This window comes from Cucumis sativus, chromosome 6 (genome assembly GCF_000004075.3).
Source record: "Cucumis sativus cultivar 9930 chromosome 6, Cucumber_9930_V3, whole genome shotgun sequence".
Classification (NCBI taxonomy): Eukaryota; Viridiplantae; Streptophyta; class Magnoliopsida; order Cucurbitales; family Cucurbitaceae; genus Cucumis; species Cucumis sativus.
In genome coordinates, this window is record NC_026660.2 from 30,051,493 (window position 1) to 30,122,017 (window position 70,525).

The 70,525-nt window shown below is 31.1% G+C and overlaps 11 protein-coding genes across 17 annotated transcripts; 3 read left to right on the forward strand and 8 right to left on the reverse strand.

Annotated features, from left to right (window-relative positions):
- Positions 1 to 2,055: 2,055 nt before the first annotated feature.
- LOC101214776 (la-related protein 6A) lies at positions 2,056 to 6,966 on the reverse strand. The gene is made up of 11 exons (XM_004134528.3): positions 6,641 to 6,966; positions 6,115 to 6,196; positions 5,005 to 5,099; positions 4,840 to 4,911; positions 4,674 to 4,753; positions 4,494 to 4,578; positions 3,273 to 3,320; positions 3,113 to 3,178; positions 2,863 to 3,045; positions 2,605 to 2,698; positions 2,056 to 2,533 (listed from the first exon to the last, which is right to left on the reverse strand). The coding sequence occupies exons 1-11, from the start codon at positions 6,869 to 6,871 to the stop codon at positions 2,403 to 2,405; spliced, it is 1,167 nt and encodes a 388-aa protein (XP_004134576.1). The 5' UTR covers positions 6,872 to 6,966; the 3' UTR covers positions 2,056 to 2,402.
- Positions 6,967 to 7,728: 762 nt separating this feature from the next.
- LOC101220961 lies at positions 7,729 to 11,071 on the reverse strand. Its single transcript, XM_004134553.3, has 2 exons — positions 10,846 to 11,071; positions 7,729 to 9,039 (listed from the first exon to the last, which is right to left on the reverse strand). The coding sequence occupies exons 1-2, from the start codon at positions 10,931 to 10,933 to the stop codon at positions 7,943 to 7,945; spliced, it is 1,185 nt and encodes a 394-aa protein (XP_004134601.1). The 5' UTR covers positions 10,934 to 11,071; the 3' UTR covers positions 7,729 to 7,942.
- Positions 11,072 to 13,121: 2,050 nt separating this feature from the next.
- On the reverse strand, positions 13,122 to 19,946 carry LOC101216212 (mannosyl-oligosaccharide 1,2-alpha-mannosidase MNS3). Its single transcript, XM_004134534.3, has 7 exons — positions 19,542 to 19,946; positions 17,470 to 18,428; positions 16,163 to 16,424; positions 14,445 to 14,642; positions 14,187 to 14,335; positions 13,787 to 14,070; positions 13,122 to 13,504 (listed from the first exon to the last, which is right to left on the reverse strand). Exons 1-6 carry the CDS (start codon positions 19,617 to 19,619, stop codon positions 13,812 to 13,814), a joined length of 1,905 nt encoding a protein of 634 aa, XP_004134582.1. The 5' UTR covers positions 19,620 to 19,946; the 3' UTR covers positions 13,122 to 13,504; positions 13,787 to 13,811.
- A 3,314-nt stretch (positions 19,947 to 23,260) lies between these two features.
- LOC101215500 lies at positions 23,261 to 24,306 on the reverse strand. The gene has a single exon (XM_004134867.3). It carries the CDS (start codon positions 24,217 to 24,219, stop codon positions 23,650 to 23,652), a length of 570 nt encoding a protein of 189 aa, XP_004134915.2. The 5' UTR covers positions 24,220 to 24,306; the 3' UTR covers positions 23,261 to 23,649.
- LOC101215259 lies at positions 23,366 to 27,627 on the reverse strand. The gene is made up of 4 exons (XM_004134866.3): positions 27,190 to 27,627; positions 26,895 to 27,107; positions 26,234 to 26,800; positions 23,366 to 24,912 (listed from the first exon to the last, which is right to left on the reverse strand). Exons 1-4 carry the CDS (start codon positions 27,437 to 27,439, stop codon positions 24,539 to 24,541), a joined length of 1,404 nt encoding a protein of 467 aa, XP_004134914.1. The 5' UTR covers positions 27,440 to 27,627; the 3' UTR covers positions 23,366 to 24,538.
- A 144-nt stretch (positions 27,628 to 27,771) lies between these two features.
- On the reverse strand, positions 27,772 to 29,698 carry LOC101211314. Its single transcript, XM_004134599.3, has 4 exons — positions 29,149 to 29,698; positions 28,733 to 28,879; positions 28,412 to 28,489; positions 27,772 to 28,195 (listed from the first exon to the last, which is right to left on the reverse strand). Exons 1-4 carry the CDS (start codon positions 29,524 to 29,526, stop codon positions 27,992 to 27,994), a joined length of 807 nt encoding a protein of 268 aa, XP_004134647.2. The 5' UTR covers positions 29,527 to 29,698; the 3' UTR covers positions 27,772 to 27,991.
- Positions 29,699 to 36,043: 6,345 nt separating this feature from the next.
- LOC101215016 (gibberellin 2-beta-dioxygenase-like) lies at positions 36,044 to 37,103 on the forward strand. Its single transcript, NM_001308867.1, is given in 2 exon segments — positions 36,044 to 36,411; positions 36,500 to 37,103. Coding segments are annotated over 2 exon segments (972 nt in total).
- An 8,598-nt stretch (positions 37,104 to 45,701) lies between these two features.
- On the forward strand, positions 45,702 to 47,491 carry LOC116404731. 6 transcript variants are annotated; one of them, XM_031888079.1, is made up of 5 exons: positions 45,702 to 45,967; positions 46,323 to 46,490; positions 46,592 to 46,644; positions 47,219 to 47,279; positions 47,412 to 47,491. In XM_031888079.1, exons 1-4 carry the CDS (start codon positions 45,923 to 45,925, stop codon positions 47,277 to 47,279), a joined length of 327 nt encoding a protein of 108 aa, XP_031743939.1. In that variant the 5' UTR covers positions 45,702 to 45,922; the 3' UTR covers positions 47,412 to 47,491. The 6 variants fall into 6 exon arrangements, with proteins under 6 accessions (XP_031743939.1, XP_031743935.1, XP_031743936.1 ...); XM_031888075.1 differs by having other exon boundaries at positions 45,702 to 46,006; positions 46,589 to 46,644; positions 47,412 to 47,485; XM_031888076.1 differs by having other exon boundaries at positions 45,702 to 46,006; positions 47,412 to 47,485.
- On the forward strand, positions 47,395 to 51,349 carry LOC101214533 (katanin p60 ATPase-containing subunit A-like 2; the record flags this gene model as incomplete). Its single annotated transcript, XM_031887059.1, has 7 exons — positions 47,395 to 47,519; positions 48,145 to 48,211; positions 48,697 to 48,781; positions 49,296 to 49,456; positions 49,810 to 49,911; positions 50,314 to 50,560; positions 50,866 to 51,349. Coding segments are annotated over 7 exons (921 nt in total), but the record flags the coding sequence as incomplete, so codon positions are not given.
- Positions 51,350 to 55,122: 3,773 nt separating this feature from the next.
- Positions 55,123 to 57,449, reverse strand: LOC101214778 (glucan endo-1,3-beta-glucosidase 11). 2 transcript variants are annotated; one of them, XM_011659989.2, is made up of 3 exons: positions 57,217 to 57,441; positions 56,077 to 57,113; positions 55,123 to 55,560 (listed from the first exon to the last, which is right to left on the reverse strand). In XM_011659989.2, exons 1-3 carry the CDS (start codon positions 57,254 to 57,256, stop codon positions 55,456 to 55,458), a joined length of 1,182 nt encoding a protein of 393 aa, XP_011658291.1. In that variant the 5' UTR covers positions 57,257 to 57,441; the 3' UTR covers positions 55,123 to 55,455. The 2 variants fall into 2 exon arrangements, with proteins under 2 accessions (XP_011658291.1, XP_031742536.1); XM_031886676.1 differs by having other exon boundaries at positions 55,123 to 57,113; positions 57,217 to 57,449.
- Positions 57,450 to 64,413: 6,964 nt separating this feature from the next.
- Positions 64,414 to 65,641, reverse strand: LOC101212042. Its single transcript, XM_011659991.2, has 2 exons — positions 65,282 to 65,641; positions 64,414 to 64,668 (listed from the first exon to the last, which is right to left on the reverse strand). Exon 1 carries the CDS (start codon positions 65,572 to 65,574, stop codon positions 65,314 to 65,316), a length of 261 nt encoding a protein of 86 aa, XP_011658293.1. The 5' UTR covers positions 65,575 to 65,641; the 3' UTR covers positions 64,414 to 64,668; positions 65,282 to 65,313.
- Positions 65,642 to 70,525: the final 4,884 nt, after the last annotated feature.

Consider the following 70,525-nt stretch of genomic DNA (forward strand, 5'->3'; position numbering starts at 1 on the left):
TCTCAATATCAATATAACATAAATTTTTACCTAACTTGAGACCGACTGTTCCAATTTCGATAGCTAACAAAATGAGTTTGTGTACTTCAAAATCAAAACTCACAGTTTTCACCTGTGAAGTGATTTACAAAGTTCGTAAGTACCCCACCAGTTCATAAGTCCACATCTTTATTAATTTACAACTTTTAAAATACATCATTGTATATGAACTTTTGTCTACATTCATTTGAGAAACGCAACAATTTAGGTAGAAAATTTTAAAACGAAAGAAAACTCTCATCCATCGAACAAAAATATAAATTGTCTCGAAATTTTTATATCATTCACATTCTTTAATTGTATGCTAAAATCATAGTATAGAAAAGCAAGTTTAATTAGAGTTATTATCCTCGAATAAGTATACATGTAGTTTGGAACTTGGAAGGAAGTGAAGAAAACGAAGACGAAAATTATGAATGGACTGAGAATACAATGAAAAATATATGAAAGATTTGGATTTGAAGAAGATAAATATTATTTGTGTTGTCAACTTTAATTTAAAATTTCAAGCAAGAAAACTTACAGTTCTTTAAAGAAATTTGTTGCGTGAAAAATCATTACAAACATTTATACATACCAATTATAGTTTTATCTATTGTTCATATGAAAAACGCAAAGGGAAGAATTTAATAGTTAACACATCCAAAATTATAACGTTTCTATGATTTGAAACTAAATTTAATTAAAATAAATAGGTTGAAAAAGAAAAGTTAAAAATTAATTTTATAAATATGTGCGAACAATACGAGACTTGCCAAAGTAATCGTCATCTTAGCTTGATGTTAACTGACATAACATTTGTTCTCAAAGGTTATAAGGTTTAACTTTCACTATATAATTTTTGTACTAAAGAAAACAATAGAGAGATTTGTAGTTCAAATTTCTATTTGGGTTGTTTGGATCGAAAACGTTACTTTATAATTAAAATAAATAATTAATGTATACATAGAGGAACTAAACTATTAAGTGTTCGATTTACTAATTCTATATATAGAAACCAACCAAAATCAAATAGCAAATTACATGAATGTAGTTATAAATTCAGTTTGGCATTATTTAACATGTTATATTAATTAATCAACTTTAAAGAAAAACAAATGAGTGATTTTCTATATTGATATTTACAACGACCCACAACCCAATATTGATTAAAGTTTATCAGTATCATAATTAATAAAATCTAAAATTTTATTAAATTTGATATATTTATATAATTTTGTAATTTACAATAATTTTACTTAAATAAATATAAACTAATTGCAATATTAATAACTGGCAATTATATTTTCTTTTAGTAAAATTGTAGATTTAGTCAAAGTAAAAAAAAAAAAAGATTGAATAATGACAAAAGTTTATAATTTAACTTAAATTTAATATTAAGTAGTAAGAAACAATGTATTAGTTTACGTACAAAAATGATTTTATATAACAAAACTCTAAAAATGTTTAAAACATGACAATGGATTCTTTCGCCCTACCTATAGTTTTAAATAAGTTAATGACTCTGTACCTTGATTTAAATTTTTGGAGAACGTACCTTTATATTTAAATCTAAGTTCAACAATTAATTGATATTAATTTACCAACAAGAGGGTTCAAATTCAACTCCAGAGCATTAAAAAACCCATATTAAATAAATTAAAATTTTCCTAACAAGTTGTGTAAAATTTAATGGCAAAAAACTTATGAAACAAAACAAGTTATTATAATATTTAATGAAGATTTTTCTTCTTTTGCTTTATTATAATATTTGGAGATGTTGAAGACAAAATGCATAAAATTCTAAATATTGGATGGAAACGTTGGAGCAAGTGGCCTTTACAACTCATATCACAACAAAGGACTTATTCTTTTTTTCCTTTTTGTAAAAATCACAATCAAAACATAGATTCCATCCACAAATATTCTTTTGGTGGTTGAAACCACCCCATGGCCACAAAACATGTAATCAACTCTTCTACCCAACAATTTGCTTCATCAGAGAAAAAGAAAGATGAGGGTATGGTACAAAATCAATGAAATGCAAACGTTTTTAATATTTTTGTCACACTACAAAGATATTACTGTTTCAAATTCCCCACCCTACTGGACTAAATAGACAAACTGTTTTCATATTTTTAAATAAATGAATTAGGTTTTTAGCTAGACTCAGTTCGAAAATTCAAAACCACCAAATTTAAACATAGCATACAAGTGAACAATATACAAGATAACATTTAATCAAGACACAAATCTTTCGAGGTTAGATACATTTTGGCCAACCTACTTAGACATATTACCAGGACGCGTTCTAGCATGCCCATCAATCGAAGTAAAAAACACAGAAAGTTAAATTTCTACAAACCCACTTGATGAAATTCTCATTATATGCTTTGGGTGGAGGTTGGAGGTCGCCCACGCCCCATTGTGAACCCCCGAGTTCCATCAGGCATTTTTGGACCAGGGGGTGGCTTCGATAGTTCAATGTGATGGGTAGAAGTTGTAGTTCCATGACCTACAAAAGATTATCAAGATAAATTTCTCTTAACATGAAATTTAAGATAACGTGATCAAAGCAGTAGGTACCCATTCCGTTGACACCCTTGTACTTTTGTCTTCTAGTTCGTCCCTGATTTTGACCTCTATGTCCATGCTTGTCTTTGTGTTGATGATCGCCCTCCTAAATTTGGCAAACTTGATATTGTTATCAATCACATCAAGCATTTTCTTGGAAGGGGAGTTGAGAATAACCAACACATGATGGAAAATCAAGAACAAATTTTAATTAAAATGTGTGCCCAATAAAATGCGCCCAGAAAAAGAAAGTGCAAGAGCAACATTAACCTCCTCATCAGGCACATCGTCATGATGCTCATTTACAACGTTCGGAATTTCTTCATTACCATTCTGATCAGTTACTCGCCCAGGTATGTTCTTGTCAGGACCATTCTGGTCAGCTATTCTCCCACTGCTGGTTTTGTCAGGTTCAGGTCCTCGCCAATGTTGTTTCCTCTGGCCATGTTTACTCTGAAGTTGAAAACTACATTGTGAATACAATCAACTTAAAATATGCAAGTGAAATGAGATACAGTACCATAAGCTTAAGAGGCTTAACCCGCATGCCATTTCTCCAATCTTGTTCATCGTTTAAAGTAGCCACCTAATCAACAATCAGAAAAACGATTATTGATATCCAATCAAATATGGTATGATTATTAAATTCAAGAAAATAGAGCACATATCTGATTACTCACAGCTTTCTCAGAAGCCTCCAGAGTCTCATACTCCACTAGAGCATGCAACTATAGTGACCAAGAAAAAAGGCGGAATGAGTAAACATAGTTTGTTTAATCTTTTAACGTAACTAAATTTACGTCAAGAAATCTGAGACAAAGCATGGCTGCATGAATGTTTTCAATGGCTAAAGAGATGCCTTTTCCGTTTGAAGAGGCAAGGCAGTAAGAGGTGTTAGCTTCAAATTTAATTAAAAATACTTTGCAGATTTTAAATTGATATAAAAGTGAGAAGAAAAAAATCAACCCACAATTTTCACTTAAAATAAAATTTCTAAAACGATGTTTTTAACATCACTACTATCATGACTAATAGGATTGATTTATACAATAAAACTGTCTGGAATGTCTTTAAAGTCATGGTAGTGAAGTAGTAGTTCAACTTGTCACAACTCAAACCTCTATGGGGCTGTTTGGGCTCCCAGCTTCAATTGGGTGGACACTACTACATCCCACGAACTGTTTGGGATTCCAATTATAATAGTTGGAAGTTGGTGTTTCCAACTATTGTAACCCACAATTAATTTCAAATCTCTCTTTGTTACGGTGTATTTTATAAGGACAAGGAAATCGCTATTGTTTTTCTAATCAAACCACCATAAAAGGCAGGGTGTAGAGATTTTAAGTCTCAATGCGTTTTCACGAAGACACAAGTTTCAAGGCTAAAAGTTAGAGTCTTGCCTTGAGGCGAGCAACCACACTTAAGCCTCAAGAGTTATTAAAAACATTGGATACATCACTCTTAAAACATTGGATACAACATACTGTATTGAACAGTGCACACGTATAATTTTCTCTCCACCTGCAAATCAAACTGACGTTGTATTAGTCCTACCTCCTCTTAACTTCAGGACCCAACATGCTACTTTCAACAAAATTTCAATCTGGTGAAAGAATCCCTTCAATTTTTTATAAAAAATTCCTACCTACCTTTTCATAAATGTCAGTCCTGCTACAAAGTCTACATATGATGATTTCGAAAAAAGAAAACAAATTGAGACAACACTCTTTCATGGTTAATGTGAGAATATAAAGAAACAAAGGAAGCAAAATATTCACCAACATATACCACAAGCATCAGAATCATTACGAGAGCTGAAATGGGAAGGACGAGCATCACCACAATGTCCCCTTTAATCAGAAACTGAATTTTTATTCCTATCAGCTGGTTACACTATTTACCTTATTACTGATCAGCACATCACCCTTGCTGCTTTTCCCCAACTTGTCTACCACATGTGGGTCACAAATGGTGATACTTCTTATACTAAAAATACAAAAAATAAAAATTAATCATGCAGTGAAGTGTGAATGGAGAAATATTTTCATGAAAACATAGTTTTGGAAACAGGAATGGCATACCGTCCAGCCACTCCAAAAATTCGTTTCATATTCTCCTCTGAATGATCCTCTGGTAGATTTTCTACCAAAATAGTAAATAACTATACTCCACATAGAAATGTAATAAAGTTACCATAAGTTTAAGTTACACAACAATTGTTAATTTCATAAGTACACAAGCAAATACCTTAGGATCCCTAGTCTCGGGCAATGAAATAGGATGGAGTCGCTTGACTTTTTTCCCATTAGAACTCACGACCTGCGGTTGGCAAGAAAATTAAAATGTACTCGTGGCATCATGCAAAAAGAGGCATTGGTTGCCATATTTACAAGGAAGAATGAAGTATCTTACAAGAACAGAAGATTCCCTCAGTGCAGCAGTGATAAATGAACGATCGTGTGTAAGTTTCCTCATTCTCTTGAAGGAAGCAATAATAGCTATAGGAACTAGAAAAATAAAGAGAAAATGAATTTCAACTTATTTGTGCATTGATAACAGTATTGGTTACTACAAGATATTACGAAAAATCAGAATCTCCAGACAATTTAGAGTGAGAGAGAAAAGAACAAAGACAAAAGGAAAATGAGCAAACAATAAATATATGAGTACGAGAAAATGAGCAAACAAATAGGAGAATCTGGTGCCATGCAAAAACTATTTACACTTCACATGAGCTAGAATTCCTGTGAAGTGCTTGGTAAGGTTATCATGTAAAATATAACATTTCTACTAAATTCACATTAATGTCCAAGTTGGGGGGTGGGGGGAATATGAAAAAAAATGAAAGACCACCTCCCGAGCTCTTCCATAGCAACAAGATAAGTCAGGTAATCACATGGTGTTTTAGATGATTGAAAACCCAAGAATTCACAAGTCACAACTAGGCCATTCGTTAGGCTTCAATTCTTTTGTAATAATAATCTTAGTTTCAAGTTTGATACTACAATTGATTGATTAAAAGTTAAAATCTGAAAATAAACCCTTGCTGATTGATTAAAGAACTGAAGTCACAGCAATAGACCTAACAATTAACTCCCTGAAGCATTTCCATAGAATGAATCTTTTTTTCCAAATTATTACTCTTAGCAACTCCTATGTTTGAAGAAAAAATGCTGCCAAATTAGACTACAAACTAAAAATGTCTACAAAAGCTATATTGGAATTTTTAAGGCAATCCGTATCAGTCAAATGAGAGCGATCAAAGCTACTCAGTTTCCCTAAGTCATACAGTAGAAAAGGGAATTAGAAGTACATATATCTTCCTTAATTTCAATAGTTTTATGTTTGGCTCGGGAGGAAATTCTTCCAGATAGTAGTTCAAAATTTGACAAAGAAACCAAAGACACCAAATTCTTTCGTAAGTGTTCAACCCTGTAAAGAAAGTCAATATAACTGGGAGTTTTCATTTCCACTGAGAGATAATAAATCTCCATAAAAGTGAACATTACCCAAGTAACATACCATAACCCTCCTTGTTCTTTTTGACTAATCCCAACAAGTATTTATCGGAGGGCAAGTTTTCATCGCTGAAGTAGTACTCTACCTGCGAAGATATTTAGACCAATCATGAGACGACGATGGCATACTGAAACACTCAACAATATTATAAAAAAAAACTGAATGAATTGAAATCCAATCGTCAAAATCTAAATGCTCTCTTCAGGCCTTACATCAAAAGACTACACTAATAATGACGTAACAAAGCATCAAATATACGATATCGCGGCCGTGAAATGATCAATTGATCCCATAACTTCCTTTGCAGTTGACGGTCTAACCATAAGCTTCCCAACGTTCTAATATTTGCACTAAGCGATGCAAGTATACATACAAAAAGTCACAACTAGCAATTCAAATACATGTGCAAGACAGAAAAAAAAGATTTATATACTGATTCACAAATCCAAAAATGGCATACCAGGCAAAACCTAAAGGCAAAGAAATTTGAGGTTCAATTGGATGGACGGTGGAGAGGCGGTAGAGTTACCTGCTTAACAATCCTTTGTTTCAGATCCTCAGGGAGAACAGCAGCTCTCACCGCGGGTTCGTGTCCCTGATCGTGACTCTCCCTGGATCCCTGGTCGTGATCGTCTTCGGATATCAATGGTTGAATATCCGGCACATCGAGACTGGGTGATCCGACGGGATCTTGAGGTGGGGGCGACGAGAGGATAGAGTCGGCGACGGAGGACGTAGTCGGAGGCTCATCGCCGGACATGGTGAGGTGAGGAGGAGAAAAGCGTTAGGCGGTAAGAACCTAAAGTACCTTCACGCCCTCCGTTTCTCCTAACTTCGATGAGTTATTCCGCGGAGCATTTTATATGAATAGGCGACGGCACCCTCCATGGTTGAGGGTAATTTGGAGAATTCACTTATTTGTTAAGGGCTTTTGAATTTCATGTTTTGCCCGCAATTTCTAGGAGTCGATCGCGGCCACCGCTGTATTGTATTGTCTTATGACCTTAACCGGGTCGGGTTTATTCCACTTTCTCTGCTGTGAAATCGAATTGGATTTAGGGACATTTTCAATCTAATCCATGCTTTTTTTTGTTATTTTGGGTGAATACCCTGAATTTAGTTACTAACTCAATCTAACCCACGGTTGAGTTAGGTTGTATATATAATTTTTTTTAAAAAAAAAAAAATTCGTTTTCTAGTTTTTAATGGTTATAAAAGTTTGAAATTGTTACATATAAATTTCAAACATACATAATTTAAACTCAAGCTTATTACAATTAACATGTTAATAAAACATCGTCATGCCTACACGAATTTGTATTGCAGTTTGATAAAAGGTGGTATTAGTTGAATTGAAGATATGAAATTCTGTTATCTACTTTTAAGATCTGCAATCCAATAAATGTTATCTTAGGAGTGAGGAGATTAAGTGTCATACATGATTTGAAGTTCACAAAACTTGATGACATGATTGTACATAATCTTTATGAAATAGTGAGTTAAATTTTAACATAATTATATTTAATGTCTTTGTTAATAACAGGATCAAGTAATCAAAGAAACTGTCTAAATCTTATACAGTTTCAAAGGAGAGTGGGTTTGAAAGTGAAATGAGGGTGGGTGATCAAAAGTATTTAAATTGCTTTAAAATATTGTGATTCACCAACGCTAACATAACTTACCAAAATTAAATTTTAAAAGCAAAACACCCAATGCAAAGTGCAAACTAAAGCTTGCTTTTGGTGGGGGTAGAGGGACTGCTTCATTCTTTCTTACTTCTTCCCGTTCCACAACTCCAAGCCCATACACAAGGGTAAAACCGACCAATTCCCTAAACCAAGGCCCAGATAAGTAACCAAAGCCCAAGCCCAACACCGAAAGCCCAAAATCCAGGCCCATTTCTACAAGAGGAAGAAAACCAAACTCTAACATCATCCACGACTGGGCCACACAGAGAACTCATATCGTCAGTCCTTGTATTGTAATAAACACTGTAGAAAGCAATCCTCGTCCTATCGGCCTTCGCCGTGAAATTCAGATTCACACTTTGGAACGAGGAGTTGGAATCGGGGCCGGTGTAGTGGAAGTTCTGAGCTTGATCTCCGGCGAACGCCATTACGGCAAGTGGCTGCTTGCATTTATCTCCGGCTTGGCCTAAAGAGAATGTCATGGTGTACGGCTTTTCAGGCGTTGTTTCAACCATTTGAGAGATGATGCCTTCCTTCCCTGAAAGCAATTCGATGGCTCGTTTTCCTTGTGGGACATTAAAATGGTACGAATCAATGTATCGGACCGCCCGGTTTGATTCCACGATCCAACCCGGTAACGACGACGTTTCTTCGTCCAAATTCGTTGGGATCAACACGCCAAGCGAACCGTTTCTGAACATCCATGGACCGGATTCGAAATCTCCATTGTTCACCGCATTGTCTTTAGGTCTATCAGGAATAAAAATTTTCTTGATAGCAATGTCGTCAATGATGGGGCCACAGGTGGGGTCGTCTTCCATGCCGGGGTTACGGAAGACTAAACGCACCGTTTCCTCCTCGGGTTCGAAGGCGTAAGTGTAAGGGTCCCAGCCTTGGACGCTGTACAAGGTTTGAAGGTCTATGGTTTGTGATGAAGGTGGCACCGACACGTTGAGGGACTCGAGCTGGGCGCAGGTGCGAGCGGCGCTGAAGGTGACTGAGTAAAGCGCCCCTTTCTCCACCTTAAGTTCTTGGCTTATTTCGGCGTCGTTCCCTAATCTCACTGCGTGTCTACCTTCAGGTACAATGAGGATCATCCCACCCTGTTTTTGGCCAGACTCTACCAGCTCAACAGTGCCGTTTGATGTCCAGCTTGGAATTGCGGTGGGTCCTTCTATTGCTCCGTCGTTTGGGAACCCGCCACTTGGGATTGTTTCGAAATCACCGTTCGCCACCAATCCTGAACACACAACCAAGTTTCCATTTTGAATCCACTATATACTAAAATTTAAAATGTGTCTGATAAGTTATTAAAACCATTTCAATCCAAATCAGTCCAATAGAACTTAAACTTTACAGATGTTGAGTAAGTGTATACAATGTATAATCAAAATACATAAATTCAAAATTTAAAAACCTATAAAACACTTTGAAAAAAGATATAGTGAAGGTGTTGTGTAAAAACCATATAGTTTTGAAAAAGATACTATAGTTAGATAAAAGGAGGGTGTGGAGAAGGGAAAGTGACTAAAGTAAAAGATAAAAGAATAAGTAAGGGAGCCCATAAGAAATGAATTGAAGAGAAGAGAGTAAAAGAAAAGAGAAGGAGTGAGTGGGCGCCCACGTACGGCATTGAAGAAGCCCCAACTTTACTAACTTTAACTTACCCACTTGAATACGACAACGAGTGAAGGGTCGTATAGGGGCAGTATTAACGCGTGGGACCAAACCCTTCCTTCCATTCCAGCTCATTTCCACATCAAATGAAATAATAATAACAACAACAAAAAAGGTCTCTCCCACCGCCGGGAAATCGGGATAAAGAGAGAGTGTGAAATGACGAAAATCACTCGGGATCAAGTCTCTTTTTAAGGAAAGGATGGAGCCCTTTTCTGTCAGATTAATAATAAAGGAGACAAAATCCCTTAGCGGGAAAACACAAGCAATGTCTATTATGGTCATTTTATCTTCATAAAAAGAAGCAAAAGGATTAAAAAACAAACCCCGTAGGCCCATAGGTAGCAGCACCCAAAGTGTTTTATTTATCACTAGATGAGCATAATTACCCAACTTGATACTACTCTAATAAATTCCCTTTCAAAAAACACCTAAATCAATTATATTAAAGGCAAAGGGCCCAGAAGTAAAGGACTCTCTATAAATTCTATAAAAGAAAAAATTAAAAAAGAAAGGGAAATTGGTGTATGATGTAATAAGGTATAACAAAGGTCAAAAGAAAGGTATAGAATGAGCTTTATATTGAAATTGTTCAACATTAAATTTCAAATTCATATGGCCTACAAAAACACACAATTAAGGTCCCATTTAGTAAAATAACTTATAAATGTGTTGCAATTTGTACACCAACGTAAGTTAAGTTGGAGCTCAATTTCTAGAATGAAAAATGTAATAGAATTTGCACTTACACTTTTCACACGATTTTTTATTTTAAAGAAAAGGGATTAGGAAGTGGGTGCGCGATTTCATGAAGGACTGATATCTCTGTGGAAAAGTGGTGGGAGGCAGAGAGATTCTTTAAAGAAGTCAGATCGGGACGGCGAGTAATCCCTTTCACAAATATAGTAACCACCGGCATGGCAGCCGTCTACGGCGGCGATTTTACGGCAATGACTGTTGTTCATAAGCCATTAATGCGTTTTCTATTTTAGCTAAATAGTTCGTGGGATTCATAAACAATTTGTCCAAAACTAAAAAAGTAGCCACTACCAAACAGAACAATCCACCCCATAGATACGAGGCTTTAAATGCTCAAAACACTGTTAACAACCAATTCCTCTAAAAATAAAAATAAAAAATCGATTCCCTTACGAGCTTTCCAATTCAAAGGAAGCCCTAATTAAGGAGAAATTTCAGGAAACAGAACCACCAAAAACTTTTATGGAGAAACACGATTAAAACAAGAAACGAAGATCAAATTCAACGGGGGAAAAAACAATTGAAAGCGGTATTGATGAGATCTTAGGTGCAGGGTAGTGGAAAGAGTAAGAACAGAATGAAGAGAAAGTAAAAACAGAGAGAAACATACCATCATCAGCTAGGATTTGCGAAGCGAAATGAGCAAAAACAAGAAGAATAAGAGATAAGCATTTTCGAAATATAGGCGTATGGGCCATTGTTTTTTCGCCCAAATCTGAGTGTCTGCCTTGAAGAAGAAGAACAGTGATTTTGCTCTGAGCTCTCTCTCGCGGATGTTTTGTAGAGTGAGAGTGAGAGTGAGAGTGAGAGTGAGAGTGAGTGCTTCTCTTACCAAAAGATTCCACTTATAGTGTCCAACAAATGACATTGAATTTCTTTTTTACTATTATTATTATTCATAAAATATAATATTTATTTATTAAGCTATATTAAAAAATAATAACCACAACCCTTCCAACTTTACCTTTTATCTTTGAGGGAAAAATAATTCTTCTTTAAATATTTGTTATATTTGAAGAAATTTGAAATTGTTGAGGTTTGGGAGAAGGTGAAAAAGAGAAGGGGAGAGTGGGAAAGGGTTTAGGGGGTGTGTGAGTGTTGTGTTCCCATTAGAGTAGACGTTTATTTGCAATGAACCTCTTTTTTCCAACCCCTTTTTTTAAAGTCATCATCTCTTGTTTGCGTGTTTTGAGAAACGGACCGTGGTTTTATCTCTTCTCTGACTGGGTCCCATCCCCATCCTCCTCCCCCACCACCGCCGAGTCACTTCGTGGGTCCGTCAGATGGTCTCTCCACTTCTGGACACACCGTTTTTCTTTTTTTTTTTTCTCACACCTTCTAATCAACTTTGTTTCGTAATCATCCACGAATCAAATTTTAAACTATCTTTAATTTTTAATTGTATTGATCTCAATTTTGTTATGGGCATAGTTTCTGTAGGCTGGTTCATGTTTTGTTTGCATTCTTTTACTTTCTTTTCTATTCTGAATATATATCTGTTATTTTAAAAATATTTTAAAAATATTTATCAATTATCAATAAAATAAATTAGTGATCAAAAGATGAATGATTGAATTTTTAATAGAATATATACTTTCACCATTTTTTTTTCTGAACACATTCTTTCTTCGCTGACTTCTTTCTATGCATTAAAGAAACTAAAGGGATATCTTTTGCACACTTTTTATGTAGAAGCAGTGAGAAAATAAGAGACTTCCTTCTTTATCTTTAACCCACTTTGTCCCACTGACTAACCTATCACATGCCAACCTTTTTTTCTCCCATAGGAAAAGTACCCTTTTTATCAGTAAAATTTAAAGAAGGGGGTAATTTAGTTCTTCCTGTTTCAAATTACTCATTTTAGTATTTAAACTATTAAAGATATGTTAAAAATTCTCTTACAAATATGTTCGTGTTTAATTTGAATAGAAATATTACAAGATGGTTTATGTGGCAGGACGAGTTAAAAATTAACATCACCAAAGTCCTTTTGTGATTGTTAAAATTAACATTGAAAGTACTTTTTTTTTTGTGTGGAAATAACTCAAAAATAATTAAAATCACATTTATGACTTTAGAAATAATTCATAAAATATTAAAATGGTATAAAAATGTGTTGAAATTATAAAATTAGACATGTGGTTGAGTTTTGAGGATTAAATGATTTTAATAATTTTAAAATCATTAACGACTTAGAAGCATATAATATACACTTAGTCCTTTTTCAGCAAATTAATTGAAAGATGGATTTAGTTGGAGGATTAACCCATAACCAACCCCACAATTATTGTCTCACATTTTGTTTGTAGTTGAATAACATCCACCTCGCTCTCATATTGATTATTTTAAAAGGCAAAGTATATGGGCAAAGTATATGCCTATCTTTTTCTAGTAATTTGGCAATTCTAACGTCAACTTTTAAAGAACCCATAATCATGACTTATACAAATTTGGAACCAAAACATTAATTCAATCGTAGCTAAACTTCTTTTTCCACTTAAACCATCACTCCCACTATGTACACACACTACTACTAGCATGATGAAAAACCTCAATTGAAATTCTGAATATGCAGGTGTAATGATAACAATTCATTCCCTTTTAATATGGAAGGTTAATTCTTTTTTTAAATGAAAAGTAAAAGTGATTGAAGTCAATGAAAACAACACTTTAGAGACTCCAACATACAATATTAAATCTCCAATTGATCCAAAAGTTTAAATTTGTAGGTAAATATACATTTCAATTGCTAGTAATTTTTTAACTCAATCGAAGATAGTTAACCGAGGTTTTTCTCATCTTATAGTGAAGAAAGATTTCTGATATTACAACTAAAAAACTTAAAAGACTAAATTAAAATAACAAAACATGCACTCACACAATCGATGAATAGAATTGAAACGGTTGAATGTGAATAAATGGAAACAACTAGCCGCTACTGTAGTTCAAGTTCATACTCATATTCAACTTAGTATTTCAAATTTCAAATTTTTTTTTTAAAAATTGTTTGAGAAAACACGAAAAATGGTTACATTGTGCACAAATTTTAATGATCATGATCAAAATTATTTGTTTAAGCTAGACTAAGATGTAGAGACTAGAAAAACAAAAAACCTATATTTGAAAAAAAGAAAATAATTCAACGAAAGGTTAAATTATCGAGATATCAGTAATGCACCTCATGTGAATTGGCAAGTGAAACCTTCTATTCCATTTGATTTTACCATGACAGGCTTCCGTGAGCTAATGTGGTACGATTAGTTGCCAACCTAATTTAGATAGAAGATTAAAAGAAATATCAATGGCTCACAGTATTAAACATATTAATTATGATTTTACTGAAATGATTGATTAAAAGAAGCAATATTCACATTTTGTAAAAGTGGTCCTTTTATACTTTAAAAAATTTATGTTTATTAGCACAATTTCATACACAATGAAAACTCTTTAATACAAATTTATGGTTATCCTAAGAAATTTGGTGAATATGGCAAAATTTTGATCAAACAAAATAGCAATTGAAAATATTCAAAAGAATACAGGAAATTTACCTTTCAACCGAACACAATTTTGGTATCATTGAATCTGAATATTGCCGTCCATTGGTAGAGGATGTGCTTCAGTATTGAATACATATTTATCCAATGGGATCGTGGAACTGTCCCCAAATAGCAAGTACAAATACTTGAGTGTCTCCCCCAGGAAGAATGTCTCCATTTTGTCCCTTCTCCGAGGAGGAATCGTAGTAACATCATCTAGTGATGTATATCCACCACTACTAACCTTTGTGTGCCTCTCGAATGCTTCGAAAATCTCCCACCCCCATGCACGATACCTGCAATATGTTCATGTAAGCATCCTTTTTTTTTTTTCTCTCTCATCCAATGTGAATAAACGAAACACAGTTATTGAACAATACAAGAGGCATGGTTAATGATATAGAAACCATACTTCGGATCGCCTGTGATACGATACAGGACAAACAATGACTCGACTGTTTCGGGCCGCATAAGATTATGACGATCCAGTGGCTTGATTATTATGTCATCAATGTATTTCGATTTTTTATTTCCACCATCAAGGCCTTGTTCAGAATATTCCTGGACAAGCATGTGCGTGGAGTTTTTAGATTATTGGACAGCATGAAGAAATGGGGAAACATAGATATAGCGAACAAATTTACAATAGATGATGGGAAATTAATCCGACCTCGGTATGAAAATAAGCAATTTCTGGGGCAAGACCGGTAGAGGTTACTTCATACATTTCAAAGCAAGTTTTTGCAAGATCCTCTGCCAGATTTAAATTTTCCAGATCATCAAAGTTCAACAAGCTTTTACTCATGGCTTCTTCCTTGGTGATGCCCTTGGTAGCACCAAGAGCAAGGGTACCTGATAAGAAACATACCTAAAACAAGCACAAGTTTATTAGTTTAAGCACTTTTCTAAAACAAAACAAGGATTACTATGATGCTTTATTATGTCACATAGCTTTATTCAGATAGCCAATAATCTAAAGAATCAAAGTATTAATTTGAAATCTTGATGTAGAACCCTTACAATTGAGCTGGTGCATAAATTAAGTCTTGAAATAAATTCACATCAGAATAATGAAGGAAAATGTGCAGGCTTAGTAAACTCATCAACTAAATACCGAAATAGATACAAGTCCAGATGAATTTATATATATATATATATATTGAGCAGTATCACCGATGAATGAAATGGACAACAACAATGGGTAGAAGTAGAACCCAGCCACCATTACAAAGGACCTCCAACTAGCGAAAGGTGAGAGATTATGTATTAATCTATAAAGGGGGGCACATTTACACCAATAAAGAGCAGTAAAAAGCACAATCGTGAATTGCCCAAGTGTTAACCTATGAACGGGTAGGATGATAGCTAACGGTCACTTTTATTTTTATCTACTATTTATTTTAAAAACTAAATAAATAAAGGCTTTCCTCATGTATACATTCCCCCCATTTACCAGTATATGCATGTCCTCTTTTCCCCAGCATCATCTAATCTCATCACCAAATAGACTTTCTCGCCAAGCTAAATTAAAATATGAAGTGGGCTTGGCTTTATAATTACCAAAATCCAGCCCCTTCATAAGTAAACTCAACAATCTCCCCACCAAATATGATGTTTTCTGTTGGATCTCATCTTTGCATAGAGTTTTGTATCCCAAGCACGTATGACACTTGCGTATGCCAAATGGGGGTTTTCTCCCCAAAAGCAACTTAAGAGACGTAACTTTTCCCTAGTACTTGAAGACCGACACACATCCTTTTTCACAATTGACGTAGGATAACGCAAGATTTACTCCCTATCTCCTTGTATTCATTAAAGAGAACAGGAAAGATATATTCACGTTGGCAATGACATTTACTTTTTTTCCGTTAGCATCCGTTCAATTGAATAACTAGTAGGCTATTAGATGTTATCTTGGAGACGTGTTCATACTACAAATAAATGGCAACACTGTACAGATAAAACGAAAAGAAGCCCTAAAGCATAAAATTTGCCTCACTGCATAGAAACAGATGAAACGGCCATTTGTGAACAAAGCAGCAGAGAAAGAAGTTTGTATAATGTGCTGTTTCCATTGTAACCCTAATACTGATCTTGAGGGCAAATGAATGTATAGAGCCCTATACTACATCAATCAACGAATACATATACCATCTTTATCATACGTCACATTCTTTTTCAAATTTTAAAGCATATTTCTAAGCAGCCAGAGACATTTCAAAGTAGAATACCTTAGACAAATCAAAAGTCAAACAACTCCCAAATTGGGGTTAATCTTCCAAATTTTTTCTCAGTTTGATCCAATGTTCCTTGATATATACCTTGACTATACCATAAGCTGGTCTACCAGAAACGTGCATATTTGATATGGGAGGAAATCATACATACCAGATGATCCATCTTCGGACTAATAGTAGAATCTGATCCATAGGGCAGTTCTCCAACAAAAACCAACCCATTTGGAATAGACTTCCGAACAAGAAGATGTTTAACACCTTTCATGGCTTCTTCATACATATCATGTAGGTAAGTGAAATTACTATTTCCGCTTGTTCGCTTCTGAAGCCACACTTTCAGTAGATACTCATAGTAGCTATCACCACGAGATCCCAGTCTTATGGTTTCACCACTAAATTTGCCAGTATGAGGGCTGCAATCGAGAAGAAAATTACACAAAAATAAGTAAATTTGGTCATCACCATATCCTCTAAGTTAAAGGAACATTTCAAGAACTGAAAAGCACGAGAGATTTAGAATGGTGGAAGGAACCACATTAGACCAAAACTCATGAAATTCAAAGCCAACCTTTTCAGGATTAATTTGTTAGGTACCCAAACCAGCACTTTCAAGAGGGCTGGAAATCCTCTCCCAAAATTCCCCAATTAGGAATTCACCATACAAAAATTTTCCCACTTCCTCTCAACCCACACCTTCTATTTATAATAAAAACCTGAACAAACTTACTAACTAACTACTATATTGTCCCTTCTAAAACCATACTAATATTCAACTAATAATCTTATTATTTCCCTAATTAGGGTTCTTACATAATGCTTGAAAAGACTAACAGCCACAGGATCATATGTTCCCGAAAAGGAAAATAAAACTGATACAAGCGTAACAATTTAATTTCTCTTGGCTTCAGAAGAATAACATCTCTTGATTGGAAAGAGAATTTTGCCAACATGCCAAAGGGCTCAATTGAAGTCATATCTCAGACACTGAGATTATAATTGACAAAGATGATATTTCTTATGATACATTATTTAGGTTTGCCTATCTTGACACATCAGAATGATTTTGATGCCCAAAAAATTTCGTCTCAAATAATAGTGATTTCATTTATCCACAACGAGAAGCCAGAAAAATATACATATCAATAAAAGAAAATTGAAAGTTTGACATAAAATATATACTAGTAATATTCATTGAATTGATTACATTCACGCACCAGTTTGTAATACATTAATACTGAAAGTCAGGTATACCAGAAAATGTCCCGGGAGATATGCTATCAACCCAGATGAAAACTAGAGAAGTTTACAAAAGAATTCATAATTTAATTTTTTTTTTTTCTGATTCATCCACAGATCACGCAACAAAAGGGCATTCGAAGTTTGACACAAATGTTAAGACATATCCATACTGTCTAAAATAAAGTAAATTACTTATAGCCAGACATAAAAGCTCCATACCTAATATAGATGGGAACCAAACCTTCCACTTTTGGAAGGCTCTTCATGTGTTCCAAGACCTTCATAGCAGCAATTGAATACTTTGGGTCGCCTGAAACAGTACTAAGATAATTAAATTCCAGTTGCAAAGTGGATACTTCGGATGTACTACTTGATCCACCAGGAGCTGCATGGGCAGAGGAATCTTTTAAAACTACATCACAGAGAGGAATAGCAGTTGGACTGGAGGTAAAAGCACTTAGCAAACGATCAGCCAAGTTCTTCGCAATTTCTAGATAAACAGCAGGTTTGGGTCCTTCATTTCCAAAGGTCTTCCCATACTCTCCAGCTCTCAAATGATATGCACTCAAGAGACCACCTACAATACGTATGGTAGTTTCAAATAAATTGACTTGTCCTTTTTCCTTAATTCTATCCATAAGGTTTTTTTCAATCCATGAGCCTGCCTCAGAGACAATATCACTAGCGCCCATTATCATGGCAGTGTCAAGGGCATCCACAACTGTAGCACCTAAACCTCCCAACCCATCGGTTCCATGCTGGCTCAGTGGCATAAGTTCATCATACCCCATTGCATACCTTTTATAGCCGGACCATGCATGGATAAACGCATCCTTTACTTTCTGTTGCCTTGAAATCCATAAAGACTCAGAGATTAACGTGTTTGGATCGATATGATAGCTAGTATTGCTACCTTTTTCATCTGGTGGTAATTGAGGGGGAAGCCTAGGAGCTTTCCTCCATAAGTTCCTGAAGTTGATGCCACCATTATTTTTAATCTCTTGTTTCTCACTATTCTCGCTAACTTTGGCAAGTTTGTTGGGAACATGGACAGGAGTAGCACTTGTCAATAAAAGATATGCCAAACCGAAGATCAAAAGTAATACAAGAAATTTTCCTGTGCTACAACTTAGATAATCACGTTTTCTGCTACCAGTGAGTAAATTCTGAGTCATCACCTGAGAAAACGAGATGAGAACTTTGAGTCATAACTCAAAACAAATAATGTACATCCCTATCAAATAACTCAGGGTTGATCCCATAAATGGAAGATTCTGATAAATGCAGTCTGTAACCAATAAGGATTAGTTCAAACAATACACTTCCTTTTGTATAAAATCTAATTTTTGTACCACCAAAATAAAATATTTATTTTACTAGGATATGACATAATAAATAAATACAAAATTATTATGCCACTATATTCCATGTTAAGATAATTAAAACCGTACAAATTCCCAGAGTTACCAATCACAATGATCTCACAACGTGGGACGAGTATTTTGGAAATAAGTTGCATGTCCCACGTTCTAGACGAGCAGTTCAACATGTAAGGAGAAATTTGGAGGGAGAAATTTCTTGTCACTAAAAGTATTCTCTAGAATTATTCTTCCTTGAAAATTGATCTTCTCTGGTTCTTTCATATTGTCTGGGCAGTCATCCAAAAGTATTGGTAAGTCTGAAATTTACAGTAGAAGAAGACAACGTGTATAACCACCCATCACAGATTATACTTTTACGAACGACGTTGTGTGCTTTCACAACAATCACCGATGACCTAGTATCCATCACGCTACAGATTAAAGGTTGGTCAGTGGTCACAACAAACCAACAAGTAACCATAGAATCTAAACTGGCAACATAGCTCCTGGCAAATTCGCAAAACACAAGTATCTTCAGTCTCGCGTTTCTATGATAATTTACACCAGTTATGCACGCATTTCCAACGAAAATGACTATTCAAACAAATCCGAATATCAATTCCGTCGAGTTTCTAATCCTCCCCCGAGCCACCTCCATTCCAGAATCAACATCGCAGTCTTAAAATAAAGTAAATGGAATCGGCAATAAAATTTTCACCTCGAGAATCTAAAGTTTTTCCAGGCACAATCAAAGTTCAAGGAACGAACAATTATTAAGAAATAATCGTTGCTAGAATGTAACTAGAAAGCTACCAATTCATCCAAACACTAATCGAATAAAAAAAACCACACACATGGAGTGCCTGATAAGCAATCAGATTTCATGAAATCGAAATGGAGAAATTAAGTCAAGATCTAGCATAGAAAAACCTTGACGTAGGATCTCTGTCGAAACTTAGCATTGTCGTAATGAACATCCTTGACAGAGTAAGGTAGAGAACTCGACATATTCAATTAGATCACGTTCTAGGGCTTTCGTACGGTTGGCCTCCTCTCAGCTACGCACGGAGGCCTGAGTTGCAGAAAGAGAGACGCGGAGATTTAAAAATGGCAACGGATTCCTAATACCTCTTCTTACATCATCCGATCGACAATTACCGGTAGAAATGATCGGAAATTTTGAGCGGGAAATTGATTGGCGGCAATTGCAAGTATGGATTAAAAGCCCACAAGAAGTGAAGGTCTACGGGTCGTATAGAGAGAGAGAGAAGAGGAGAGGAAGAAGATGAACGAAATTTGAAACAAATAATTATTATTCCGCGAACATTACAATTTGGCATTAAGTAGGAAATGGGAATAGAACAATCAATTTATACCCTCCATTTATAATAATTATATCAATCAAATAAACACTATACTTTAAGTTTTCCCTTTTTCTTTTTAAATTGTTCAATATTTTCTTTTTATCTATCAAAAATTAATTTAATTAGTATTTTTTCTAATAACAAAATAAATTAAAATATTAAGTTATAGCAAAATATTTATATTTTATAACTCCCTATCAATATATCACTACCCACACATATTTAAAATTAGTTAATGAATAATTTTTACAAGTTTAGTATAATTGAACATGGAAGCAATCAAATTTAACAAATTCCTTTTATTTAATAAGCTTGTCACACATCACATATATCAAAGTGGAGATTCTATCGATCTTTAATCTTTTTTGTTTCATTTAATTTATTGTTTAGTTATTTTTTAAGATCGTCACAATGTGACTGACAGTTTTACATCGTTATAAATATAAGAAAAATAAAAAATGTACTTTTAATCATTTGGGTTATGTGTATATAAATTTTCAAATTTTCGTTCTAATTAACACCAGTTATGGAATAATTTTTTCATCCAATAACCTAATACACTAACTTTAATTAGAACCTATATAGTTTGACATTATTTATTTTTGTTTAGGGTATATGTATGTATATATATAGAACATGGTTGACCCATTAAACAGGGGACCAAATTACAACATTAAACTCATTTCTCAACAACAAATAATATAAATTAGAAACCCCCATCCATCTCTACATATACATCATTCATTATATATCCACACCTCCCTCGAATAACATCTCCTCTTTCTTTCTCATTCTCCATTAAAAATTTGGCTCTCTCGTACCATTTTTGCACACAAAATGAAACTTACTCATCACCGTAACATCCAAATTAAAACCCTTTTGATTTCTCTTTCTCAAAAGTGAAAAATGGGTTTCAAGATTCCCTCTTCATTCTCATCACCAAATTACCTTTGTTTCTTTCAAATCTCTCTCTCTCTTATTCTCTTCTTCCTCCTAACTCCCACCACCTCTTCCTTTAAACCCCTTCCCGGCCATGAACCAAGCAACGTCCGCCACCGTACCACCGTTGTCCATGGCAGCGCAATCACCACACTACGGCGAGAAGTAGATCATCCTCATCATCATCATCATGAATACAGAAGCAACAAATTAGAAATGGAGATCAAAATTAACAAGATAAGCAAGAAGATGATCAAAAGGAAGGTTGTAGTACTCCCGGGCGGGTTTAAAAGCAGTAATCATAAAAATAAAAACGATAAAGGAAGTGCTTTCTCTGCAATGCTTCCAAAGGGATTTGTTCCTCCTTCTGGTTCTTCCCCTTGTCATAACGAAGACCCTCAATCTTCATCTCTTGCTTTTTACTGCCATCTTGATCGCCCTTGATTATTAATCTGCCTCTTTTATCCATTTGGGCATTCTTTTTCAGGTGGGTTTCAGCTAAGTTTCTTGCTTTTGTTTTTTTATTCTATTATAAAATCTCCCCCTTCTTGAAATTGTGACAAATTAAACAGTGTAATATGGTCTCCATATATAAATATATAGAAGAAAAAAAGGAAAACCATTACTCTTCTCTTCTTCTCTCTCTTTTTGTATATTATTTAGAATGTAATTGTTTACAACATAGAAATTTAGGAATTCGAAAAGTTATTTTCTTGGATTAACTATAAGCTGTCTCTCCAGATTTGTAGATAAAAACAAGTTATTTATATACTTCTGGAAAAACTTACATAGCATTGGAGAGTTTTAGTCTTTTAGAGACTTAGAGTGAGGAGTAATTAAAGTTCTGACTTAGGAGAGAACATATCAATGTTATTAATGATTAATGAAATGTGAAACTTTGTAAACTATCTTCGGTTCACAAGTGCTTTTCAAAGAAATAGATAAGTGATTTTGGAGGAAGTTTGAAAGGGAAAAATGAGAGCATAGAGTTGTTTGGTTTTGATAGCTAGGGAGGGAATTAAGTTTAATTAATAAAGAATGTGGGATATAATTAAATGAAAGGGTAAGTTTATTGAAGGAGGGAAACTAGGGAAGGAAAGAAGGGCATGTGAAGTTGCTTAGGTTATTGGAATTTGATTTTCGTAGCGTGCACTTCATGCATGAAATGAAATATATGGAATTCGCTTTTTTCGAGATGTACGTTCGTATAGATCCACACATCCATCAAATTTCTACACTACAATTCATGTTTTCTTATTCTTTTATATTCATTCTTTTAGGGTCCAACAATCAATTCTTACCTATAATCTTCCATACATGTTTTAATTTTGATAGAAAGTATTAAGTACTAGATTATATATTAGTAAAATATAAAATAGTATTTAGTTTTAGAATTATTTTTTTATTAATTATTTAATTTAGAGGTGAATTTAATGAAGATAAGAAATCAGTGATTTATTTCAATTTAAGATTCAAATGGATGAAATTGAATAATTATACGAAGTCTAGAGTATAAATTAATTTGAAAGTTTTGGAAGAACATTTTAATTTCTAATATCTCTTAGTAGGCTTGTAAACCTCATTAAATATAATAAACGAAAATTTGTGGACAAGTTATAAAACAAAGTTAGTTGTGTATATGGCTCTAAATGTTCTAAAAATTTGAATTATGTTCGTATTGACTTGAAAATATAAAGTTTAGAGTAAAATGAATGAGAAAAATGAAGTTGAGATCTATGTAGGTTTGGGTTTCCATAGAATACTTTGGCTTTGATGTGATTTTGAAAAATACCCAAAATTGATATTTGTTTTTCTTGAAATTAAAGGAAAGAGCAAAATCAAATGATCGATCAACTTGAACTCCATCATAATCATAATGAAACTAAAATTGGAACTTGTTTAGAATGAATTTTCAAGTGGTTAAATAATGTTTAGCCTAACTTGTTATTTCCCATCAAAGGATTAGAAACACCAAATATGAGTATGTTCATCCTGCTAGAGCCCAGCTCTAGCAAGATATATGGGCCTGCTTAATACTCACTCTTACCAATGTTCCAAACAAATTCAATATTGAAACACTATCAGCTTTTGGGATAATCATATCATAATTAAATTAACACCATCTTCATTTCGGGCTTCAAATTCCCAATATATGTACTATATGGGTTGCCATCATTGATTATCCCAATTTGCCACTACATAAGAACAAAACAAGATTCCAGTATATGAATTATGCTAATATGCTTCATTCTTTTCTCGGACGATAAATTTCACCTTGGTTATTTCTGGATTTTAAGTTCTTAATTTGAACAACAGCATTTGAAGATAACTAAAACAGCTGGAAGATTTCATCATTCAACAAGATCATTACTAAATTATGAAATGTCCATCTCTACCAATTCCAAAAGATGAAAGTCACCAGCACGATGATCAATTTGATGATCGGTTCGATTAGGTAAATCGATTAACAATGGTATATTTCACAACAAAGTACATGGAGTCTACAATTGAGATTTAACTCAAACTCGAAGTCAGCGAGTAATTTCTACATCTGTAATTTCATTTTCCTCCAACCGAATTCAGACTGTTTGAACTAAGATAAGCAGGATAATTGTGCCCTAGTTTTAAGTTAGTTTGTTCTCTATTCATCATATACCATCAAATTGTTCATGTTGAATGTATCCATACCAGAATTGACTCATAATTACGAAGAACTCACCGATTCTTTTGTTCAATCACTTCTTCCGATCAGTTTCTTCTTCAATCAGAAACGCAGAAACCGGGAAGGACTTGGCAATTCCAGTCGAAGTACCGAAGGTGATCTTACTCGTGTTCTGTTGGTCAACATAAATTTCAGAAACGGTAATCCAAAGGAAAAACTCCTTGCTCTTAACTCCAGTGAGACGGCGGAAGCGTCGCTCCTCGATGAAGGCAGAGACCTCCGTGTCGTACAAGACAGTGCGTCCAATGGCGGGGAACCGGTGCTCTTTTTTCTTCTGCTGCTTGAGCCAAATGAAACCGGAGGTCCGATTGTAGCCGACCTCAAGAATATCGTTTAAAGGGAGAAGGCCGCGAGGAAGGAAGAATTGATCAAGAAGATCCTGAGATTTTTGCTTGCAGATAGCGTCGCCGTAGTAGATCTCGGCGTCGGCTCTGTGAGTCGCAAGTTGCGTAGTCATTACGACTGAGGTTTTGATTCGGTAATTCTCGTTTTCTCGACTGAAGGGTTTGTATTTATTGTCCGCTTTGGGTACTTTGTGAGATTCTGTATTCTTTCGGGGCGAATTCATAAATTTCACTTTCATATTGAAAAATTTTCAAATCCAAAAGTAATAACAAAACCAAGAATTTGTTGAAATTTGTAAATTTTAATTTTATTAATATTAAGTGAGAACTTACCTACTTTTGATTATTTGAATGGTGAATTTGAAAATATTGAATATGAAGTTAAAATTGGAATAAGTAAAATGGTCTAGTTTGGTCAAATAAAAAGCTTGAAAGTTGAAAAGAAAAAAAAAATCCTCAATATTATAAGTTATAATGTTTTTTTTTTCTTCAAATTTTTTATATATATATAAACTATATTTTTAATAATAGGTTGGAAACGGCGTCGTTATATGAAAATCATGAAAGATCATTTTCTGTTTCACCCCACATGAGGAGGAGATAGTCAAGGCACTTACTGCAACAGCTGCCATTGACGTACAACAAATCAGGGCCGGCCCGTTTGGTTCGTTTGGGCTTGGAGATTTGGGGGTCCAATTCAGGCCCAGTATATCTTGTCTTTTTGAGATTATGCCTATATTCCAAAGCAACTTGTTCGAAAACTTCTCCTTCAAACATGTTGATTTTGATTGATGGGGTCAAGTTGTCTCTCACAAATGCAAAAGCCAACTGATCTCTTGGGTTGAAAGCTTCCAATTCGTTGAACAAGAGGCATGAGAATAGGTTGCTTCCCCTTCCATGTCTTCTCAAGATTAAAGCACTATCAGGTACATCTGTAACATTATCAATACATCCTTTATTAATTCATTTTTTATCCATTCATGTCTATCAAATAACCCTAAATATTTTATAATAATATATCAATTGAACAAAACATAAAGCATTGAAAAATGAAGCTCTTCCAGAATCTATAAAGTAAATATTGAAAGAGTAGATCCACCATTAATGGTAGAGTTGAACAAAACAAAAAAAGAATAATAGTAACAGAAAAAAGAAAGTTACGTAGACTTCAAATAATAAAACAAAGAGAAATTATGAGTTAGCTCTTCAGGATTCCATGAGGAAGTTTATCTGCTCCCATTCCATTCCATGCTCCCAATAACTCATTATCCCTTTTGTCTTATATTCTTACATCAAACCCACATCTCTCTGTATTTTTTTAACTCGCGAGGTATTCAAATATATGTAACAACTATCTAAATTATACTTAAATTTGTTATAAACAAATTAACTACGACTAACAAGTCTACGAGTCTACGTCTACCTACGTATGAACTAAATAGAAACAAGTTTATAAAAAGAAATGATACCCAATGCTAGAACAGTTTGAAATGAAAAAACCATAGTTCTTATTTAGTATTATATACCTATTTTATTGAGTTTTGAATTGAAGATTACATTTATGATTTTGAAAATACGTATAATATATAGTTTTGATGATAGGGTATGATTTGGGGTTTAAGCAAGAAAGCGGTGGGAAAGGGGCATGATATGCATGAGACGTAACTCCCAAGCCTTAAATTACAAACATACAAACGGCAAAAAGCCAAAGCCATAGCCATAGCCGAAAAGTATGCACATTTAAATAATAGTTAAGAAGCTTTTAACCTAATCAATCCAATTTGATAATTTCACAACAAAATGCAAGTGGACAAATTCACAAAAGAGAATTTTAGTTGGAATCTTTCTATGGCTTTTGATTTATTAGGTTCATTGCCAAATGCCAGCTCCTATAGGGATAACATTAAATTAAAATTAAAATTAAACACTACTTTGTTTTCAAAAAAATAAAAAATAAAAAGACAATTTTTGGTTGAATTAAATTAAACTATAAGATGCTATATTTGAATATGTGATTTACAAAGAGTGTAGAAAAAGTAAAAAGCTTCCCAAGGGACTCAATAGTATTTTGAAATTAAAACCAAACTTTCTAAATCACAAAATATATTGCTAGCTACTAATTTTCTTTTGCTTAAAACACATCTAACTCTACAATAATAGTAATTCCATCAATGAGTTATGGTTATGCTCACTTTTTAACTTGTAACATGGAATTCATCAATATTACAAAAAGAGTTAGAAATGAGAGATTACCTGTGGTATAGGGAAGCTTGTTGGGACTCCATGGTTTCAACCCATTTTCACAGTAAGTTTCCATTTGTTGCTTCAAAGAATCAACATCCCACCATTTCTTCCATCTAGCAGTGGCCATGGCTTCTTCCATGGTGTGAATATAATAAGGATGTTTAGAAATAGCCATATCTGCATTCTTAGTGATAATCAACGAATGAATCAACAACAATGGATCCACCATTAACTGAAGCTTTGCATCCACCCATATACTAAATTTAGAATTTGGAAACAGTCTATGAACTAAATATTTAGGTATTACGCCATTCATCGCCGGATTTTCGTAAAGATTCTTGCTAGAAACTCTTACAATTCTCCATGCCCCAATTGTTATATCCGGCGATGTGTTTTTTCCGGAAACTAACTTATGATTCTCCAATCCTTTCACCGTAATTTCATCGACAAACATGAAAAAACAAACGCTATCCAAAGTCTTCGACCCAAGGCCTCTCGGTTGCCGAATTTTATCATGATCGTTAAAAATCGCCGAAACTACAACCACACCGTTACAACTCTCCATAGCAATACGATCTTCAGAGTAACCAAAACAGAATCAGTTAATTAAAACAAACTAACATATATAAAAAAATATATTATAAAAAATCGCAACCGAAATTCGTAATACCAGAATCACTGACAGGAAATTTCTTGAGAAACCCACAAGGAATCGGAACGGTAGCGTTATCGTAATCTCGATAATCGAAGAAGGAAAATCTCTTATGGGCAGTGAAATTGCCGGCGAAGGAATCAGAATTAGCAAGGAGGTAGCTCAAATTGGAGGATGCGGAAGAGGAATTGGACAGCATTGCCTGGATCTCGTTAAGTACCATCCAATAATCTGAGAAAAAAATTAGTAAGAGTGGAAAAAGGGAAGATAAAAAAGAAAAAGTGAAAAGGGATACGTATTGCTTATTAGTTACCTGAGAAGAAAACAGGGGAAGAACAAGAGGATCGGAGAGTGGGAACGGCGTACTTGTGTTCGCCATAGGAGGAGGGATAAGAGAAGAGAGAGAACTGAATGGGATCGAAGGGGGAGGAACGGAAGAGGCATTTGGAAGAAGATAAGGAAGTGTAGAGAGCGAGGAAGATGGAGGAGGAAAGGTAAAACAGAGAGAAACAGAAGAATTTTGATTGGAAAAGCAGAGGAGTAGACCAACCTGTCTTCCCCATTAGCCTCTCGATTTTGATTTTACAAAATTTGTTTTTTCCGTTTTTTTTATTTCGTTGATATAAATTCTCTTATTTCGTCGTTTATTGCTTCACTTCACTCTCCCACACCTTATTTTCCGTCTAACAAAAACTAAAAAACCGTTTCTGTTTTTCACTTTTTAGATTAAATTTATGATTCCTATATATTTCAATAAATATTAAATTTAATCTCCAAATTTAAGTTTGGACACATTTTCAAAAATATATATTTACTTTTGTATCTGTTTTTAAAAAACATTAGTTTTGAAATACATATCTCAAATTATTAATTGGGATGCAATACATATCCACTATTAAACAAGATTATATATTCCTTCCAATATTAATTGATTTACAAATCAACTTCTCTATATAATTTGTAAATAATGTTTAAAATACACACAAGAGGTATTCTAATTTCACCTCCATTTTATTTTTGTTTATTAGGAATTTCCTCTTTCTACCCCCATGAAGAAACACATAAATAAACAGTAGTTAAAAGGCTTATAATTAGATGGTTGGCTTTGATTGATTTCAAAATTTTGCTCGGGGTTTTTTGAAAATGTCTTCTCTGAGCACTTGAACTACTCGTTTAAAGCTGTCGAAATCGGCCAAGAGAGCATAAAAATGAGAGTCTTTAACGTCAGGTGGTAGCAAGAAAGCGCTTCTCATTTCTCTAAACTCTTCCCATTCTTTAATTGCTTCTTGGGTCTCATTCTGCAATACTTTAATTATAGCCTGCACAATGTAGATAAAAAGTTTGAATCTCATTTACTGTGATCAACTTCTAACTTGTTCACATTTAAGCTATTAGGGTTGCATGATTTATGGGTTACTAATGCTTACTCGCCAACCACAATCTTGTTGTTTGAACTAAACTATGGTGGATTGTATGAACTCAACAAAAAAGAAAAAAGCCAACCCCATCAACTTTCTCAATTGCAATAATATAACCTTATATAATGGACGTCGAACATCTGAAGTGGCATCGTTCTTCAAGCATGGAAGTTCTTCTGCCTTTACCAAGTCTCCCTAGAAAATGCATCGATACGAACATGAATGTCAAAGTGGAAGAAGAGTGTATGCTTCAAAATTAAATCCACAGGTATATATTTTGATCAGCATCCCTTTTGTCAATTAACTTTATATCTGTATCACATATACGTGCTTCATATTTGCATATAATTGTTATGTTTCATTGAGAAACCTGTTCATTTTCTTGCGAGTAGTCTTGCATTTTGAACAAATAATAATTAACGAGTTTGTGATGAACACCTTGTAAATGTATAATTCCACGAGAAGCATCTGATATTCATGTTCGTATAGTGGAAGTGATTTCTTCTTAGCTTCTTCTGCGGCATTTTTTAGTTTTTCAATAGCTTTATCTTCTTGTCCTAACATTTCCAGCTTCGTCACAATGTTCTGTTGCACATCAAAGAAATTAAACAAGGACTCCCACACAACTCATTTGATGAATGAATGAATGAATGACTTTGATTGAAAATGTGTAGTGCTTTTCCAACATAGTCAATGTACGACAGTGATTTTTAAAACTGTCAAAATCAATTTTGTCACGTTCAAACCTATTTTTGACATGTTTGAGAGTACTTTTGAACATTGGCAAAATGTTATTTCAAGCATTTCGAAATTCACTCTCAAACACCACATAAGAGTTATAAGCAAAGCTTAACCTGGATCTTCGTGAAATTAGGATGTTCTGACTCGATCTTTGTGTCCAACTTGATCCTTGAGTCCAACTTCTTCATAAATTTATCTTTGTTTTCTGGGTTGGCTCTCATTTTTTGGAATTGAAGCAATCTTTTCATGGCTATTTTGCCACCATGCAGAGCTCCAATGGATATCGACCTTGTAAAAACACGCTGGGAATTTTTCTTCTTTAATATCCGAGTAACGAAATAAACCAACACAAGACCAACGCCTGAGACGATGAAAGTCGACGCAGTGGCACCAGCTCTGGGTCCATATTTGGTTTGGACATTAAATTTTTGATAAAAATTATTCAATGCCTGAAAAAAGTCTTCTACAGAGTCAAATGAGAAATGTGACATTCTGAATCTTCCAAGAACATAGAAGTTGGGATCACGGTGCCGAAAGAAGACGAACAACAAGGATTTTTAAATATAATTTGCATCATCTGAATAAAGAATGAAACTCCTGTAGAGGAAAGAATCATTCTTTGCTTCAGTTCTGCATTTTTTTCTTCTTTACTGCATGGTGGGTTAGGAAGCTAGAATGCAACTTTTATCAGGATTTACTCTCTGTTTGATACGCTTCAAGCTTCCTCTTCCTCCATTGAAATGTTGAGGTTAGGTATAGTGAAGTATCTGGAAAGCTTTGAAGCCACTTTTTGGGATGCAAATTAAACATAAAAACTACAAGATTCCTAACACAAAAAAGGGGGAATAATATATTATTCTTTCATTATACATGGGAGTTCCGAAAGCAGATTTAGAATAAGTTTTAATTGACAAGTAAAGAATTGTTATTTTCATGATTTCTCCAGCCTTTCAAAAGAGAAAATTAGTGTATAAAATGACTTACTTTTATTTTATCAAAATACCCACAATTAGTTTCATTTTCCTTTTCCTATACATTGTTTCATTTTCCAAACTCGTTTTTAAATTATCCATTTACTATATTAAATTTCCAAAATCGAATGTAATTACCCAAAAGGAAAAGGAAAGCCCAAATAAATTGTGCAAAATGAGCTACAGAAAACCAAGCTATGGGCCCAATCAAGTATTGAGAAAACGAGCCTCAACTGGCCCAGACCCCTTAGAGCAAAGTTAAACTTAGGAAGAAAATGCACAAATTTGTGAGGGAACTCTAAATTGGTTTAGTAAAAATAAAAAATATTGCTTTGACAACAAATATATAAAGAAAAGGAAAAATTGCGTTACATGACAAAAAAAAAAAAAAATAGAAAAAAAATCGTTCATAACTCTTTTTTTATTTTGTAAATTTGGCAAATATGACGGTAATTTACTTTTAAATTTGCTATTTTTGTAATTTTGAAAAAGTGAGTGACATAGATTATGTTATTATAAACTTTTTTGCAATTTTTGCAAACTTCATCCAGAAAAACGTACTTTAATTAAATTGATGATCACTTCCATTTGGTTTTAGAAAATTAAGTTTAATTATAAACCTAAATCTATTATTTTCTTTGTTTTCTTACATGTATACATGAGGAGCGTTTTTTTTTTAATTTACTTAAATTTCAAAGTGTTTAATTAGAAACGATGGACTAAAATAAATAAGTCGTAGAAAAACAAACACAAATTTAAAAAATAGTTATGAAAAGAAACCTAAATAAAATACATGCCTAACACAAATAGCACATTTTTCATATTTATACTTTAAAAAAAGAGTCATTTTCACAACTACCAACCAAACACTCGGTCTTAAATTTTTAAAACAAACCACTCAACTCAAACTTTCAATTAAAAGTAAATAAATTAAATATTATTTCATCGTAATTTTGTAATTGTAATTCTAAAAGTCGAGTTTTGTAGTGTAAATAAAACTTCTATAGTACATCGTACCACATAAAATAGATTATCATTGTTGTCGATAATATTTACGTATGAAAACGAGTTAAATAATAAACCTAAATTATAAAAATCATATTGAAATAGCAAAATTAATGACTAGCAATAGAATAACATTATTTAAAATTAAAAAAAAAAATAGGATAAACCAATGTATTTGAAACTTTATTTTATACTTTTAGATACCTCTTCAAACAAGAAACAACTATAAAATTGTTCAACATATTAGTTTACACGTATATACTTTTGCTATAAAAAATGTTACTCAACTGACACCGATAACACCGAAGACTAAAAGATCCATAATTCAAATCTTCCACATTCTTTTACGAACTAAAACATTTCATTGTTTATAAAATCACCCGTATTATATCTTGTTTAAAATTGTAACTCTTTTTATCCACGTCAACATCATCTAGTGTGAATATGCATGCTAATTATTTGATATGAAAATTTCAATCTTTCTACATGTGCAACTCTATTAATTATTATTATTATGTACTATGAAAACGAAGGAGTGCAAGTCAATTTTTTCTTAAGAGAATTGCACGTCTAATTAAAGTAATTTGATTGGCTAATTTAGATGCAATCATGCAATTCCATTTAGATAAGATACATATATATCTCTTAGGTCAAATGTTATTGATTATATCACCAATTAAATTAAATTTTAATTTCAGTTTAATTATTTAAAACCCAAATAGAAACTGTTCAATATTTAAAAAATGAAGAATCTTATCTTTCATTTAGCAAATTTTCAAACCCTAATTAACCAAATCCCACTTTCTAATTAGTGGAGTGGGTTCATTTGTTCTAGAAAAATGGTTGTACAAAAGTTTAAAGGAAATGTAGAATTAATGATGGGATATATAATGTGGAAATTATTATTGAATTGTTATTATATGTAGTACTATATATATATATTATTCGTGCTTTGAAATAAATTATATTAAGCCCTATTATTTGATGTTACTTTATTTCTCTTCAATCATGCCTTTTTTTCCATCAAGACAGTGGGTATTCCACTCTATCTCTATATCTTCCTTTTAATTATCTTCTTTCATTCAAACTTAAAAAAAAAAAAAAAAAAAAAAAACTCAAGTTTTAATTTTAATTTTTTTTCTAAATAGATAGATAGATAAAATCTATCTTATTATCATTATATATATTTTTTGAATAAACGTTTTAATCTCAATTAATGTTTTTTTATTTTAATTTTTAATAAAATAGTATGTGTGTTGTTGATGAACATGATGATGCTTTGTAATTAAGCATAAAGCTAAATATAAAAATTATATTGAGTATTTTGAAGTCAGCAAAGTTCTTCACATATCTAAGATTTTTATTCTTAGATTTAGATTGGAATTATCCATTCTTTCACCCTTTTCATATTCCAATTTCCATCCAATCCATATAATCTTCTTCTCTTTCGGTCATCCAAAATGAATTTAGAATAATTTAATATTGAACTTAATCCTAACTAAAATTATAATTTGAATAGACTAATAAAACACTATTCCATTCTTAATTAACATCTTAATGTTAATTAGTAAAATCTTAATGTTAATTAGTAAAGCGATAGTAGTTCAATCGACCTCGTTATATTAAAAATATTTACAAAATAGATTCTAAAATTTTTATTATATTTTGTAAATATTTTAGTTCGATATTTTATTTTTTAAAATACCTATACATTGTAATTTTAATTTATAACCATAGTATTTTCATTGTTTTTTTTTTTAATATTATAAGGTTCTTAAGAAATTTCCTCATTTTTACTTTTTAGTTTTTAAATTCCTAACCTTATTTGATGCTCTTAGGTGGGAATATATGATTTTGTAGGTAAATTTAAATTGGGGGTATTTTTTGTGTGAAAAAAGAAAAGAAATTAGAAAATAAAATACTCAGCCAATTGTATTTCTATATTCGAATGTTTTGCAAATTTTATAATATGCTTTAGATTACTATTTCGAATTCCCTTATATTCGATTCTTAAAAACACAGAAAATTTTTAATTTACTGCAAGAACAAAATAATACAAATCATTCTAAGTTGAATTTATTTAATTAAATATATGAAATCAACCCTATCTTTTTTTTTAAGTTATTTCTTGAAATGAGATACCTTGAAGCCAGAGTTTTTTTTTTTTTTTAAAGATGCATTTTCTAAAAGGAGTGAAAATAAGTTTTGATAAATAGAGAAAATAAAATACATGGAATAATAAAAAGTTTAAGAAGTTTGAAAATAATATAAACAAAATGTCTTTTTTAAGAATAAAGAAAACAAAATATTCACCGGAGAACAAAAATCATAGTTAAAAGAAAAGTTATTTAATACAATAACTTTCCACTAAGAAAACATATAATATGTGACCTGTTAAAAATTTATAGTAAAAAGTGTCCAAATATATATATAATCATTCAAATTCAAATTGATTTTTGTTAGGTGATTCCTAGTAAGTCACTCTCAAAGTAGTTATCTAAATAGTGGAAAGGACTTAATATTTTCTTTGTGTTTATAAACACTATATCAACCATGTATGTAATAATTTAACAATCAAATGAATAGAAATACAACTTTATCATAATTATTTAGTTAAACAATTAAATTCTCAAATAAAAATACAATTACCAATTGAGGATCTATCAAGAACCATTTTTTCAAAGTTAATACCCTAACTATCACTTCTAAACATACTAAATAATTGTATGTTTGTAAATGATTTTGTCAAGTTCAAAGTACTCCAAAACACACTTTTAATTAATTAATTTAATATTCTTTTTTCATATCGTAAAAATTACTTTTAAACTATTAAAAGTTATCAATTTTAAATACTGTAAATTAAACAAAAAAATTCCAAAAATAACAAAATTTTACCATCTATTGATGAATAGCCATATATAGTGACATTTTGCTATATTTGAGAAATTAATAAAAAAAATTCTTTTGTTCTAATACTCTAAAAATGATTAAATTTTTTTTATAATAACTATAAAGTATGCCCTAAAAGGCGTATTTAAAAATGAATTTATTTAATTTTGAAAATCATTGTTAAACATATAATTTATAACGTAGTTTTATTTATAATTCTTGTTAATTGTAATTAAAATGAAGCGAAGAATTGGACATTGATTTTCACTAACTTATCTCCGAAGCCAATAGAATGACCTAATTTTGGTTTTGCTAGCTGCCCTCCATTAACCCTAATGTTGACTGCCGTTGTATTCAAAGTTTCTTTCTTTGTTCCTATAATTTGATTTTTAAATTAATCATGGATTCATTTTGTTTTTGTTTGATTGAATTACTATGCAACTATGCAATTAGTTAGTTTCTATAGAACCCTAATTTTTCGTAGTTCATAGGACACATGTATAGATATTCTATTCCTAAGTTCAAATGAAAATCTTCGGATTGGGTTTGTTGTAAAATGTTAAGTTGAAGATTGTGGAGATGAAAAGAGAGACAGAGAATGATGTGAAATTTGTAAGAAGTAAAGAAGCTAATTGTTTAAAATTAATGTAAGTAGGGAAAGGGATTATTTGTCATGTTTGATAAAATCTTAATATTGAAATCAGTAAGACCATAGTTTCCAATGCATAAGTTTCTTTGGAGAAGTCAGTATTAACTGTAAACCATTATTTAGTTTCTGTTTATGGGACATTGACAGCAAAATCACAACTTATATATATATTCTTAATTCAAATTCATTACTTAAATTAATCTCCCTTAATTGAGACCTTTTCAATTTCCTCCATAATATATATAATAACATGACGCGTTTTTTTCTCTTTTTTTATTTCATGTAATTCTAATCTCTCTCTCTTTAAATTAATTAAAATAATTTGTTATCTTAGGTATGAGCTAAGTGTTATATATTGAGCATAGTATATAGACACATGAAAAGAAAACATACTTGTGTTATGAAGTTTCTTCGAACGACATAACCGTTCAAACGTTTTTGTGGGTTTTCTTTGAAAAGTTACCTCTTATTTTGAATACGTGATTAATTAATACTAATCTACCAATAGTAATATAACAATAATTTTTTCTTAAAAAAATATTAAACCTATTCATATGAGATATAGATAATTTAGTTTATGGGTAAACCCACTAAATAGAATCACTTATCTTATCTAATTTATGACTAACAATAATTGTGGGAGAAGAAGAACAATATATGATGCCTACCATAACTTCATCCACATTTAAGTGTTTTTTCCTCTTATAAATACATTCAACATGTAGGATTATTCAAATAACTAAATAAAAAAGTAGCTTTGAATATGTTGTTTTTGTTTCTTAAATTTGACTAAAAATTCAATTATTGTATTAGAAAAGGACACGGATTATTGAAGAGATAGACATAATTTTTAGAAATAAAACAAAATAGTTATCAAATAAAGACTAAATCATCGTTGGTTTTTGAAATAGTAACCGGTGTCTTAATACCATATACTCATCGACATATGAGTACATGAAAGTAAGCTAAATCCTTGAATGACTATTAATCTTTTCTAAAGTATTTTTTGTATAAATTAGAATAGATAATTTGAATATGCAACCTTGTTGATAGCTTAAATACATTGTTGTATTTTAAAAATTAAATAAAAAGGACGATAAAGAAGTTAAATTAAGAAAAAGAAAATTGAGGAAATAATGTTTTGCAACTATTTTAGATTTCTTTAAAACGTGACAATACAAATGGGAAAAAAAATAAAAGTTTTTCAATAAAATATTATATATATTTTTTTGGTACTTTAGGATTTATGAATTCCAAACAATAATTGTGAAAGATATGATTTGAAATTCTAATTTCTGATTGGTTAGGAAAGACTAAGTTATAAAGAAGATAGAAACAGAGTCCCCGTCGAAGGTATAAATACCAAACCAAACGAATTGTTCTTCACTGGTTTCATCCATTTTTTGTTCTTCCTTCTTTTCTCATTAAAATTCCTCTCACTATATATCCTCTCCAAATTCCAATTCAATCTTTCATAAATCCACAGAATCCGCCATGGTTGTTCTCTCTCAACCACCAACATTAGATTTCAACCAATATTCACTTCTCCGATCAACATGCAAACCCACCGCTTCCTTTGCCGATATTCCCGAAATTGACCTCTCAGATCCCAACGCCAAGTTCCATATCGTCAAAGCTTGCGAAGAATTCGGCTTCTTCAAGCTCGTAAACCACGGTGTTCCCGTCGAGCTGATGACGAAACTCGAAGATGAATCACTCTGTTTTTTCAAACTTTCTAAGTCTGAGAAAGATAAAGCTCGCACACCACACCCTTTAGGCTATGGCTCTAATGGCGATAAGGGCTGGATTGAATATCTCCTCCTTAACGCTAATCCTCTTCCCATTTTCTCCCATGACTTCCTGTAAGTTGCAACTTCACAAAATTTGATAAAACAGAGCAACCTGTTGATCTTTTTTTTCTTTGTTTAACTTGTGTGCATATTGTTGCAGTTGCGCAGCGACGGAGTATGTAACAGCGGTGAAGAAACTGAGCTGTGAAGTAGTGGAATTAATAGCAGAAGGATTAAAAATGGAGCGAAGAAACGCCATTAGCAAGCTTCTAAAAGACGAGAAAGCTGATTGTTGTTTCAGAGTAAACCACTATCCCCCATGCCCAGAAATGCAGGGCTTAAGCGGACTAAACAATATGATTGGATTCGGCGAACACACAGACCCACAAATCCTATCAATCTTAAGATCAAACAACTCGACCGGTTTACAAATCTGCCTCAGAGACGGCGCGTGGGTGTCAGTGCCAGCGGACGCCGCAGCGTTCTTCGTGAATGTCGGCGACGTGCTGCAGGTGATGACTAATGGGAGATTCAAAAGCGTGAAGCATAAAGTGGTGGTGGATCCGAACAGAGAGAGAGTTTCGATGATTTACTTTGGAGGGCCGCCGTTGAGTGAAAAGATTACGCCGTTGCCGGAGGTATTAAAAGACGGAGAAGAAAGCTTGTACAAGGAATTTACATGGTGGGAATACAAAACGGCGGCGTATAAGAGCAAATTGGCTGATTATAGGCTTGGTGCGTTTGAAAAGAGTCCAATTTGTTAAGACCTTTGAATTCAATTTCTTCTTCTCTTTCTTCGGTTGACTCTTTCCATAAATAGCATAACTCTTATAGGCCTTTTCTTGTTAACGAAGGAATCATTAAAGCCACCCTCTCACAATACTACCCTTCATAATTTTATATCGTTACATGTATTATTTCCCCAAATATATTTAATGATTAGTAATAACAATTATAATTTATTTAATGTTTGATCCATCCTACTATTATATAATTAAAGTTACATACCAATATCCACAATTTAAAATAGATACCACTGAAGAATGAGAATATTAAGCTTAAAAAAAAAAACTTTATAAAACTACCTCAAAATCTTTACAAATGAATGGTTTTAGTATTTTATTATTATTTTGCTATCTATTATCCAGGTTGAGTATTTGTATAATTAACTTAATTAATATGACATTAATTCATAAATATATGCATGTACTCATGAAGTTAATTACACACAAACCATTGTGAAGGAGTAGTTGAAAAAAAAATAATTAAAAATTATTTGTTGACAAAAGTCTCCAACTTTGTTATAAATTTTACGAAACCTTATTTTACAAGAAATTGTGTTGGATGTTCTTCTAAATTCAATGTCAATTCTTATCTTTTTCTTCTTTATTATATATATATATATATATATATATATATATATATAATTTCAAAGATCCATATTATTCACTAACTTGATTTCTTTTTATAAAAAAAAATGTTTGATCAAATTTTGAAATAGAAAATTAAAAAAAAAAAAAAAAAACTAGCAGAATAGAGATCTTTGTTAGTAATTTGGATAGTTATAATTTAGTATTTAGAAGAAAGTTATAATTTAGTATTTATAATTCAATACCACCTAAGAAATAATCTTCTTATAATTATGAGAATATTATCAAATCTATATTATAAATTCAATTAAATATTCGATTCAAATTTATATTACATATTTGGATGGACTATGGAGCGTTTAATCTTTATGTCTACCTAATATGCAAGCATATCTCTCTTTGAGATTTGTTATAGGTCTTTCTTTCTCTCGTTCTTTTGATTGTATCTGCGTTTTGATTACTTTTTAATTTCGAACAAGGATGTCTTTTGGTATATTATATCAATTTCTTTGGAGGGAGAATACAAAATTTACTAAACAAATAAGTCAGTGAATTAAAAGTTTAATTATGTTTTTTCAAAGTAATAATAAAATAAATAATCTTAATCAAACCTACTTTTAAGCTAACTAATTAGAACATCAATGTTTTGAAAAGACTTCACTTAGTATCTGTTTTTCTTCACCTAAACCTGCCTAATTTAACTAAACTTTTTGTGGTGTGAGTAGTAGCACTATTCTCTTCAATTCTAATATCAATTACATATATATACCCGATCTTAAATTATAGAAATATTTTTGTTTAAATTGATACACCTCTTTTAAATGATCACGAGTTATTTGCTTGATATAGAATGATATAGACTTTACTTTAATGTTCATCCATTTAAATTCTTGGAAGTTATATAGTAAATTATTTTTTGGTGAGAAAATCATAATCTAACCTAAAACGTCTTTAAATTTAGTATAAGTGTTATTATATATTAATAATAGGTATTTATATGTATGCATGACATAATGTATTAACCTACTTTTTGAAAGACTTTCAATCTTGTATTAAGATGAGAATTCAACATTAGAAAAATTGAAAGATATTAGTTGTTTTATAAGAGCGTGATAGATTACTAGTCTTCTCGTTGTCAGTCAATTTCGAGTTAGAACTCCATATGATCAATATGGAAATTTCATTACATCATCTAGCAAATTGTTGTTATCTAAAAACAAAATTATTTTAGAAAGAAAGAAAAAGACAATAACTTTTGAGGACAAAAAAAAACAAGATTTCAACATGTGAGTTTATCTTCTTATATGTTGTGTTGTTTCTGATCGATCTATTTGTGGGGAGAACCATCATCAAACACCTTTTCAAACAATTTATCTCATATGCCTTTAAATATCATACAAATATTAAGATTTCATCTTTTGAATTTGAAAGATTACAAAAAAAAAACAAAAAAATATTATAAACGTGCTCGAGTAAGTTGATGGTTACCCTAAATTCAATTGTATTAATACTAATTCAAACCCTCTTTTTAAATTATACTCTTAAACATGTCTAAACAAACAAAAACACATCTACTTAATTTCCACTCTGACCATTTTAGAAAAATACATTTGTTTTTTCAATAACATTAATAAAAATAGATTAAAAAACAAAAAAAAAAGGGTAAAAACAAAATCAAAATATTATTAAAGACCTTAGTTAATAATTGTTGACAAAATTCAATACAACAAATCTAATTTTAATTTAATTTCACCGTAGGAAAAAACATCACCTCAAAATTCTAAAAGGTAAAAGAAAAACAACGTCACATCATCATTCAATTCCAATTTTAAAATACATGTGATTTTCTACTTTTACATTTACAATATTTTTTGGTATATTTAAATACATCACACAAAATTCAAATGATTGCAAAATATAGTCAAATAAAAATCTATCAAATTCTAAGTTTTCCAAACAATTAACATCTGGAAACTCAACAAATGAAAGAACTTCCGGAAAAATTAACGATTAAAATTTCAATTTAAATAAAGAAGTGATAATAATGGAAAAGGTGAAAGAAAATGAGATAGAATTCAAATGGTATGAAATGTGAAAACGAAATTAATTATAACGATTAAGAATGGAGAAGAAGTTGACTCCTAAAATGGAATATAAAAAGCTTAGTTTCAAAAGTTAAAAAAGATTTGTTAAGGATCGATGTTTTCTTTGGTGACAATGACACATAAGGAATTTGGTCAAATAATGTAATTGAGAGGCGAACTATTTTATGTGGGGATCCCAATTATTATACATAATTTCACTTGCTTCGTTCTTAACAATACACCATATATTTAAATTAATCTTTCATTTTTAGTCAATAAAAGTGGCTATGCCCAACCAAAACCAACCCATTTTTATTATCATTCCTCACTGCAGCACATAACTTATACGTATTCAATTCTTCAAAATCCAAGGTTTCATTTAACTCGAATTTAATATTAATTTATACATAACATGTGAAATAATTCAAATAAGAATTCAATAGCTAACAAAATGAGCACAACACTCAACCAACATGACAAATGTATTATATTTGTATTAGCAAAATTAAAACAGCATTTTAATATTTATTACAAAAATTTAGTTATATATGACTTATAACAAATGGATGATGGAGTAATTAGTGTAATAAGAGATGATAGAGCAAAGTGAGTGAGTGTGTGGAGGATGGGACCTTTGATAAAAAGGGTGAAGGGGAGGGGATGACATGTGGTTGTTGAATAGAAGCCCGGCCGTGGGCGGACCCTGAAATTAAATTGGAATAATAAGACATTTTTATCTTTCACATCCATGTCTTATTGGTTTGTAATTTTATAAACAAATATTCACATATTTGGTAGTCATCTACGTAACCCCCCCTTTCCATTTTTGTTATGTTTTACAATTATTGACACTTTTAATTTGTATCCATCTGCTCAGTACACTCGTACTCTACTTCTGCCCACCACTACCCTATTTACCTTCTTTTAACGTTATTCATTTCAACCTATATAAACACTTCTTTTTTCCATATACATTCTAATACTGTTCACTACTGTATACCAATTATCTCTTGTTGCATGACGAAGCATGTAATGAGTTAGAAAATTCCAGCTAGAGGATGATTTTTTGCATTCTTTTGTTTACTAAAATTACCTCCTCCTTATATTTGGTTGTTTGTGTAAAATGGGGGAATTAAACACAAGATGACATTATGGTTATAGTATATATAGTAGTTTGGGATGTGGAGGAGTAATAATAAATCCAAAGCAAAAGAAAAACACAGACACAAATACACATCAGTACGTATTCAAAAAGGGCATAAATCCAAAGCATGGTGTGGCCTTTTCCTTTAATAGCTTATGAACATATCTGCATAACGTGACATAAAAATTATACTCTGCATATATATGTTGCTAATTAAATTCCGACATTACAATACAAAATAATAAAGCTACCCATCAGATCAAAGGCCCTGTGCTTTCTTTTCTTTATATTATTTGTCAATCATTATCAACACATAATTCATCAACTTCAAAATGTTTGTAAATTAAACTACATAAATATTTTTTGTGTTGATCTCTTTTGGTTTGCATTTATATTTTGGTTGTCCATTATTCTCTATTTATTTTTGTAAATGTATATGGGGAAATTAATAATATTGAGGTTCAGAATGGTATGCCCCAGCTGCTGCCCCTTTCTCTATTACAAACCAAATCATTTCATTTCATTTCATTCCACATCTCAACTTTTTGGGTTTCTTTTCATTTATTATTTTGCTTCCTGGTAACGTGATTTGTATATATATTGGTCACTGGAAATTTTTCTGTCAAATCTATTTATGGTAACGAGTGAAGGAAAACATTTAAAACTGAAAGGAAAAAAACGAAAAAGAAACTTAGAGATTGTGTGTTATTTTAGTCTCTAATATTTAGATTATAAGTCCCATTATATTTGTGTACGTTACTAATTAAAATTAGTAGAAGAATCTCATCTAAAATTCTAGTTTTCTTCCTCTCTTACGTTTTTTTTAGAACATATAACCTAAACAGTTTTATTATAGAAGATAAACAATATTTTTAGGAAATTTTTAAATATAACGAAACAATATAAACTATTAAATACGGTTCAAATTACATATAAAAAAAGGTTAATTTAATGCAAATTAAAATAGGAGTAATAAGCAGTATACATAATTAAAATTTGTGGGGGCGTTGCTTTCAAACCAAATCTTTGGTTGGGAGCTTTTAGACCTAAAAGGTCCTTTTCAAACACACACACAATAATACAATATTGTTCTATGTTTGCCCAAAATCTCCACACATGCTTTATATAAAAGGCTTTGTTTCTTTACACTTTCTCAAAACAAAGGAAATTAATTTAGTATTTTTTATGATTTAATTAAGTAATTTTAGAAACTATCTCATTTGTATCATTTAAGACTTTATATCAAGAATGAAAAAATTGAAAAGAGAGCTAGAAGACAACACACTTACCACTGAACTAACTATGATCGATTATTAATATTTAATATAAAAAACGTAAAATTGAATTAGGGTTTGAACTTAATTTAGTCTAAAATGGGTTTATCTTCTGAGTTGAGAGCCAAAGTTTACTTCCCTTTTGCCCAATTTCATTCAATAATCTCTCTTTCTCAGATCCCATAGAAAGAAAAGGTCAAGTCTGATATTTTCCCATTAAATCCCAATTTGAAAATTTTAACATTTAATTAATTTGCATGTGTGTTTTTACGTTGAAATTGTAAGCAGTCCACTGTATGTTGTTTTTCATTTTTGCAAAATTCTGCACCAACTCCCATTAAATAAATGAATTAATTATGTAAAAACAAATGATCAAAAGAAGGTTCTTCCATTTGCTGCTTATACAGTGTTGGGTATTGTGATCAGGTCAAGCAGTAAGCCCCAAAAGTGTCCCTTTGTCTGCCATTTTCTTTAAACCTTTCCACCCACTTTTCAAAACCCTCAATCATATTCAAAACAATTTAATAAACTTTTCAAACTAAGGTGACTATTGGTCAACGATAATGAATATATAATTAGTTAAATGTACACATAAAATAATGCATATAGATTAAGTAATATGTATTATTACAAAATTTTAATAAATCAGTGTAACATCGTTATATGCATATACACAAACAAATAATGGAACGAACTTCAAATATATCAAAAATTATTTTAAAATAAAGTTGACGTTTTTCTTAAATTAATTTACTACAAACAAATGTAATTACTATCAATGGATTGAGTCTAAGGAAAAGTAAACATGTGATTCCAAGTTTAAATTCTAAAATAATTTCAAAGTGTATTCAAAATTAAATTTCCAAACGTAATAATGGTTTTGGAAATAGTAACTAAAATGGTCTTGTAATCTATTTAATTGAGTATTGAGATCTAGAAGGATTAGTGCTGAACACTGTATCTTCATCATCAACTTTGCTTTTAAATTTAAACCAAAACAAGTCATATATCAATTCAATAAAATACTATATGTCTAATATGTCTATATTCAACTCATATTCGAGATTTATTTATACATTTTCACAACCGTAAAATTAATTATATAAAAGAATAATTTTTATAAAAACAAAATACACAATTATGTAGTTTAATAATGATGTGTTAGTTACGTCTACAGAGGGAAAAGAGATTGCGTATGTAAGGTCAGGAGGATTTATCTATAACGAAACTTTTCTTAAATCGAACGTAAAATAGATCCAAAATAAATGTCAAAACTGAAATATAAAACATAATCTCAATTACTTTTAAAATTGACATCTTTCTTTGTTTCTTCCTAACATTTAGACTCATTCCATTGTGCCAATAATGAAAACTCAACTACGGAACATAGTGAGCAAAATAAATCATCATTACTGCATTTGATTATTTTGTTCACATTAAGACCCGTTTTGGATTCATGTCAGAAAAAAGGTTTTTTTTTTATAAATAACTTATAGTTTTATTTAAACTCTGATGAAAATTGAAAAAATACTCACAAATAATTTTGAGTAATTATTTAATAATTTAATATTTTAAAAACAACTTTTTGTTTTTTAAAATTAAGCACCCAATCATATACTTTGGTTATGAATAAATATTTTATTTACTTAAACTATGCTTCTTTCGAGTTGTATTAAATTTGCTGTTGGGGAAAAATCAGTTTTCCTAAAAGACGAATGACCTTTGAAGTTTGGGCCCAAACTTACACATCTGGGCCAGGCTGCCTTCGCCTAATCGATTGAAGGTCCAAAACTTCTACATTTGGCCCACTGGGCTAGGTGAAAGTACATTCACATTTTTTTAGGGTAATTATTTGAGAAATTGCGATTGATAATCATTTAGTCGGATATAGCAAATTTTTATAGACTTGTATCGCTGATAGACTTCGTATGGTCTATCAGTGATAGATTAATATTTTCAACATGGTCTATCAGTGATGGACTTATATCATTGATACAATTTGACAAATTTTGCTATATTTACAAATTTTTTAAAATGTTATTATATACTTAATTATTTTGAATCTAATTGCTAAATTTGCAACTATCTCTAATTATAATTGATTGTGATTTCAGGAATAATAATTAATAATATAATAATACTAAAAAAAATGTAAATATAGGAAATTTATCACTAATAGACTTGTATCGCTGATAGACTCATATGATCTATTAGTGATAGACCAATATTTGTAACATGGTCTATCGTTGATAAAATTTGACAAATTTTGCTATATATTTCATTATTTTGAATCTAATTGCTAAATTTGCAACTATCCATTTAAAAAAAAAAAATAATGGAAGCTCCTTTTGAAGTTTTCCATTTATACGAGACGGGTAGATATAGCAGTAATAAAAAATTTGACAAACCATAACTAAATTTACATGGTAAAAAATAAACCTATCAACTTCTAAAAGTGCTAAAATTGGAAACTCAAGCTTATAATAATTATAGAGATTGAATCTATAAACGATAAATTTGAACCATTAAACTTATACAAAAGTTAATCCAATTTTAACATTTTTATAAAATTGATGACTAAATTTACCCTAAACATTTTGTGAGAAAAGACAAGGTGCTAAACAAAAACAAAAATCCGAGAAAATTGAAACGGGTGAGAAAAACAAAACGTATGGTTCTTTAGAAAAAACAATATCAAACAAAATAAAATAATAAAGAGAAATTGCATTAAATAACAAAAATATTTATAAAAAATAAACAGTTTGTTACACAATTTTTTTACATTTACAAATATAACATATGAGTAATATTAGACAATGATCACATGACTATTAAAAAGTCATCATTTTTAAATTTAAAAAATGTTGTGACATGAACTACAGCTGCAGATTACTTTCATAATTTTTCATATAAATTAGAAAGATGCAAATAAAGGAATCTTGAATTTTATTCATCCTAAAAGCTGGCAAAAAAAATTAATAATTATGCCAACCCTAATTAGTGTTTGGTGTGTCTCTATATATACACATATTAAACATTATTCATCTAAAAAAGAAAATCAAGCTTCATACTCATCAAATTTTCCCATAAGAGGATGGAATATTATTTTCCGAGTTATATATATAGGAAAAATGTTGACAATACCTAATATTCACAACTAATACTTGGTAATTTGGGTTAGTTAAACTAAACCATCATTATTACATTGTATTTAATATGAGTTTTAAAACTCTGTAATTGCCTAAAATGGTAGGCTTCCCCATTATATGTGCTGCTCCTAATTAATTCCTAATCAATTCATATTTACTTATTTGCATCAAAATTATTACGATTAATTAATCAATTTCAATAAGATTAGTGTGAAAGGTACTTAATTTAAGATATATTACTAAATTTGAACATTAATGACTAAAACTTAACTAATTTTAAAAGTAGATTTTATTTTAATATTGATATTATTATTTAAACACATAAACTACCACATGATTAAGCACACGTTTAAGGCAGAAAGGCAAGAGTTCTTTCCTTGCTGACTGTTGACAGCTGGCAGTCCCTTTTGTTTTCTTTTTCTTTTTGGTCACTCTTAACTTCTATTTGCTTCTCAAATCGAGAGGCTGAACTGAAGTGGAGAGGCTGTTCTTCCACTGTTGCAACATTTGAATCTCCCCCCCCTCTTTCACCTCCTCCGATTCAATTGCAGCAGCACCGTCAATGGCTGCTCAGGACTATTCTGCTTCAACTCGTTGGACGTTCCAGGCACTCCTTACTTTCCTCTTCAACTGTTTTTGTTTTCTTGTGAGGATCCAGATGTTGTAGGAGCTGTACTTATGCTTAATTTTTTATTCAACTCCCATGCTTGGACCGCTTATGTGTATTGGTTGACGTTTTTTTTTTACTCGTACTTGTTCTTCTACCTTCTCTAGTTTCATCATCTATTTTATTTAACCTCTGTTGACTTCTCATCGGTTTCTGTTTAGCATGTCGTGTCATTTCTGCGCTGTAGTTTTCTTCTTTCTTCTTTCTTCTTCTTCTTCTTTTTGGTTGGAGTTGATTCTGGTTTTTCATCAACGTTTTGTGATTTTGCTAGTTTTCATTCTTCTTCTGTTTTTAGGATTTCAAGAGGTTCTATGATTCCACATTTGGGAGAAAGAAGGAGTCGAAGTCTCGGGAAGGTGAGACATCCAATTCGGCTTTGAAAAATGAGACTAGTTTGGGCACAGCGGCAAATGGAACTGCGCACGGGCCTGAATTGGCCATCTACGAGCAGTTTCGGTTGCAGGTAATCATTTGAGTTTTCGGTTGTGACAATAGTTGACTGTTTGAGTTTGGTAAACTGCTGATGACTCCTTCAATTTGATCTTGTTGATTGTCTTGAAGCAGAGTAATTCAAGTTCTGCACCTGGAGCTGTGGCCAACCGTAATACGGTGACTATGTATGCTGTTTCTATCAATTTCTGTTAACAATTATATCCTTCTTTTCATTAGGGAAACCGCTGTAGTTCAGTTGGGCCTGGCAGTAGAAATGATAGAAAAAAATCTTATGGCGCTCAGGGCAGGCTTTGATAACGTAGCTTGACATGTTCTTAGCAATGAAAACTATTGGCATGTTTTTTCGTCAAGATGATACAAATTTTGTCGACGGATTTATGTACAAAATTTTAGGTTTCATTACTCTCTTTAGATTTGATGCTTTTATCTGAAATCTGGAAGAAAAGGAAACATCTGCCTGACTGTGTGTCACCATGCTCTCAAGGAAAGATGCTCATTCTTGAGTTGTATTAAATGCTAGTTATGTTAGTGATTTTTCTATCGTAGATTTGAACTTTTGATTATCAGTAGAAACTGTAGTTAGCTTAGAAATTTTTGAAAAAACTATCAATATGAAAACAAATTAAACCAGAATTGCATACTTGAATTCAAATGAGTTTTTGTTTTAAGGATTAGTGATTTCCTGTAATTTAATTTGTGCCTAATCATTCTTATTATTTTTATTTTTCACCATATCAGACAGAAGCCTTTGCTTCCTCCATTGGAATCTGCAGAAATGCGCAACATAGCTGATTGCTAGGTAACTGACAAATTTCTATACATCGACTGAGGTTTTCTTTAATGATTGAAAACATATGGATTCCTTAGCAAATTCATTATCATTTTATCAACAATTTTAGGCATCCTGACTGTCCTACACTGCCTTATTCAGAGATATAATACGTGGAAATCCAGATATTAAGTGGGAAACCATCAAAGGTTTAGAACATGCCAAACACTTGCTTAAGGAAGCAGTGGTCATGCCAATAAAATACCCCAGGTGAGTTTTTCATTAGTGCATTATTTGATAGTAGCTCTGTTGTTATAGACATCTACTCCGTAGCTTTAGGTCGGATGTTCCGATCTCACATTTGTTGTATGAAAGAAAAACTTACTATACTTAAAAAACAACTTATTTATAGAAAAAAATCAAGTTAAATTAGTATTAAAGTTTCAATTCAAAAAATATATAAACTAAATAAACCATGTTAGTTTGAATTTATATAATATTTAACCATCCAGAATATATCTGTTAAAAGTACACAAGATTCCAAGCATCCTAGGGTGCCGAGCATCTGAATTACATGCAAACAAAACAGCTCCTAGATGAAAATTGAAAACTACTACCCCCTCAATCAAAATTTTTGAATGCTAATTTTGTCAGGCAACCTGTTTCCATATCTTTTCAAAAGTTTTCCCATGGCCTAACAATGATATAGATTTAACTAACTGTTGTCAGGATAATAAGAAATTAGGTTTTTCTATTTACTTCTCTATTGATGGTTAATATAAATTTCTTGGTTGACTTGTGACATTCAACCAAAAATATATATGCCTTTGTATGAAATTCCCCTCCTGTTGTGCGTTTTCGTGAGCCTTATATAATGCACATATCTCCTTTATAGTTATTTTCGGGGTCTCCTATCTCCATGGAAAGGCATCCTCCTCTTTGGCCCTCCTGGAACGGGAAAGGTATGTAGGTTTGAGCTGCAATATTCTGTTTTAAAAGCTAAGCCTTAATGGCCTCTCAAAAAAAAAAAAAAAAAAAACTGCCCATAAAGTGATCTTACAAGCTCTTTGAACCAGCTTGTAAATTCATTTTTTCAGGAATTCTGCCGTAGCATCTTACACAGCCTTCCTCTTAATACCTAGATGATTGAGAATGGCTGTAGTCATAGTACAATTGAGTGTTTTCCAGTCTTTGTCACTTAATAGATATTTCTTGCAACAACTAGCACCCGGATATTGGATATTTGAAGTTAACCTATTGGATATTTCTTGTAAAGGCACTCAAAATGATTGAGAAAATTGAGAAACTGTATCTCAGCCTTGTCGCTTTTTCAGATTTTCTTTTTCACCTTTTATTTTGAGTTTTCTTATATTGCTAATTTAGCTGTAATGAAGATTTTGTAGTCTATTTTTCCTTATTTAGATAACCTTTCATATTAATTTTTCAGACCATGCTTGCAAAAGCTGTTGCAACAGAGTGCAAGACAACATTTTTCAATATTTCAGCTTCTTCTGTAGTGAGCAAGTGGCGAGGTATGACACCTATGAAGAGTATTTGTTTATGTTTTATTCTTTCCCAATTTGTCTAGTCAAACATATGAAATTGTAACAAAAAATTTGAAACACTTGAATTTTGAATATTTGTTTTTTGAATCAAGTAAACAAAATGCCCTTTTATGTGTTTAAAGTAAACCATCAAAATTCTGTACTCAAGTGGTGGGAAATAAAGATCATTCATTGTAGTGGCCAAAACAAATTTTTTAAGACTACAGTATACAGGTATAAAATATTGGAAGTCTAATGCTGTAAAACTGAAGTACTAATTTCTTTTTAAGATTACTATTTTAGAAGATTTGATTTACAGTTTCAAATTCTATACTTTGTTATTTTTTGCCAAATATGATCTCTGAAAATCAGCACCATTGGTCTGGTTATTTTCTACGTATTCTGCCTACTGTCCATGATCCATTCAATATTGTGTCCGCATTAAACTAGCGTGGATCTCATGTATTAAATTAAATTATCTTTAGTTCAATTTCTTTAATAGGTGACTCGGAGAAATCTATCAAGGTCTTATTTGAGCTTGCTAGGCATCATGCACCGTCTACTATATTTCTTGATGAAATTGATGCAATAATTAGTCATCGTGGTGAAGGACGCAGTGAACATGAAGCTAGTAGGCGTCTGAAAACAGAGTTGCTCATTCAGGTTCTATCTTTGTTCCATTAAATATTATAATGCACAATTCTATATAGTATCCCCCATCGTTATACTTCATCCAAAGAGAGTTCACTTACTTCTATTTGAACCCTTCACATGTTCACAAGTTCTTGCCTATGAACTATAGTTTAGCTGTTTGTTGTTTATTAAAGTAATATTGCTTAAATTATCTCGTATGGCAATTTTGTTGCATTTCACCGTTCCGCTTCCCAATGCCTGTCAAAATTCCAGCCATCCTATTGAAGAAATCTGTGTTTGACCTGACCGATTAAGAAATCACTTTAGAATCTTTTTCATCTAATCGTGCCTATCCAAATATTAATTACTGGATTGGATTTCAGATGGATGGGTTGATGCAGACAGATGAACTAGTCTTTGTTTTGGCGGCCACGAATCTTCCTTGGGAACTGGATGCAGCCATGCTTCGTCGTTTAGAAAAGAGAGTATCCTCTTAGTATGGTAGTTTTTGTTTTGATAGAATAATTAGATCTATAGCTTATATCTTTACAGTGATCAAACTGATTGCCATTTGCTTCTTGAGTGAGCCCCAAAACAGTCGTCAATTCTGCCCATTGCCAACCATATCACATTTCCCATATTTCCTTTCAACATTCTCTAACTTGGTAAAAGGACTTTGAGTTGAAGGAAAAAAAATCAATAACTTGAATAAAAGGAGTTTGATTGAGAATCTGCTACAATATTCCAATTTACAATAACTTTCAGACTTTTTTTCTTTTACTTAAAACTTCCATCTGCATGATAGCTTGCTGGATGAGTCTCAAGTTTTCAACCACATTTGAATAATAATATCCCCAAGTGATTCTCCTTTGACCATGGTAAAAAAGATACTTGTGCCTCTGCCAGAACCAGAAGCTAGAAGAGCTATGTTTGAAGAACTTCTTCCTCCTCAACCAGGAGATGAGGATCTTCCTTATGATATATTGATGGAAAGAACAGAAGGATATTCAGGTTCTGATATTAGATTAGTATGCAAAGAGGCTGCTATGCAGCCACTACGCCGCCTAATGGCCCAACTCGAAGAACAGCAAAATGAGCTGCCTGAAGATCAACAGGGAGTAGTGCCTGAAGAAGGTATGGAAATTTTTAAACGCATTTTTTTTCTCTTTCTTCCCTATATTCGTTTCTAAGTATGGATCCATTCTCTCTAAAAAATTCCCTTCTATAGACTTCTATAGTAGTAACCTTGATATTCTCCTTGAATCTATGGCGAAGCCTTTCAAGTCTTTTCCTCCTCTAACATTGGAGGATTAGATCTGCAATCTAGAAATTAAAAATACATTTAAGCACCATGGTGGCTTGAACAATTGGTGATCAGTCCTCTTCTCTATACCATCCTGCAAACAGATCTGACATTAAATAAATCTTCATGACCGCAGAATTACCCAAAATTGGACCAATCACAGCCTCTGACATACAGACTGCGTTACGAAACACGCGGCCATCAGCTCATTTGGATGCTCCCCGCTATGAAAAGTTCAATGCCGACTACGGAAGTCAATTGCGGCCCTGACTTATCCCTCTCGGCAGCCTTTCTGTAAGTGCCATGGTAGTTTGGCGTGCTGTACTACAAGGAAAAGCATTGAATTGTGTTTCAACATAATAATCTCCAACTTACTAGTACCATAGTAGATTTATAACTGTATCATCTACATTTAAAATTATATGCTCACTTCAAATTCTCATTCTCATTGATTTGTTCGTTAATCAGAGAAATGAGATCAAATTTGCCCAGGCAATTAAGCTTCAAAGGCTGTGTTTGGTCTTATTAGTAGATGTGGGACTTGTAATGGACTCTTTTCTTTTATTGATGTTATTGTTTTTCATATCTAATTGATGTGAGAGTTTTACCTTTTTGTCAAATCAAAATGCAGAATTGATGTGACAAGTAAACACTATTATGGATAGATATGAGATTTGATAGACAGCTAATATTGATAGACAAAAGCCCTTGTATGAGGAAGAGAAGTAGCATTATCATGAACATGCATGTCTTAGTCCAATAACAATAAGATAGAAAGATGTGGACTTTGATGACAAAACTAAGTTACTTTAAATACAAAGAGGCTTGTCTATTGTCTGTCATCTTCATGATGTTGTGTTGTTGCTGTGACAAATAAGGGAAACTGGGATGTTTCTTGATTTCCAGGTATGAGTGCTTTCATCTCAGGCTGCTGCTTTTGGGTATCATCTCTAATTTGGAAATATTTTTAGTTTTGAATTAAGCACATGGAAAGGTGAGTTGGAAGTTTCACCAAAATCATATATTGACATGATTTGTGATGTTAAAGTGAAATCAATTGTTAATAAGTTATTTTAGATTTTTTTTTTAAATGTTAGGCGGTAAATTTGTATTTAGGGTTTATAACTAAGGTTTAGTCTTAATGATCTGATTAAATCCCTGTAAATTGGCTAGAGACTATATGAAATTTCTATCAACCCTGAACCCTAAAAATAATGCGATTAAATTTTGGAACATTTTTAAAAATAACAAAATTAATTAAAATATTTGTGATCCATATCAAAATTTTAAATTCTATAAATAATAAAAACTGATGGACTCTATCATTGTCTATCAATAATACTGCGGATAGACACCAATAATACTATCACCAGTATTGATATTCGTGTCTATTAATATCTATTATCAATATAATTTGAAATTTTACTACATATAGTAAATATTTTGTCAAATCACGATTCCTCCTCCATTTTCAATTATAGAAACTAAAATTTTAATTTAACCACAAAATTTATTGCATAATATGAACTAATTTATTTTAAGTTTATTAGAGATAAGATTGTGTATGTGAAAAAAAAGCTTAAAATATTTATCTTTCATATATATATATTTTTTAATTTTTGAAAAAACCCAATAAAATTAGTTATTAATTCTTTTATTTGTACTTCTTTTGAAAATTGTTATTGTTATTGTTATTATTAATAAGGGAAGAATAAAAAGTATTATTCTATGTGAATTAGGTTACAAGCTTCCTTTGGTGAAAGATAATATCACTTTAATTATCTCTATGATTCTATCTAATTATGCCGATTATGGGCATAATTAAAGAAGAAAGCAAGGTTTAATCATAATGTATGCCCTTGAAGAAAGCATCATCATCATCCATCCTCCTCCACATGTATTATATACGTAGGAGAATAATTATAAATTACTTTAGAATATTATTATCTCAAGAAATTGAAAAGTTTTATGAATTATAATGATAATGTTAGCATAGTGCAAGTGAATTCTTGTAATATTACCACCACATATATTCTCCTACACGTAAACTCATAATAATTAATACGAAAGAAAGAAAGAAAAAAAATGATAATAAGAGTTCTTTAAAATTAGAAACTCTATTCTTTTAATTATTTTAAATAATATAGGATATGAATCTTCAACCAAGTATCGCATTATTAATTAAATTTTATTTATGACTTTAATGTAATACTTATATTTTTCAATTTTATTTTTAACCCTTTTGTTATTTTCACTTTACTCTATCTTATATTCATGAAACAATATTTTTAAATGTTTTAAAAATTATGGAGGCAAACCCCATTCCACTCAAAGGGAGAAAATAAAGTTCTACAAAAAGATTTATGGTACATATTCTATTGTCACATCTCCTTAAATTGAAACATATATATATATACACAGTCGTATATTTTAAAGGTATCACTTTCCTCTCACTAACCCTAATTTCTCTTTCCATTTATTTTCTCAACACCCACCATCATACATTTATCTCTATGTGAAGCTGTTCAGTCTGTAATAAAGCAGAAAATATTTTGTAACCTATACCCTTTTGCATGATTATGTTGAAGGGAAGAAACTTTAGCATTTATAATAACATTTCATATGATATATATCTTTTCTTTTCTTTATCTTTTTGATGTTGAAAATAATGGGAAATGGATTCAAAAAAGTAGGAAAGAGAAAGCAGGTAGATTTAATTAACAATCTTGAATCCAAAGTTTTCTAATACAAGAAAAAGTATCGAAACCTTATCAAATTGTCACTCAACCAAAAAACTTAAAATTAAAGCTTAGAGCGTTATGACAATCGAATATTCAATATATTCCAAAATTCTTTCTTAAACCCCGCACTTACTTAAAAAACTCGAAAACTAACCCAAAGCTAAAAAGGAAGAAAGAAAAGGTAAACTACTATTAAGAAACAACGAAAATGTTGAAGATATTACAAGAATCATATCAAACATAACTTTTTTTTCTTGTCTTGAAAAGATGATATTAGGTACATATTGAAAGCACAGTAATAATGTTAAGGTTAAAGAAGCAACAACGTAACTAAACTATATTTGCAATTTGCAATTTGCAAAGCCTAGTTTGAGTTTCTTCTTCTTTTGAAGAAACTTCAATTGTTTGTTTCAAGTCAAATATTCATTCTGGTATTACGTTAAATCAATATAAAGAAAGTAGTAAGTTCTCAAAAGATTAAAATGACGGTCATAATATTGCAGTCTAATATGTATATATATATAGGGCCAAAAGGTGATAGATATATGTAATGGCAATGACTGTATTTGCCACTCACTATTTCTTCTCTCTAAAACGTACAGAAGCACATGATGATTTGTGTTTAAAATAGGGTCCCTCTATCTGACGCACCAATCCACTACGATGACTCATCAGCTACCTATACTTCATCAAAATTCAACACTTCTTTTCTCAATACTAAATTATTGTATCATAGTTTATGAATACGTGACAATTTCTTTCAAAATATTTAGTTCATTTTCTTATAATAGTGTGAAACTGAAACCCTTCACAAAGAGAGCATCTTGATAAAGAGAAAAGAAAAGGAGTTTCAGAGTATACATATGAAAACATAATCATAATGGTCATGTACTGAAGACTGAAGAGAAGAGAAATGTGAAAACAATAATATATTTTATTGGGTATCTTTTCAATATTAATTTGAGGTTTATTCTGGGGGTCCAATGAGTAAATAAAGGAGAAGATTTTATATTTGCAAAAGAGAAAGAAAAGGATGCCCAAAATGAAGCTTTGCTGACGGTTAGGGTTTGCCCAAAAGAATAAAGCTTCTGCCGACCAGTCGTCTGCTGAGGATAATAAAAAGTCACCAAATTTATACAAAGTTTTTAACTTTACACTTTACCTGTTTTCATTTCACATTCCATTCTTTATATTCTTCACATATTGCATCTCGAAACATTATTTATATTAAGACGAGATACAGTAAATTAAATGTAATGTAAGAAAGGACTATTGCAAGTCATAATACACTACCATCATATCAGTGTAAATTTGAATGAGATTTTAAGTTTAAAGCCAACGACTAATAAAATCATATTCAATAGTTATTCAACGAAGATTTGACTGCTGATTATTGCATGAATATGTTTTTAAAATTCCAAGAAAGAGGAATATGAAAAGTAAGTGACTTTTGATATAGAGGGAACCATGTGGATTCCACGTAGCATAGAAGAAAGAGGACATTTCTTTTCTTATCTCTTTTAATTTCTATATTTCTATTATTATTATTTAATATTTCTTTACGAAAAAAGATGTGAGCAAAACAAGGTTGTAATATTACTATATAATTATAATTAAAGCGAAATGATTAAATATAGAAAGAGTATATATAATAGGGAGAAGAACAATATAACAATATAACATTATATTAAACGAATGGCATATTGGAATTACAAGGCCTTTTTAATTTGGGTTTACGTACATGAGATAATAAAAGAGAGAGAGCTATATATACACAATGATGGAACAATTTAATATATATGGCTAATGAAGAATCAAATGAAGGCCTTTTTGTTTTTGGTTGAATTTTACACCAAATGATCAACACTAATAAACTAAAGTTAATTAAATGGTTGATGGGTTTTAATTAATTTGCTTCAATAATAATCAAATGGTTTAATGTTTTAGGTTCCAAATTAATTGTTAACCACACCAATTTAATTTAATTAATCTTCTAAATAAAGTGGTCTTCTCGTCAGAATAATCTCCAAGCTAATCAGCAAATACACGAACATCCAATACACTAAGCTTTTATATTCCATTGATATTGTCTGTTAAAAAAGAAAAAGAAAACCATTAAAGTTGGAATTTTTCTTATGACCATATTACAAAAGAAAAAGTTGTTTACTTTCTTCCCCTTCTTTCTCAATCTATATTGTAAAAAAAATGCAAACAATGTTCATGATCGAAACTAAAAAATGTATGATAATTTTGCTCGAAAAATTTCTGGTACTACGCGAAAAAGGTTCATTATTTGCCATTATCACAAACAAACGATGGCGTGGTCAAAAGCTCTTCAACTGGTTTTTATGAGAAACTGTTGGATAGTATGAATTAGTTGGACATTCTTAGGGTCCTCTCGCCGTCAAAATCAATCTCTGAAAAGTGTTTTTACTCCTCAAAATCAATTTTAGTGCTTTGAAAATGCATTTTTTTTATGTGTAAGTTAAACAATGAATTGATTTTAAGTGGAGAAATGTATGTTTCAAATTGATTTCAAGCTTTTCAAAATCGCTCCCAAGGAAACATGCACTAACTAAAGACAAAGTGTAGGTGAAGGTACGTACCTTAGTGGCAGAAGAAGACAAGGAGATAGAAGCAGAAGAAGTTGAAGAAGAAGAACTCAACAAAGCAGAAAGGCCAACATTATAAGCCATAGTTCCATCAGGTTGATAAAGACCATAATTTCTTTCAGAGGTTGGTCCAGGCTTCATATCTTCATTAAAAAGAGCAAAAAGGTAAACTTCAAGTCTCATATTTGGCCTTAATGGAGTTCCTTCGTTCGCCAATTGTCTTCTCAACAAATTTCTATTATAAATTGCTGCATTTTCAGCTGTTGCTCCAATTTCATCATAATCTCCTTTTGAAGGCCATCCTGTTTCTGAAACTCTAACTTCAATTCCACCAAACCCTAAATTTGCCATTGCAAATATCACAGCATCTACTTGTGCATACAACATATTATCATAATTTAATTTAGTGTAAGGATCAACCATATATGACATAGGATTTAAAAGTGCATAATCCAAAGATATTTTATTAGGGTTATCTTTGTATGCAAAATATGGATATGCATTTATCCAAAATGGTGCCTTTGTGCTTGATAAGAATTGTAAAAATTGTGAAATGTAAGTTGAGAACTGGGTTTTGAAGCTACCAGCTGATGGAGGAAAAGAATTCTCAAGAACGGCTAAGGATGTTGGAGTTGAGACATGAATGTATGACCCTAACCCTAATCGAGCTAAAGCATTATGAATGTTGATCATTGCCGGGACGAGGTTCGACATTAACACTGTGTCATTTCCAGTGAATATCTCGTTCCCAACAGCAATTCCAGTAATGCGAGAGGCTGGAAAGTAGGGTTTAATGTGGGTTGCAACCCATTGGAGTGCTTGTTGAGGGTCCATGAGCTGACTTAGCATCTCATTTTCTATGGTCACTATAAGCTCTGTCTTGGAGTTGGCAAATGTGGCTAATATTTGAGGATTTGTATCATAAATTCTTACTTTTGAGATCTTGAGAGATGTCAATAACTCAAGAACTTTATCAGGTGGTGGCAAATTATCACCAACTTGCCCATAATTAATGCCTAGAGATTCAACTCCTGTCCAAAAAAAAAAAAAAATATATCAATACACAAAAAAGACTTGAAAAGATTATTATATAAATATATTGATCTCCACACACACAAACACACATGTATATACCTGAAAATGTGAGAGAAAATAAAAGAAAAAAATGGATCATGGCAATGAGAGAAAGAGAGAGTCGAGAAAAAGATGGTGGGAATGTTTTGAAAAGCTCTTGGGGGTATGTTTTGTGTTGAAGGTTTGCATTGGGAGAATGTGGGTTGGGATTTGGGTGTAATAATGGAAGGCTTATATAAATGTAAAATTTGAACAAATTCTTTTTTCTTATTATTAAAAAAGAAAACTTTAATTCTTTTGAGAATGTGTTTTGGTTGGAGAGAGGATTGTCTCTTTCCATCTCTCTTCCATCATCAATGGGGCCAATAAAAGCTTCAATATAATTCCCTTTCTTCATATACAAGCAATTGAGCAAAAACCCCCATAGCCTACCAAATCTCTCCCTTATTATTTTAAGTTTTCACTGTATATATATATAAACTCAATCAATTTAAGTGAAAGTTTAAGTCTCATCAAATTGCATCATATAGTTTCACCTCCTTGGTCTCCATTGATTTTTTTTTTCTTTTTGCAAATTGGACAAATATTGTTGTATTATTTAATGACACTAATTAGGTGGCTAGAAATCATTAAAAAAAAAAAGAGAGAGAGAGAGAGAGAAGAAAAATCTTGTATTGGAAGATACAAATTAGAGACAGTATCTTTAAAAAAAACCTAAACAAAAGCACATATTATATATTTATTAATATAAATAGAAATTGTGGAAATGATTCAATCTCCATAAAGAAGAGTAGATTGAGTAATAATTAGATTATTAAAATCATAGTTCACCCCATTACTAAATAGTTGACTTCCTTTAATGTTTGAGATTACATTTTAAATTTGCTGAGTGTTGTTGTCATGATGCATGGCTATCACATGGAAAAGAAATAGTGGAGAGAGGGACTTGAGATCCTTTGATATTTTTATATATGAAAGTGATAATGCATATATCTTAATTATGACGTAAGACTCATTATATATTATGTTTCTATATTACATTACACATTAAATTATTAATTAGTTTTATATATATATATAATATATATCTCTAACTTGATTGTTGATTTCTTAATAAGGTATTACAACTTTTTTTTACAAGTTCACACCAACTAGTTGATGGTTGGGTAATGTCTTAATTTTCAATCCCAAATACCAAAATGGTCCAAGGTGACTTTACTTAAACAATAATTAAGACTTTAAAACAAAATTAAAATAGCAATTGAGAGATGATAATCCAAAAGGAGGCCACTATTGGAACAAAAGAAGGCAACTTTTTTGTACACGTGAAGGACAAAAGAAGGGTTTGAATTAATTAATCAACTAATTAAGATCTATTCGCTACACTCACAATATAACTAATTAAGTTATTTAAGTAGGACTAATAGGGATTAAAAACAAATTAAGGTGATTGTGGTCATTGAACTAAGAATAGCTTAATGAATGATTTGATGAGCAAAGAAAATTGAATTTATTTAATCAAAAGTATATAGAGAGTAAGGCAAAGAAAGTGGGATTCATGCAAATGGGTCAAATTTTAATTTGAATAGATAAAAAGATGGTTTAAAATGGATGCTTTCTACAATATTACAAATACAAAAATACACGTTTTTTTTCTTCATTAAATAATAAATTAGTTGGTGGCCATATTTGAAGGATGAGTGTTTTTAGAAAGTAATTACCTTTTAATTAGCTTTGGATATTTGGATAAGGATGTGGAAATTACAAGAGAAAACATATGTGTAAAGTCCTCTAATTTTTTTCCCCTTATGTGGCTTTAATTTGTTTGGTATATATCTTCATTCCATTGGAATAAATACATAAATTAAACCCTTTAATTTCCATAGGGTCAAATAAAGTAGGCTCATTATATCTGTCATGAGTGTAATCTAATTTTCTCCTTTTATTAAACATGACATTATGGCATACATTTAAAGTTATAAATTTTGTTATGGCAATGCAAGAATCCATATTAATAGAGTTTATACAAATCTATGTGCTCTTAGATTATGTTTAAAAACGAGGTGATCCCCATGGGAAGTGCCCTTGGTGAAGCACTTTTACTATGCAATTTGGCATAAAAAGATGCATACAAACAGAAAGTGATTTTCTTTTTTGATGGTTGGGGGTAAAGTTAAATATATGGTGCAAATTGAAATTGACCCATTACCATCCAACTGAACATCTAGTTGCTTCAACTAGATTTATACTGATAATGTACCACTATTTGATCTTCTTTTTTATTCTTTATTTTATAATACAAGGACCAAAGTTTTTTTACAATTTATTTAATTAAAGGGAGATATTTGATTTCATTAATTTCTCCCCCATATATACACACATTTAAGTCATGAACTTGAAGAAAAAATGACTAATAGGTCTATAACCTTAACTTCTCTTTATTATTAAAATTCATGAATTTGCAAGCAACAAAATTAAGAGAAAAAAAAAGTGTTGTTTTTCAAACTAGGGTTTAACAAAAGCACTCTCCATAAATTGATAATTACCCTAATTGTATTAATGCAAGCTATGTGAATATTTTCTCTCCCACGTTTGTTGTACTAAAATAATAATATTAAATAAATATGTAAACAACATATATATATATATATATATATATATATATATATATATATATATATATATATATATATTTTACTAGAAGATGTATCTAAATTTATTATAAGAATTAGTACGTACATTTATCTTAAATTATTTAGGAAATATCAACTAGTGAACCGAGCCAACTTGGTTAAAAGTAGTCAATTGTATAAACTCTCCCTTATTTTTTCTATGATCCAAAAGAGAAGAGAAAAAGAGAAAAAGAGAAAGATGGATTTATATGTTGATAAAGTAGATTTCTCTTTTCTTTTGCTAAAAGGCAAAATTTTGGGTGAAAAAGATGAAGTTAACCTTTGAAAATCTAAAGCTTGTCATTTAGAAAAGTTTAATAAACATGCATGCATGCAATTGAGAATAGACATTTCACAATCGTCTTTGTAGCAGCCTTTAAAGACAATATAAAATCGCTAATTTTTCTTTTAACAAAATAAAATAGTTTTAATATTAATCATTTAACACTTCCACTCTATTGTAAAACTTTGAAATACAAACAAATAATACCCAACAAGTAACATATATTCTAATATCATTCATCTTATACTAACGATAAATTCAAAAGCATTTAATATTACATCATTTAATCAATATTATATTCTATACTAAAATTAGAACTTTAGCATTTTCAGTCTTTTTTCATTCCCACAATTAAAACCTACGTTTGTTTATTTGAGAGAGGAAAAAAAATAAAGTACTCTAAGGTTTCTATATCTGTGTTTAGAAAAGCAGTGGAAGTGTGGGAAGAGAAAAATTGCCTAATTATTTTAGGGGTTTAGATATATATTCTTATATATATATGATGATGATGATGTGATAAGATAAGCTAATGTAAAAGGGGGATGTGAAAAGGAAGATTGGTTATTTTAGCCAATATAATAAAGTTTTAAATTGAATTATATTGTGGGGTTTTTTATTTGTTGATAAGAATACAACATATCCCAAATTCTATTACTATTTCTGTCTAAAGTTGCCACGTGGGCTCCATGTCATTGGGTGGGATTCTTAGGGCCCAATTAAATTGTAATTAAAAGAAGGTTTATTAGAGGAAAATAAGATAATGGTTTGTAGGGATATTTTATTGCACAAAAAGGAGGTTTGATTTTGTGTTCACAAAAGAAAAAGTAAGATTTAAATTTTTGGTAAGAATTTAAATGAAAATCAAAGTCAATTTTGACGGTGAACCTGAGAATCGAAGGTCACATTTATATATATATATATATATATATATATATAACTTTTACAAATAAATCTCATGCATTATTCATCCATTTTCTATTGTCATCTTTTTGTTAATATAAAAATGATAACCTAATTGTTAAAATGGGCCGTTATTGGGCCTTATGAAAGAATGGATCTACGATCCAATGTAGTCCATAGGCGTCGGTTAGTGATGGCGTGTAAAAATAATGTCCTTTTATTTAATTTTGATTAATTGGATTTGGAAGTCTAATTATTTTCAAATGTTAAAAGGAAAATGAAACCTTGACACTGACCATACGTCCCTCCAACTGTTTCAACTACATTTATTCAATATAATTAACTTATTAGTATATGGTTTTTTTTTGTTATTTTGTTATATTTATAAACTATATTCAAATTAGTCATTTAAACCTTAATAAAAAGTATATTTTTAATTCGATTTTTTATAATTAATCATTCCTTTTGAATTATCTAGCACAGTCAAAAACTTAAGTGAAGATGTCATCAATTTTCGAAGTGTGTTTTTTACCTTCACGTCTCTTCTCTTCTTCTAAGTTAAGAATTTTCTTTTCTCTATTTTTTAATAACATTTATTATTATTGTTATCATTATTATTATTTATTTCCATCTTTCTTTATTGTCTTCACTGACATTTGAAAGTGAAACACATTAATGACATCTATCGTTTTTCTTTTCAAAATTAAATATCTTTTATTATCAACCAATTTTCATTTTTGTCCTTGGCGTTCTCAATCACAACCTTCATTTTAACGTAGTTTCATGGTGTAAATTTGTTTGAACTTGTAATGGGGTAAGTAAAAGTTCTAAGAAAGTGGGCAACATATATAGCATTTGAGCCATGTTTAAACTATTCATCCACACAAAATATAAATAGAGCTTTGATTTCAAGGGATGGATAGCAGAAGAAAATTTTACTCATAAAACGGAAAAATAATACGACACTAATAATAAAAAATCCCGATGAAAAAATGAAGAATGTTACAAAGGGATATTGGGAAAAAGAAGGGAAAAAAAAACAATGTATAATGAAATGAGTTAAGATTAATCAGTGAGAATCCAGTTAAGATCTTCCATGGAAGGAAGTTCAAGGGCGAGCAAGCGGTCCAAGTCCTTAAACGACTTGGTGTGGATCATCTTAACCCTTTGATTAATATTAGTTATACTCTCATGATTATTATTCTGAGACACCACTCTCTGCCTCTTCCTGCAGATCTCTCCTCCGTCGTCCTCTGCGGCGGGGGAATGCTTTCCGGTGAGACTTTGAACGACGGACTTGAAGTTGGAAGCGTCGGTTTGAATGTGGTGGTACTCAATTAGCACCACCCTCACTTCCGCCGTCTTCTTAGAGTTTCCCATTTCTGATTTTCTTTGTGTAGTTTGGGAGGAGGCTACTGCTTCTTCTACTACGAATTTCATGCCGTTTTATTGTGTGTGTATATATATATATATATAAAGAGTAAAATGAGTTGACCGTTTTGAAAAAGTGGAGAGCATTGACTGAGTCAAAGGAAGCACGCCATTGCCAAAGAATAATACTGATTTTGAAATAATCAACTTGGAGACGTACAATACTACGTGGTTTCGTACCCCATGCAAGTGCATGATTGTGATTGACACTCCTACGAACCCTACCATTGCCAAATAACAATATCTTTACATTACCTTTCCTTTTTTATCCTTTAGTTTTACAGAAATTACAATAATGTAACAATCAAGTATATAACAATATTCATGAAAGAAAAAAAATTAAATCCATAAATATTTGACTCTATCAACACTTAAGATCTAAATATTGATATATTTGAAAAGTGTTTTGCATTCTATTCATGTGTTAATACTTTGAGGCTAATTACGATAGAAATGAAAACAGTATGATGATGATGAGTCCAATCGGCCAAGTTGCATCCCAATTTATTCTCATAACAAAATCGAACGACTTCCGACTTGACTTTGATAGCCTAAATAAATGCAATATGGCCCCAATTTTTGGCTTTCTCATTCTAACCACGAGTCTCTATAACTTTGAATTATTATTTCTTTGATCTGTTTAATCTAATTATTGTTATCTAGAGAGATATGTTTCCCTCACGCAAAAACCTAAAGCTTTTCTTTTTGTTTTGTTTATTATTATTAATATTAGTTGTTGCTGAAATTAAATAAACTTTTGGTTCTTCTTTACTATATAATAATTAATGATGATACGAGTGTTTCAAAATAGATGGACGAAAGAAAGAAAAGTTTGCAATAATATATATGAAAATGTTTTGATTGGTTTGGTTTGGTTTTTAAAGAGTCAAATGTTTGGATAGATGGATTAATGGTTGGAGTTGGTATAGAATTGTTCAATAACAATTTATTATAATAACTTTCTGGACTTGATAAAGAGATGATCCAATGACGGGACTTGAGATCAATTGACACTTGAAATTTGACTCATACAAATGTCCAAAATATTTAGTTTAAGTTTACTTAGTGATAGGCGGCAATAGAAGTAGTCTATCAATTCATATAGAAATTAAACGCTCCATCCAAACATAAGCTTTGGATTACACTTGCATTACGAATTTATACATTACAACACATGAAACAACCCCTTAGCAATTGACGAAGTAGTACTTGTGCTTTTATCATTGATAGAAACAATATTAGTAGAAGCATGTCAATAAAAACACATTATTGATATGCTTCTATTATCATTAATACATAGACTTCTATCAATGATAATATATTATAATGATCCACAATCAATCAAATCCAAATCAAAATGGCAAACGAAAGATAAGAAGTTGGAAGAATGATTCAATCACTATAGACAAATTTTAATGGTAAAAATCAAAGCGAAGAATAATCAAAATCAAGAAGTTCAATGGGAGAATAAGACACACATAATCCACGGTTAGGTTGTCTATCATCATCGAGAAAACATACAAATTTATTCTTTTAAAAAAATTGTTACGACAAAAGAACACATAATAAAAATGATAACAAATAAAGGTATAATAGTAAAGAAATGAGAATTGTTATATAATTAATTCTAAATGTTTTAAGGCTCAGATTAGAATTTAATTTATTTGAGTTGAAGTTTCAAATTCTCGAATATCGCTTGACATAGTTGAAGGAGGAAAAAACTTGATTAAATTTAGGAAGTAATTTTGAGTCAAATGGGCAGAAGTTTTCAAAGTCGAAACAAACCCTTATGGCTTATAAATATCATATCACATGCTATTGTCTTTCCTTAACTTTGAGACTCATAAATCATAACCATAATCATATTCATAATGAAAGGCAGATACTGCATTAGCTTCACAGAACCAACACCATTGACTTGGCAGTTTCGTAGGCACATCAAATTTTCGAAATTTGTTGTCAACACAGAAATTTCAAAGGATAAACAAAAGTATAATCATTCAAACATACAATGTCAACATTTCTTCAAATATTCTCGAAATTTGTAAATTTTTCAAAAAATACAAATACAAATTCAAAATTTTCTCCAAATCTCGAGCTTGAGTTACAAGAAATTAGTAGCTCCTCTCTATTGACCATACGACAAGTCCATTCCCTTTTTGACAGTGATACACCAACACTCACCCACTGCCTTCGGCTCCATACAATCTTTTAACTCCCAACAACCTACAGCTTGAATCAAATTCAAACACATGAAGATCGGAGATTCTCTTGGGGTTAATGGATGACACAATGTTAATGTTGTAACACCCCTAAGCTTTGATTGCCATCAGATTGCACATTTGCTACACACTTATGAAACTATCACCATAATCACTCAGCAACCCAAGATGAAGAGAAAGAAACAAAAACCAATCATTTAAAACACAACAGTAATCCAAATTCTGAACAGAATTTAACTCTTTGGGTTATTCAGAAAAATATTCAAAGAAACTCATATTAAGGTTTTGAATTCCAATCATAGTCAGCTTCTTCAGTTGAATCGAGCAAGTAAGTTTAAGCTTAAACACTCAACCACAAACCCCTTTAAATTACAACATAATATAGAAACATTTATACACTCCATTTATTCTAGTAAGAAAACAGTTCCGATCATCCCTATATTAAAAAGAATTAGAGATCGAACAAGCAAAACAAAACAAAGAAATTTTTACACTGCAATCCGTTGACCATTCTTGAAGCAGCAATGGGTAGACCCAATTCAAAAGAGAAATCCTCAACCCGAACTGAAGATTCTAAAATCCGGAATACGATTCACGAGAATAACAAAATGCCTCACCCGTTAATTACGAGGAAAGAAGGATGGTGAAATTAAACGGCCTTGATGACCTCGGAAGTGGTGGAAGATGAATGGTTAGGGTTTGTATGGTCAAGATCTGGCGTGAAATTGGGGTTGGGATTTAGAGGAGCACGAATGTCGGAGACTTCATCGTCAGGATCGAAATCAGGATTGAGAGAACGATCAATGGCTTCCCGACCTTTCTCCAGGCAAGGTTTGCAAGCTATTTCGATGGTGATCCATCCTGCAACCACCGCTCCGATTGCTATCACGGCCGTCGTTATTGCCCCCATTACGTTTCCGAATCTGCCCTTTACTCAATCTCTCTAATCTCTTCGTGAGCATAGAAAGAACAAACAACTCCCCGAGAGTCCGAGACGAAACAAACCGATACTTACTTTTTGGGCCAATGCCATTTACGGCCCATAGTGTCCTCGCCTTCATTATTGGGCCTTGGTCTTATTAGGCCTAATATAGCCTTTTCTCCAGTCGGTTCAAAGCGTAATAAAGCCCATTTAAATTTAAATTTAGAGTATCATTCCAAATGGAGATGTCAATTTTGAATAATATCATTAGGTGAAGAAGAGAAACAATAAAAAAAGGATATCACAACAAATTTTCAAATTTTTAGTATTTAAATCAAATTAATTAACATTTATTTAATAAAGATTTGCCCTACAAAATTGCTAAAAAAAATTGAAGTGTTACTCATTCATTAGATTTCATAATATTTTGAATTCAAATATTATGAAATCTAATCCTAAAACAATGACAATCACACTAATTCATTATTTTCATATAATAATACATAGTATCTATGGTTAATAACATGTTAATAAAAAAATTGTCATGAGAATTTCAATTAATCTCAAATCATTATACTTAATCAATATTTGGATTTCAAATATTACATCATATCTTGAAGCAAACATAAATTAAGCATTTTGTATTATTTATATTTCAAGTTATTTAAAGAAAACTATAAGATAATAAGTAGTATGTATGATCAATAATAATTTAAAAATAAAATTTTTTTCATCACTACAAGATTATACACTTATTTTTATTAAAAAATATAATTTACTGTGCCTCTTACATCAAATAATTATTTTTCACGTTGTGTTTTTTAATTATGTTAATATTCATATTTATTTTAATTAAACGTTTTATTTTTAATCATCCTTGTTATGCATGTGTAATAAAAAAGTATACTACGTCTGTTATATATTGATACAAATAATGATATACCAAGTATCATACCATATAGTGTATTTGTAAACTTTTAGAAAATATTAACTAATTTAAGATATTTTCGATATTGTTTTCTAAATATATGTCTATAATTCATAACAATTTTTTGTATTTTTAATATTCAAACCAAATTAATTAACATTTATTTATTTAATTTATAAAACTTAGGTTTAATAAAGCTTTCCTAAAATAAATTGTTAAAAGATTTTCAATTATTCCTCGTTCCTTACATTTCAAATATTATAAAATCTAATCCCTAAAATAATAGCAATTGCTACTCCACTATTTTCATAGGATTTATATTTTAAATTAGTTTAAAATTTTTTATTTGATAATACATAGTTATTTTAATTTATATTTCAAATTGTACACTTATTTTGATTGATTTTTATTAAAAAAAATTATTGTCTCTTTTATTAAAGAAGTGTATTTTGTAAACAACATTCAAGTTTGGTAAATGTTAACTAAATTTGCTATTTTGTTGCTAGATTTATGCTAATGGCAAATATATATACAATATTTTCAAATTTGTTACATCGTAAACAATTTATTAAATAACACATAATATATAAATTGTAATAAAAATTTGAATTTAAATTTTAATATATATTTTTAATAACAATTTGAATTTAAATTTTAGAATTTAATTATGCACATTTTTGCAATTATTTGAATATTATTCTTTTAGGTTTTATTAGAGAAAAGAAAAGAAAGAGATTGATAGGGATAGCAGATCCAGACATAAACAGTGTGAAAGAGAATTTTTTTTTATTGCAAACAAGAAAGAAGAACTCAAATGAATTTCGAATGTATGAAGTACTCACCGATTTGAGTGAATGAACTCGCCGATGCGTATGTTGCTAATATGTATATAAAAGATTTGAATTCTATGGTATAATTTCATGATTTCATCTTTATTATAATATCAACAATGCTCTCCTTTTCAACTTAAAGCTTTCGACTATGGTTGTTCTACAGGTGTAGAGTCAAACCATTAATTTGATTGAATGTGTCTCAATTTTGCAATTACCCATTTCAAATGAATTGCATCTGTTGGACGTTGAAATAGATTTTAAATTTTGTAGGCATGAGACGAATCTTCTCATTGATGTAAAATTTTCTGAACTTAATGTTTTTGTGAGAAATTTTTCATGTAACATATGTTATTTCAATTACAATGTATTTGAGGTTGAGGTAAATAATTGTACTTTTTATATTGGATAGAGACGTTGGAGAGATTATTTCATTTATTTATTTTTCTAATCTTTATGTTGTGCTATTATAATAATTTTAAATTATTTTTACTATTATACCATACTAAAACTCATAATTTGTTATTATTCTTAACCGCCCATTTGTAAAAGCAATCTATCTATTTGGGTGCCGTTTTCAAATTGTATGATAGGAGTTTCCTATTTTTCAATCAGAACATCTAAGGGATAACTATCACCAAGACCTATTATTTCTTATCTTCTTTTATAATAACAATAGAGAAAAACAAATGTGGATGAATGATGATGAGAGAATAGTTATTTGTCTTAGTGAAAAATCATTTAGATTTCAATTTGTGTTTTAATATATTGGTATTTGTGTTTTTTGGGTTATACTATTTTCTAGACGTATTTAAATAATTAGAAATACTTGTTTGAATACGTTCACACTATGTACTTGTTTGAATACGTTCACACTATGTCCAACTTGACTTGTTAATTGTTAGATCATTAATGCTTATCGACAACCTATTTGAATGTTTTGAATTTGTCATCTAGCTAACGATAGATACGAGTGACCACGACCCACATATGTATGGAATCTAAATTATATTTGTACTTTCATTATTTAATTACAATTTTGATTCTAGGGTTTAAATGAGTTGCACTATATATGTATATACATATAGATGAGCTCTTTATCCCTATTCATTCCTTTGATCAATTTATAATACGATCATTTATCTCAAATTATAAATCGTTCATCTCTCAATCATATTATGGACGTAGTAAATTCATTATTAATGATACATGTAATAGATATGTTTATCTTTGATTGTCGATTTCTTAATAGAAGTAATCACACCTAATAAGTAGGTTTTCCCTTTTGCAAACCATCTTCTTCTTTTCACCTTCAAACAATTTGAATCTTCGTGTCATGTATAAACGTTACGTGTGTGTGTTTTTTCATTCTATAAGTAACTAAAGTCTCTATTTAAGAAAAGATACGTATGAAAAACTATTGTATAAATCGGTAAAAAGTACAACACAACAACACAATAATATAGATAATTAGTGATCAATTTGAAGGGATAATGGAAGGTAAGTATGATTACGTACTTGTAATTGGATTTATGCTGAAAAAAGGATTAAGACATTTTTCACACTAATTCTTTTTCTATATACCAAACTTTGTTAATTTTATTTTCCGTCACGCAAAATAATAATTGACATTTTTTGGTAATGCCCAAAATCCTCAAAATAATTAATTGTCTTAATGTGTATATTTGTCAGCATTACTTCTATTTCAATTCTATACTTTTGTTTTAATATCTTTCACGTGTAAGAAACTGTTTTATTCATAGTAAGACCAATGTTAGGAGCCATATAATACTGTTTGTCTAATCATCATAAATAGAAATACACACAAACTTATTCTAAAGTACTAAATCTGCTTAATCATAAATACTTTTAATTTTATTTATTTTTCTTTTCTTTTAATTAATTAATTTGATATCTAAACAACTTTAACGTTAAATAAGCGTAATTCAATTGTGACATACGAAAGTGTTACGGACTAGTTCAATATCTCCAACTTATATTATTAATCATACTCTATGATTTTGATAAATGCATTATTTAAACTTTTTAACTTTATATTTGAATTATATTATTTATAGAACTGTTTTTCGTTATCTTCGTGAATGTGTTAACACATGGTTAATGAACTATGTAGATTTTTTTGTATTGTTGTACGTTTTGTTGGGGTTGTTGATTGTATAAGGATGTGTATATGTAGGCTATTTGAAAAGGAATGATTCGATGAAGATAAAGACGAGGGAATATATATTGAGTAAACGTGTGGAATTACATCATGAATTAGGCTTAAAACACGAAGAGGGAAATTCTGAAAAGGGAATTAGAGAAAGAAATTAGTGGAAAAATGAGTTGGAGTTTTCATTTTTTTTTTTATATATAAATGTAAATGTATGTAAGTTTGTGTGTCATTTCACCCAAATAGAACTAATTAGTGGGGAAGTCAGGGTGGTGAGGTGGTCACTACCAAACTTTATACACATTAACACTTTTAATACCCAAAATAAAAGATGAAACAGTTTTTAAATTAAATGCTTAGTATTGAAAGCACTTTTGGGTGGGTTTTGACTGTTTTTGTGGAAGCTAAAATATGCAAATGATAATGTATTTTTTTATGTGGGATTTGGTTGACATTTTTCTGCAACTTGGCCTGTTCCATAGACCTTGGCAAATGGCAATTCCCATCCAATTAAATCTCTCTTTCATTATAAGAGTCTACTTTCTTTTTCTCATTTACTTTCCAACCTACACTCTTTCTTATTTTAATTCTCAACTTGGGGTTAAATGTTAATTTGTTTGTGTTTTAATTAATTGTATATGCAATATGATGAATTAGAAGTCATAATTATCTCTTTTAGTTTGGTGCACCGTCCATTTGCATTATATATATACATAATTTGCCTTCTAATTTCAAGTTGACACCCTTACGTTTATGTTTATTTTCAACGTAAATCTTATTCATCTTTCTATACTTTATCTATTGCTTAATTAACTAAACTTCTAATTATGTAAGGTGGAAGAAAAATAAAACCCTCCATTTATGATAGAATCTAATTTTAACTTTAAAATAAATTAGATGGAGTTATAAAGTAATTATGCAAAAAAGAAAAAAAAAATTAAAGACTTTGAGTATTCATTTAGGTTGAATTTGTGGATGGATTTATTTAATCTATCAGTTTTTAAACTC

Coding starts and splice junctions, on each gene's coding strand:
- LOC101214776 (XM_004134528.3), bottom strand. CDS start 6,871: ATGTCCGGCGATGAGCCTCCGACTACGTCCTCCGTCGCCGACTCTATC. Junction 6,197..6,640: donor AACAAAGGATTGTTAAGCAG/GTAACTCTACCG, acceptor ATATCTTCGCAG/GTAGAGTACTACTTCAGCGA. Junction 3,179..3,272: donor TGGAGGCTTCTGAGAAAGCT/GTGAGTAATCAG, acceptor ATTGTTGATTAG/GTGGCTACTTTAAACGATGA.
- LOC101220961 (XM_004134553.3), bottom strand. CDS start 10,933: ATGGCCCATACGCCTATATTTCGAAAATGCTTATCTCTTATTCTTCTT. Junction 9,040..10,845: donor GCAAATCCTAGCTGATGATG/GTATGTTTCTCT, acceptor TTGTGTGTTCAG/GATTGGTGGCGAACGGTGAT.
- LOC101216212 (XM_004134534.3), bottom strand. CDS start 19,619: ATGTCGAGTTCTCTACCTTACTCTGTCAAGGATGTTCATTACGACAAT. Junction 14,336..14,444: donor TTGCTTATTTTCATACCGAG/GTCGGATTAATT, acceptor ATGCTTGTCCAG/GAATATTCTGAACAAGGCCT. Junction 14,071..14,186: donor CGTATCACAGGCGATCCGAA/GTATGGTTTCTA, acceptor AACATATTGCAG/GTATCGTGCATGGGGGTGGG.
- LOC101215500 (XM_004134867.3), bottom strand. CDS start 24,219: ATGAAAGTGAAATTTATGAATTCGCCCCGAAAGAATACAGAATCTCAC.
- LOC101215259 (XM_004134866.3), bottom strand. CDS start 27,439: ATGGGGAAGACAGGTTGGTCTACTCCTCTGCTTTTCCAATCAAAATTC. Junction 27,108..27,189: donor TTCCCCTGTTTTCTTCTCAG/GTAACTAATAAG, acceptor TTTTTTTCTCAG/ATTATTGGATGGTACTTAAC. Junction 26,801..26,894: donor ATTTCCTGTCAGTGATTCTG/GTATTACGAATT, acceptor GTTACTCTGAAG/ATCGTATTGCTATGGAGAGT.
- LOC101211314 (XM_004134599.3), bottom strand. CDS start 29,526: ATGTCACATTTCTCATTTGACTCTGTAGAAGACTTTTTTCAGGCATTG. Junction 28,880..29,148: donor CTAATTTCACGAAGATCCAG/GTTAAGCTTTGC, acceptor GATGTGCAACAG/AACATTGTGACGAAGCTGGA. Junction 28,490..28,732: donor TGGAATTATACATTTACAAG/GTGTTCATCACA, acceptor TGCATTTTCTAG/GGAGACTTGGTAAAGGCAGA.
- LOC116404731 (XM_031888075.1), top strand. CDS start 45,923: ATGGCTGCTCAGGACTATTCTGCTTCAACTCGTTGGACGTTCCAGGCA. Junction 46,007..46,322: donor TCAACTGTTTTTGTTTTCTT/GTGAGGATCCAG, acceptor TTCTGTTTTTAG/GATTTCAAGAGGTTCTATGA. Junction 46,645..47,218: donor AACCGTAATACGGTGACTAT/GTATGCTGTTTC, acceptor TCACCATATCAG/ACAGAAGCCTTTGCTTCCTC.
- LOC101214778 (XM_031886676.1), bottom strand. CDS start 57,256: ATGATCCATTTTTTTCTTTTATTTTCTCTCACATTTTCAG. Junction 57,114..57,216: donor ATTTTCTCTCACATTTTCAG/GTATATACATGT, acceptor TTTTTTGGACAG/GAGTTGAATCTCTAGGCATT.
- LOC101212042 (XM_011659991.2), bottom strand. CDS start 65,574: ATGGGGGCAATAACGACGGCCGTGATAGCAATCGGAGCGGTGGTTGCA.